This window comes from Puntigrus tetrazona, unplaced genomic scaffold (genome assembly GCF_018831695.1).
Source record: "Puntigrus tetrazona isolate hp1 unplaced genomic scaffold, ASM1883169v1 S000001055, whole genome shotgun sequence".
NCBI classification, from domain to species: Eukaryota; Metazoa; Chordata; class Actinopteri; order Cypriniformes; family Cyprinidae; genus Puntigrus; species Puntigrus tetrazona.
Window position 1 is genome coordinate 270,099 of NW_025048644.1, and position 72,089 is coordinate 342,187.

The window sequence follows — 72,089 nt, forward strand, 5'->3', positions numbered from 1 at the left end:
ACCGTCTCTCGTTGAGAAGCTTGGGTCCATGGTCGAGAATTCTTTAAGGCCCTTGAACCTTTCTAAAATGTATTATTTTTTGTGGTCTCCGTAAAGGGCTTATTTGTCCAAAAAAGGAGGATAAATGGGTGTACTCGAATCACTGTACATAGAAAACTCATTCTCCTCATTCAGCTCCGGAAGCCATGATGTCACTCCAGCTGATGTGCGAGCTGTCACTCCGTTCTCCTCTGTGGCATTGTCCACAACACTGGAGGTGATAGTAGTAGGTTTGACATCCCAAGGATTATTTTATTACCTTATTTCAGAGCTAGTCCTCCGTATTTTGTCTGTATTTCTTCAAGTTCTCATTGTATTTATTTGTGGATATGCATTTTAGGATGTGTTTCTTTGTGCAATCTCTCAAGTTGCACTCAATGTTCATCTCACAACAGATTAAAATCAATGTCCTTTGTAAAAAAAAAAAAAATGCATCCTCAAATTGTTGATCTCATCAAATTAAGTTACGTTAACTTTGCAAATATCGAGGTGCGTAGAGACAACAACTCGGTCACAAAAACTGCCAAGTCCAGTTAGATCAATTAGTAATGATTCTCTGCACACCTGACAGCAATAGATAGAATCATTATTTATTGATCTACACATGAAATATGAAAGCAAACAAATATATGATTATAAGAATATATTTTTCCTCTAACAATGTATTGATGAAATCAACAGTCGGAAGACCATAGAAGACCATTAGACAGCTGCAGCTCATCCAGAAGTCCACTTTTAGCTTTTATGTGGCCTGCAGTTGGAACCAGCTTTCAGAAGAGACAGAGATTTAGTCACATTCAAATCCAGACTTTGTTTTTCTTGAATGATCACTGTGCTATGTCCAACCCTCAGAGAGATTAACATGGTAATGTACATGACAATGTTAATGTATTTGGTCTTGGCTGAATAGAACCTGGCGGATCTGTGACAATTTTGAGCCTTGGCTATAAATGGAGACCAGGTTAAACACTAGTGACCTACGACTATGTGTGCCTGGGCTACCAAAGCAGACCGGCTTAACTCTAATTAAACAAGCACTATGTGTAATGTTAATTAACAGGATATATGTTGCAATCCAATAGATTAAACCACAGCATCCACTTCTGGGTGAACTGACTTGAATAAACAGAAATCAAGTAGAAAAAATTGTTTTTCATTTTCTGAAACTACACAACACACATCACAGCACTACACTATCCATAAAATATTTAATTTAGTAATATATAACAATAGCTAGTTAGCTAAGCAATACTCCTAATTCCCTCCTGCCACAACACTGTCATTGAGATGACTGCAGTAAGTCTAAGCTTCTGACACTGCACGCAGCTAAAATCAACCACAAACTCAAACTATGAAAATATAGACCTTAAAAATAACAAATGAAGACTGTACGTTGAACCCCAGTTATAATACATACTAAAAAATAATTGTTTCATGTAACCTGATCATATATGTTACTATCAGTGTATCCTCAGAGTGATTACATGTTCTGATGATAACACTGATGCTAAATGCTGCTGCTCATATGCTGCTAAGGTCCCATGGCATGAAAATTTTACTTTATGAGGATTTTTAACATTAATATGAGTTCCCTAACCTACCTATGGTCTCCCAGTGGCTAGAAATGCTTTGCCTTTGAGAAAATGAAAGCTCAGACTGCCCATTCTGAAATCTCCCTTTTATGTCTTCATACTGGGAAAGGTTACCTCCCCTTTCTCTGCTTTGCACTCCCAGAGAATTTAACAGATGAAATCAGATCGGCCGAACTGCATACTCACAAAGATGGACAATATGACAGGATTGCTACTATGAGATGAATCAGACCTCACGTGTACAGACAAAATCACCATGGCTATCTAGTCATGATGAAGATGTATACATTTTAGTTTGATCAGGCAACACATTTTATAGCTATGTTATTATTCCAGCTAACACTACAACTAGTCACTAGTCCAGCTAATCACAACAATGCATATAAAATAACACATGAATATATGGCCACTAAACAAGGAGTGGCATCATGATGACTGGGCATGGGTGCTTGCTCCCCTCCTGACTGGTGAAGCACAGCAGACCTATTTTTCCTTCCAGCCGCCACTGCTGATTGCTACAGCGATGTCAAGAGGGAAACCCCATGGCCAGTCAGATGGCGGAATGCGTCGTTATTGACCGATTGCTCCGTGCACTCCCTCTTTCTCACTGGCAGGCTGTCGGGATGAGAAATCCCAGCACCATCCAGGAGCTCATGAAGGCATCCTGTTGATCGTCAACTATGCCACCTGGTACCCAGAGGCAGTTCCTATCCGGAAAGCCACAGTAAAAGTCTTCACCCAGGAGCTGTTCCTTTTCAAAATTCAAGATTTTATTTGTCACATACATTTTGTACAAGTAAAACTTGTGTTCCTGCTGTCCAGCCAAGTCGGCATTCCAGTTGAGATACTGATCGACCAAGGTACCTCCTTTATGTCCCAGTTAATGGCTGACCTCAGCAGGCTGCTAAGGGTGAAACAGTTGAGAACCATTGTATACCATCCCAGACCGACGGCTTGGTAGAGCAATGCAACCAAATCCTAAAGCAGATGCGGAGACGTGTGGTGGCAGAGGACAAACTTGACTGGGACCTCATGATACCATATATCCTCTTTGGGATCAGAGAAGTCCCCAAGGCCTCAACTGGACATGGCGAAGGAAGCCTGGGAGCAGCCTGCAGCTGCTGCTTTCATAGATGACATGGTGATCCATTCCAAGGTGTTGGACGATCACCCGGTCCGATTGCGGAGGGTACTGTCAAAGTAAATGCCACCTTACACTCTCAGAGGTGAAGTAGTTGGCTTACCAGGTCAGTGGGAGTCTCATCCAGCCGCAAGACAGGTCCAGGCAGCCCAGAGACCCGAGACCAAGACCCAGGTATGACCCTTTTTAGGGTTGGTGGGATACTAGTTTCATCACTAATTTCTCCTCCTCCCTTTGACAGATCTGAACAACAGATGGGACAGAAGGGACAGATGAGAAGATCGCCATAGGCTGATCGGATTTTTGAAGGATTTTCCTTAGGAAATACTTCCAATTTCATTTTTTCTCCAGTTGCACTTCATTTACCATGCTGCTCTCATTAAGGCATGAGTGTGCTCTTTATACCAGAGTATTGGACTGTTTTCCTTATTTAAATATAAGGGAGAGACTTGCAAATGTAAAGACGTCTAAAGTGCTAAAAATGAGATAGCTATTGGATTAATAAGGAATTGAGACACATCAGGAAATTTATTTACAAAGCAGTCCTTTGTTGAAGAAGTGATGGTTCTACCATATATGTAACAAGGAGTTTAGTTGAAACAGTACAATCATCATTGCAACAAAAATGTGCTATAAACAGTAGTGCAACAGTGTAAACTGGCCTCACTTGGCTCATGTGGTGTGTGTGTGTGACTGCCAGACAGCAGTCACCTGTGTATCTTATGCACAGATTATCTCTGAACGGCTTGTTTACCAATACATTAAGTTTCAGAAAGGCAGAGTCATGCGTCCACGCATAGCATCCAATGTGAGTGTCCTACGCCATCTGCCCTACACCACACCACCAGTGTACCACAAGCTCAGTCTCCTTGGTTACCTTAATATTTTTTAAAATCATGTACAGGGAAAGCTTAGTGAGACACAGTAATATGACAGTCATTTCACAATTGTCACAATTTTGGTTTGTGGTCTGCCATCGCTTTCACATTATATTGACTCTCTCACACCACACAGACTGTTACACATTACCCTGGACATTTCCCATATAATATAATTCAGTAATTCAATTAATTTTCATTAAAAAGTTATGAGTTTTAGCGTCCCCTATGACTCTCATTGTCAAGGCGACACTCTGAGACTCTTAAGAAACTCTTAAGAAACTTAAACATGGCATTATATCTTGCAAATAACGTCAGAATGCAGCGCAATAAAAATGAAATTTAACCTATCATAGTTATTTTTGGTCTGTCACAAAGCACAGATTTTGTTTATCTCAAACAAGCCTAATATGATGCACCGACGTAACAAATAATGCAAATTAGCGTAGAAGTCATTAAGCATTCAGTTACTTTTCAAGCTGGCTTTAGCTACGTTGAAAGAAATTGGCAACACTGACTTTCAAACATGTATCCAAAATATGGTTAAGTGAGTACAGACACACAAACACAAAGAATCAGTTTTCTTTGAATTACATTTATTTCTCGGATTGGCTTCCAGCAAACTAGCACACTGTACATATATCACATAAAACAACCTTCAATAAAGATATCTTGAGTAAATTAGCTGACCTATTGCACAAACGCTCTTCATCTGTTTCTGATGAAATTCTCTCTTCTAGTGGTGACGGTTTGAGTTAGGGAAGAAGTGTGAGAAGCGATCATGTGAGTGCCAACTAAATCTAAAATTAAGCCTTTATCATAAAACAGTTTATACGGCCACAGTCATTCATTGTCTTGCTAAATATAGAAGTGAAGCGTATCTGTCTAAAGACATCCTGAAAGAGAGCTGAAGAAGTGGAAAGAACGGAGTCACACACTCGGACCAACCGGTGGAGCTCACAGGATCCTGCAGGGAAAGATCACACGGCTCTTCATTCTGTCATCCTGACTGGCTGATCAGGATTTGGTGAGAGAAATCAGAGCTGTGATTGGTCAGATCCTTTGGAACCGAAGCATTTGGGGCATTTTAGAATTGCAGCATCTGTGAATCTCTATGATATGTTCTGGACACATCACAGCAATTTTCATCCTAATCATTTTTGATGTGATAACAAATAAGTTGCAAATCAAATGTTATTGAAAATGTTTTCACAATTGGAGGTAGTCAGTACTTGAATATAATATGTATTAAAATCTACACACACTTTTATATGCGGATCTAGGAGTGTGTATTTGCGCATACACATTCACAATATTTAACCGTCTGTCTTTAAGGCTCAGCAAGACTAAAGGGAAGTTATTTCTAATACTCTCCTGTATTATAAAGCAAGCAATACAGATGTGTGTATTCAAATATCTACTGTACGTGAGGGTTCATTTACAAGCTATGAGCTGTTCTCTTACTAAACAGACAAACATGCAACAGTGAGATACGTGAGACGGGAAACGTGATATGACTCTGCATGAATGATATATTCCATACAGTATAAGACGCTACAGAGCCAAGACGTCTAGGAATGAAAGTTCTGGAGCTCTACGAAGATGGCGAGGGCTGGGCGGCTGCATGCACACAACTGGAATATCTGGAGAAAGCGGGACAAAATGAGCACACTGACGAAAACAGTAGCTTCTTAGCTCATTATGTGCATATGTGCTGGCTTACATTAAACAATTAACTGGCTGCAGTCTCCTGTTGCATGATATAGATTCGTGACGCATCGTCCACCATGCTGCCACAGTGAACATCGCTCCTGAAACAGAGGAGTACTCTACACAGTCAGGTGCATGCTCACACTAGCTGAAATGAAATTTCTCTATTTAGAAACTGACAATTGAATCTCGTCTACAGTCAGTCATACTTACCTGTTATCATTAATATCTGTACTATTTCCTGAAAAGCATAAAGGAAGAGATTAATACTGTTAAAAGCAAACACATATGCTGCATTCCTGTTTTAAGGTTAATGTGTTCCGGTTAAAGATTTCACAATAACAAGATCCCTGGGTAAACTCACATCTAGATCACTGCTATTTAAAAAGAAATGACTGCTTTTTAACGTTGGAGACTTTCAACTAGGTATAGGGGTAGAAATGATTTTGTTCATGATTTATACAAATTGACAAGTGTGTTAAGTACTGTTTATCATAAACATCTCAACTTTGTTGCGTCAAAGACACCTGTGAACAGTTTGTGTTAATGTGGGTGGGCTGCTTAATGTGAACAAATGAGCAGTAGCTTACCGTTCTCCACATCGAGCGGACAGGAGCTCATTATGTCCATGGATCTCACAGTGCTGTAGCCAACACTGAAATGAAGAAATGGCGGGTGAGAGGAGGAGAGGAGGGCAGACACGTTCAGAGAGGACAGACACTCACGTGTTGGTTTTCTGAAGCGTAGATTTCTCCTCCTGCAGGAAGAGAGCGTTGCTGTAGGACGTGGCAGGTTTACTCGCGCGTGTGGAGGAGACGCTGGTGGGAGAAGTGGCTGCAACATGGTGTCCAGGTCTCACTGGCTTAGCTACACACAAAACCAAAACATCATTTATAGATTAAAATCACTTGCAAATAAGTCATCTTGTTTCTCTCGCAGCTGTCATTGTAAGGTTTGACACAAACAGAAACAGTTTGAAGGTCATGAAAGGTGCGGTACCGATCTGAGCGGCGTTGGATCGACGCATAGGATAGCGCATGCGCATGGCGTCACGGATGCGCTCCACCTCCTGCTGGTAACGCCGGCGGTCGTTCATGGCGCCCTGTTTAGCGTCCTTCAGTGCTGCCTCCAGCGCCCGAACCCGCTCAGCCGTAGAACGAAGACGCTTCTCCAGCTTCGGAAGCTCACAGCGCAGATCTGCATTATCACGTACCAGCTGTGCAAACATTGGCAGAGAGCAGGCTGTTAGTAGTCACTGCTACCGTTAATTACAAATAGAAGTGCTTTACCAAACAAGTTGTGAATGTAAATCAGCACTAACATCACAGTCAGCTCCAGTCTTTTAGGCAGTGGTGGGCCGTCAGAATGCCAGCCCTAGTTTTACTTTATTTTTCCATGAATGTGGAAAGCTCTTTTATCCAATTATATTTCAGCAATTTTGTTGCGAGGGTCATAGAAGTCTGCCTAAGGCCTTGAGAATCAACAGCTCAGGCGTCTGTATCTGTAACCAATCAGATTTCGAAGTTGGCAGCCCCAGGGCCATCTCGCAGGTTTTCGATAACATCAGCATTTTCTCATTCTTTGATTGATCAGAGAGCGTATAGTCAAAGCTAGCAAACGGCGTCACAAGTTTCGTATGTGCTGGGCACGGTGTGTTACTGTAGGTTTTCAGTGCATTCTGAATAATATTCGCCTTCTGTAAATCAAAATAAAGTACTGAATGACTGCAAAAGTGTAAGTTTCTGTCAGAATAGACTCGTGATGATGAGAGACGTTAAAACACAACGTTACGCCTTTCTTCACCGCCTCATATGAACTATTTCTATGTTACTCATATTTTCCTCCTGCAGAGTTGTTCGGTCAAGTTTAAAGCACAACTTATTTGTTTTATGCCAATGTTATCTGTGAGGTATGAATACGATTGGATTAATAAATGTCTGTAAGCACATCGAACGCACTGCATTTGTCATTTTATTAACAGCATTGATGTCTGTGATGCACTGCTCTGCTATACTGCATTTCTGTCTAATATTTATGGTTTCTATAACCGTGGCATAACTATGATGGTATTAAGAAGACTTGGATTAGTTAGCTACATCCCTACATGTCCACTAACTCTCAGAGTATGCATTGGTCATAATTTTTTATACAGATACTATAGTTTGGACAGATATGCCTATATTTTGATATCAAAAACAGTCACTGTTTGTCACTTAATGGCATAAAGTAACAGAATATTTGAAGTATTACATACTTTTTGATCGCAACTGCCACAACATTTGGATTATCAAATTGTATCCCCTCGCAATGTGTAACTTTGAAACCAACTTGTTTATATATATATATATATATATATATATATATATATATTTATAATATATATATAAACTTTATATGAACATAAACCAGGTGATATCACATTTTGATTAAGAACATGATTCATATAAATACTTTGCTCAATAGAAAAAATTATACAAAATGGTACAAAATGACACATAAATGTATGCACATGATTACCTGTTTATGAACCTTTGTAAGCTGATCCAGGTTGTTCTCAAGAAAGGAAATCTTCTGTTTCTGAGTGTTAGACCCCCCACTATCATCAGGTCCAATTTCTGTACTCTGTGTGAAGAGAACGAGTTAGAAACACACACACAGCAACAGAACACTTGTTAAGCAAAGTACCCTGCTCACACATGAACTCACTTTTTTAACCCGAGTCGTGAGGTCTTGAACGAACAGCTTGCGCAGGTTGTGGAGGGTCTGGAGTTCACGGGCCTAAGACAGAGACAGAAACGGGTCCACTAACATACAGTTGGGGATTAACCTACAATTCTTCATTTTTAGGCCGTACTGACAATTCATAATCATCGCTGTCATGAAAACATATGCTGAATGCTGAAGCCCTGCTTTAAACCTACTGTATACACATGTATGTGAAGCAGAGACTGAATTGCTTTAACATTGTTAGTTATATTCCAAGTTTACTTCATTGTATATGTTCTTTTAAAATGGTCATAAGCAATGAAATGAAAAATCATACAGTATGAGTACAGACAACCAGCCTTCACTGTTTCCACTGAAATGACATTGCTACAGATGTCTTTAATGATGTCTTTCAGTTCTTTTGAGGACTGACTAAGGCACTAGCTAGTGTGTTTGACTAGAAGTGGCGGCTGAATGATGCTACAGAGCTCATTCAAGGACATGGATAAAGCATGAACACCTAAAATTCATGTTTCAGTTGAATGATGAAGTTTAGGCTACCCTGTTGAACTGTAGCTGTTGAACTTACTTTACAGAGCTTTTTAGCTATTTGCTACAATAGCCTCATCAGCGCAGTTCTGTCAGATGTGTTTTCTTTCAGATGAGAATGATGTAAAAAGATGATTAGATGAGTAAAATAAGAGGAAGAGCGTATGAGAAACTTACAACAGTCTCCTCAAGGCGCTTAAGATCCTGTTTGGACTGCTCGTTTCTCTCCTGCTGAAACCTGATGAAAAACCATTATTAACACACACACACTACATGCTCTATTTCCCATCATGTCTTTACAGTAAAGTGTTTGTGCGGTAGAGGAAGGAGACGTACGACAGCTGCTCCAGGCAGGCGCTCTTGGTGTCGTCCTGCAGCTTGAGGTTGCTGAGACTGGACCGCACGTGAACCAGCTCCAGCTCCAGAGCCTGGTTCTTACTGCAAGACATGTGGAGACAGTGTTAGCACCTCAGTTACCGTGTCCAGAGATTACGCTCAAACGCTCATCTGTACAGGAAGACTGACTCGGTAAGGTCATCGATGAGGCGCTGCTTCTCGTTAATTTCATCCCGCAGGTGGCTGAGCTGCGTCTGACGAGACTCCGCGTGGAGAGTGGGACGACCGGCGGCCTTCTGCACAAACACACACACAAATATAGCGTGAGAACCCATCATGTCAACCGCATCCCGTTTGGATTCCATGTTTGTTTTGCTTACCTTCCCATCAGCCTCTCTGTCTGCCTTCTCTCCTCCGTCCACTTCTGCCACGTGACTCTCTGATATAAACAGGTATACATAATCATCACCGAAACGGTACAGTGTGCAGCAGCAATACAGAAGTGAGCTCGATCTCAATCTAAAATCTTACATATCCAGTTCATCTGAATGTCCGTTATTGACAGTCTAAAGGACTTTCGGTGAATTTTAATGTGTAATACAGGAAAGACTTGAAGTGCAGACTTTTAAATACAGCTTGGAACTGGTGCGATTATGATTTTAGTAGAGACGTCTTAAAGGTGCATTATGTAATACTGATAGCTAGTGGTTGAAATGGGTCTTTATATGACTTTGTCTCACCTGAGTTCTGCAGCATGTAGAGCTCTTCACTGAGAGCGTCATAATTATCCTCCAGCTGCCTCTTTTTGTGCTCCACGTTCTGCATGTATTCGGTGAGAGATCGAATCTTTGCCTCGTGCTGCTCACAGACACACACAGACACAGAACTCGTCACATCACGTACTGCTCACTAGCGTCAGAAAGATCATGTCAGGAAATGGTGAGCATAGCGAATGGCTGATGGAGCCACTGTCAATGTTTTAAAAACCGATTTAATGTGGATAGGGATACATCAATTAACCAGCTAATTAATCGTAAAGGTTCTGCTAAAAAAGTTGTGGACAGAGACATATTTGCAATAAACCCAAAACATCAGCAATGAAACATTCAATGTATCAAAATAATCATAACTAGTAAATGATGAGAGACCTAACAGAAGGTGAGTAAATAAGTCCTGTGCTTAGCGTAAGTTTTATTTATAAATCTGAACCAAATGTGTAAGAGCCATTTTATGGGTTTGCTTTGGATTGTGTGCATGTGTGTCCAGTAGGGGTCACTCTTGGTGGGTTGGGCACAGTATATAGGTGGGAACCTTCCCTCAGGTGACAGGTGTTGCTGGAGGGAAGGTGCACACAGTTTTTTGACCGCTACGCTAAAGTGTTTGTACCACGATACAAGTTGTAAGGTGATGGACAGGTGGATTTATTGACTGTTTGTTTGGATTCTTGCCATATGGAAATGAAGACCAGTAATGGGTAAAATAAATCTACAACCATGAGCATTTTAATATCTTGTGTGGACATTCGAGTTAATATAAATGTAAGTGTGCGCGTCCATTTACAAGCACCGACCAGCATCCCTCAGCAGCTTAAAGTAGTGGACTTAGCTGCTTACAAAATGCCTGCCCAGATTAAGCGTCTGCTCAGAAAACCTACATGCTGCTCCTAGTAGTTCAGGTTTAACAGTGTGTCTCTATACCCTGTGTTTCATCCTGACACAAACGTTTGGAAACACACACACCTGAGAGATGAGCAGCTGGCAGGAGGACAGCTCTCGGCTGGTTTCCTCCATCTTGCGGTGACACTCCAGCTGCATGGTCTCCAGCTGTCTGCAGCGCTTCACCATCGACTTCACCTCCGACTTGATCTTACTGATGTACAGCCGTGCCACGGTGAACTCCTCCTCGATGGCACCGCTGATCTCCACCGGCTACACACACACACACATACAGATTACTGCAGAGACTGTAAACACACACGACTACAACTAGAGGAAACTGCATTAAACGCTTCATGACTTCATGTGTAAATACATTTGTAATAAATCAGAAGTCCATAAATATGAAAACATACAAGTATCTCTCCTCGATCACCAAATATCTGCTGAACGTGCACTAAACACACTGTTCCATGTCCACCGCACCACAAGGATGCGCTGTTTTTGTTTAAATGCACATCAAAAATGTATCGCGGCTGACAGAAGACTGTACATAGCTTGCATCCTGTGCATATTCTCCAAAATGGCGCTACAGTGATGAACTGAGACAAAGTGTCAAGGTGTGTTGACTACTTTTATAGTATGGTACAACCTTTTATAACCTCTAAAAAGATCTCAGAGGACTCTCTGGGCTTACAAGCTTGATTTCTCCATTGCCAACGATGCTGCTGAACTCGCTGAGGTCCTTCATTAGCCCGTTTAACACATCAGCGATGCGCTTCCTCTGCTGCGAGCTTACTTCTTGCATTTGAGCAAGCTCCGCCTCCAGCTCCATCAGACTGGCCTAGAAAGCAACGGAAGCGGTGAAACACTGACGTCAGTCATTCACTGCCATCGAGGACACTGTGTAGCATGAGAACAGGAGAGCAGACATCACCATCTTTAGGCTGAGCTGCTCGGCCAGCTGCTTGTTGTGCAGGTTCTTCTCCTCCACCTCCTGACTCTTCTGGTCATAGTTGACCGCCAGCTCCTCCAGCGCCTGCAGAACCTCCCGCACTTCAGCTTTGGCGCTCTCGCTCTCTGTCTGCAGGCGGCCCAGCTCCGTCTGCACCTTGTCGCTGTCTCCACGAGTGGACGCCAGCAGCTGAAGCGAGAAGACGTCATTAATATGAGCAAAACGTAATAGATATTTTAGCTTCTAAAATGGGACTGGATGAGCTATGTTTCGGGAACTAGACTAGTTAGCTAACAAAACCTTTAGACAAGGTACCCCAGAGACCCTAAAACATTCATTATTAAAATATTGCTATTATTTGAATTTCTTATTTACTATATGGTGTGATTTGTTGTTGTCTTAACTGCAAACTTGTAGTAACTTGAAACTTTACAAAATGCTTGTGGTATTTTTGAGTAAATAACATAGAAACAATTAACCACTACAGGACAGTCTGAATGTGACCTCTGACCTCATCCTGATCCAGTATCTGCTCCTTCAGCTTCTCCGCCAGCTGACACTGAAGATTGATCTCATCATCCTACAGAACACAAACACAATGAGAGCAATAAATCATTTTTATTGTGTTTTGCTATAAATCCAGTAATCCATGATCTGATGGATGACACATTATGCACAGTGAAAGTTCATTTGCTGATTTACTCTGAATGAGTCTCCATCTCAGTAATAACGTCACGAGTGCAAGGTCACCTTATCGTCCAGCTGTCGATACAGTTTGCGGATCTCTTCTTCATATTTCTGCCGCTCTTCCTCTGAGATCCGCACCACAATTGAGGAGGAGTCAGAGTCTCTCTCTCTCTCCCGCTGACGCTCGGATGATCTCTCATTATCCAGAGATGTCTCATCATTGCCATCCAGCTTCACCACGTCAGCATCTGTCTGCTCCGTCTCTGGAACCTTCTCTCCTAAAGAAAAACAAAATCACAATGGTTACTCGGTTACTTGTCGGTGAATCAGGATGGGATGGGATGTCATGAGTATGTCATTAAAGTATCAGCTCAAAACTTGAGAATCTGTGTCCCAAATGGCTTATGACTGACGGCTTTGGTGCATTTGTCTATTTATAATTAGGATATGCTCCAAATATTTGAATTAGATGTTATTAAAAAGCAAAACTTGACCCAAACTGCAAGAATCTCCATCGCTGACTTTCATATTATTTTCTGCAGATTATCCTATAATGACCGCGTTTCACACATTATTGGACCTTAATTCTAGTTGACACTGTTGTCCATGATTCCCTTGCATGAGCTTAAAAATGACATTGGTGTCAGTGGACTGATAGTGTGGTTTTAAATCTTATGTATCTTGACTGTAAGCATAGTGTTTTGTTAAATGAGGAAATTGGATATAATAAACAAGTTAGTTATGGAGTGCTACAAGGCTCAGTACTAGGTCCTTTGGTTTTCACCTGTCTATGTTTTTCTTAGAAGACATGATGAGAAAACATGGAGCCATCTTTCTTTGCATGAATCCTAATTTACATTCTCATACTCAAAATTTCTATTTTCTCAAGGCCTCATGAAAGCTACCAATTTACAACTTAATGGACTGCATAGGACAACTAGTAAGGTCTTCATTATTGGAACCAACTCCTTCAAATAGGAAAACCATCTAAAAGCTAATACACATGTTACACATAATACACACAAACCTCAGGGATAGGTTATTGTAATGGTTTGATAACATATATAAATATATATATATATATACATATAATATAATATATATATTAAAAAGCCTGGTGGTACAGGAGATCAGAGATCAGAAGTTTAGTCAGTTTAGTAATGAATGTCAAATTTCTATTGTATAAAGCGCTATATAAATAAAACTGACTTGACTGGTCAGAGCAGTCTAAAGGCTCACCACTGCGCCAACGCCGTGAGCTCCAGCTCCAGCCTCTGGATGCTGTCCTCAGGCTCTTGTTCTTCTCCTTCTCTTTCTCGTACTTCCTCTTCCACTGCTCAGCTGTCAGCTCCAGGTTAATGGAGGCTGTGTTCTTGATGGTTTTAGCACTAACGCACACACACACACACACACACACACACGTCTCAGTCTATTAATTCCATTAATTCAGTGCAATTAATTCTAAAGCTTTCAATCTGCCATTGGTTTACACTGATGGAACTTTAAAAACTCTGTTAAAGGGATAGTTCACCCAAAATGACATTTTGTCATCATTTGTCATCACACTCATGTCATCTTGATAGCGTTCACCTGATGGTAGACATTGGCTTTCAAAAAGTATTTTCTTTTATATTATGGAAGTCAATAGTTTTCAATGATTTGTCAATGATTTTGTTCCCAAAATTCTAAAATACTGTTTTTGGGCTGAACAGAAGAAATAATTGAATACAGGCTTGGAAAAATATGTATTTTCTTACTAAAATAAAAAATACCAAAACATTTTTGAATCAAGATTTACTTGAGAGGTAAATGACTTAAGATATTAATTCTTGCTTTTGTAAAAAAAATGATACTTTAAGAATGTTTTAAGAAAAATACTAAGTGTTGCAGTGGCATGATAAACAATAATAATTTTTTTGTTGGATGATCTCTTTAAGAAGCAGTCAGATTTTTAACAGTCCAGCTGACTTCATTAATTATATACCATTTGTATTTAATTGAATTAAGATAATTTATTTTACACAACAGCAAGGATCTACTCCAATTTTACTTTGTTCTATAGTTTAGGTTATAATTTAATTTGAATTGTGCTTTTTCATATTAGTAGTAAGCATGATAACGTGATAATGATAATTGAGATGATAACTGAACTCATGAAGAAACAGGTGAAGGTTGAGTTGGTGTTTTTGCACTAATGTTGTGTAGAAGTGAATGTGTGTGTATGTGCTGGAGGTACCGCTGTCCAAACATGAGCGTGGATTTGGTCTCGGCATCGTTGAAGCTCGAGGGAGAGCAGCAGATGAACATGGTGGTCCGGCAGTTTCCTCCCAGAGAGTCCTGCAGGATCCTGGTCATCTTACTGTCGCGGTACGGCACGTGCGTCTTCTGCTCACACAAGCCAGGGACGTTACATAAGATAACGCCAATACAGTCATAGCACAGTTATATGCGTGCACTTACAGTTCCTTCAGCGAGAGCAGAGATGACATTTCCCAGAGAAGACAGAGACTTATTGATGTTTTTAGCTTCATCCAGAACAGCTCCAGCCGCACCAGTTTTACTGACCTGTGTGTGCAAACACAGTAAACAAGCTTAGGCATAACATTTCTTTATCGGCACGCGTATCACTAGCGCACATTAATATTAATATCTGCTTTTTTTAAATTCCACGTTTCCTCAAATTGAGTGTTTTCAATGTCATGAAAATGAGGGTCTAAATGAGGCTTCATTCCTTTTTGTTTGCATGTGCCATTTAAAGGGCTTGTGTGTTTTGGTCTAATATCACATGCAAAGAAATGTTCCATGTTACGAGGGGGAGTACATGTCAGTGTTTTCATTTAAATACGACGACATAATGCTTCATGCAACAAAAGACGAGACACCTTCTCGCTGCCAGCCAGATCCACCAGATAGAGCTTCCCGCAGAGCTTCTGCTCCGTCTCCACGTGCTCCTGCTTGATGTTGATCAGGAAGATGCTGTGACTGCGAGAGCTGTGCTCATTCATATCTGAAAACAGAACATCTCATTCTCAAATACCGTTTTTACCGTGACTGAACTGTCAGATTGAGGTGAAGGTATCAGGACTGTATTTGTGCACGCACGCGCTGCTGTTGTTGTGATTATAAAACGCTGTGTGAGGTGAATGGATGAGGTTCGCTGAATTTGAGCGCTCACTGGTGACAGCGACGCGTGCGGTTGGACTTTCCTCGCCGATGACGTCCATGACCTCCTCAGGACTGGACACGAAGCGCTCGGTGCAGCCCTGACACCACACAAACACAAAACATCTGCTTCATTACAGCTCTTTCTGATTAACTCACAAGACACGTCGGCGGCGGTGGAGGAAAATCACCTTCACGTAAGGGACGCGGTTCTTATCCTCATGCACAGACAGGTTGGTCTTCGTCACTAAAGACGAAAGAAGCACAATAAGGAATGATATAACAAACACTGTAGTGAATTGGAAACTATGCCACTGTTTCCGTTTTCTACAAACCATCCAGAAGATCCCGGATTTTCTCCATGTAGATCTCAAAGTACGACACCTGAGAAAATCAAAGACTGGTTATTTTGAGAGCACTGTAAACTGGGAGGTTTATAACTAGATGATGGATATGCCATTCGTGCCTTGATGTGGAACTCCAGGTTCTCATCCATGGAAAAGATGTGGTTAAAGATGTCCTCTGCGATGCGGGGTATGATGCCCATCTGCTGCGGGTCGTGGAGGTTGCCCTGAAAGAACACATCCAAAGAGTCAAGAGCAGTCAAGAGCAGAAATCCATAGACATTTAGAAAGCAAAACAGTTTTTGCGTTATGCTAAATATCTGCAACATTGACTGAAAGGATTACTTTGGTACAGTGGAGGGTCGTCACTGGCAAAATAATGCACAATTACGGTCTTTATGTGAGAGCAGCTGGGCACCGTGACTGTACGGTCTGTATAGTCTGAAAATCTGTGAATTTATCGGGCATCATTTTTACATTTCAATATAAGCACGCATTATCTTGTGATTGGTTTTGTGAGTGCTTACAGGAAGCTGGCCAAAAATATTTGATGATGATTTTGTTACAGGCACAGGGTGTATGGATGATATCGTCTGATTTACAGGTGCAAAATTGTGCAATAATGTAAAAGTGTAATCGATATTTCATTTAAAAATATATCTGTACCTCCATGGTATGGGTCTTTCCAGAAGAGGTTTGTCCGTAGGCGAAGATGGTGCCGTTGTAACCTCCCAGTACATCTACACAGCAAACAAACATCAGGGAACCGATCTGTTATCATTAACATTATCCCAGCAGACAGTCCGAAATACGAAACATGAGCCCTCTGCTGAGTCACACGCTGACCTTTGACGATCTGCTTGGCACAGGTGTTGTACACCTGCTCTTGGGTGGTGTTGGTGGAAACACACGCGGTCGAAGACGTGCGGTTTTCCTGCACACCCACGGGAGGAAGAGAAGAAACACAAGTCAGGTATTGATCAGGCCGCTAATCACAGAGTCATTCGGCTTCATCCTATATCCGACCCAAAACTAGCTCAGGTCAAAATGATCGATTTCTTGTTTATGCCCAAAATATCATTGGGATATTAAGTAAAGATCGTGTTTCCGTGAAGAAATTTTGAAATATCTCATCATAAATATATCAAAATCGCTACAAACTTCATTTGGACTCATTTAAAGGTGATTTTCTCATGTTTTTCAAACAGCCAACTACTGTTCCATCCCAACAAACCATACATCGGTTCCCGTTTTATTGTCCAGTAGCACACATTTAGCATTGCATCACCTTTAACCATACATTTCCTTAATCAGTAAACAGCTGTTACACTGCAGCCATCATCAGCCACTCCTGCATTCATTCACTCTCGCTACATAAACAACAGGCATGCATATAGATACACAGACAGATAGACATCTCGCATATATGAAGAAGGTCGGTCGCGAGGAAGATGACCGTAATAAGACTCAGAGGACGATGTTTTTGAGCTGGAGATGACGAGGCCTACAGGCTCGGGATGTGCTGACGTCACAGCCGTTTACTCAGCATCACCGCCGTCGTTTACCTAAGCGTTCAACATAAAGAGCCGCGCGTTTCTTTAACGATCACTAATCAGAATCATTACCGCGATGATGACGGTGTCGTCCCCTTGAAAGGTCGGCAGGAATTTGTCGCCGCGCAGGATCTCGGCCTGATTCAGAGGCCTAAAGCGACAGAGCACTTTAATGTTGCACTCAGCTGCTGCGTCCGTCATGATGCCGCACGGTAACACGGGGATTCGGAGGGAAACGGAAAGCTACGTTTATAGAGAGACGCGAGACGGCAGGGCTCTGGAGGTCCTGGGATGCGGTGGTTGTGTTTCGCAGGCAGCTGCTCGTGTGATTGTGGCGGAGGAGGAGGATGCTGCTGCTGCTGATGATGATGATGATGATGCTGAGGCTGAGGCTGTTGTCATGAGGGAGGGAGACAGGGCGTGTCCTCTTCGCTGCCTTCGCTCGTCACGGACCCGTCACACTTCGATGCGCTCGCAGCAAGCGTCGCTGTTATTATTATTTGTAATTTAATTAAAAATGATCTGTTTTGCCGAAGGAGAACGTATATTAGCTGTCACGTGGTGCGTGTTACTTTCCTCAGCGCTGTTCAGGCTGGACCAATCACAGCCGGTTACTGGATAAGGGTTATTTATCATGTATGTGAAGATTAAAGGAGCGGGTTTCATTTTAAACCGCAAGCAGCCAAACTTGAGACGACAAAATTTTTCATCGCACAAAAAAAAACATTCTTAAAATCAAAATTGAGTTGAGATTTGAATGCTGTCTAAGGGAGGCTTGCCGCGCCTCTAATGGACGATGCACGTTTTTATATTTTTTTAACGAGAAATTTAGCATCCTTTGTCACAGAGAACAGACCCAGAAAGTTATTCTCCGCTCTTTGATAAATGAGTGATTTGCATAGTTTGTTGTTGTAGCGCCATCCACCAAATCCGAAGACAACTTATTAATTAAAGAGCATAATAATTCGAATCTTTACAAACCCTGCTGAAAAAAAAACAGCATATGCTGGTTAGGTATGCTTAAACCGGTCCTTTGCTGGTTTACAGGAATGTCTTTTGCTGGTTTATGCACGTGACCAGCATAAACCAGCAAAGCACCAGAATAACGTGAATACAAAATGGCAAATTACATATAAATGTTACATATAAAACGAAAATAATATACAATAAATGATAAAGCTAATGCAAACACACATTTAATAATATTAAAATGCTATGTTCAGTATCTAATAATTAATAATATACTAACTTTTAAAAAGGTTGTTGAGATTCATTTAAGGGGGAAAAAACAATCAAATCAAAATCTAACCAAAAATATAAAAAAATATTTTCATTAAATTAATTAGACAAATGCTTGAAGTAGTAGGAATGCATGCACTGTACTGTAAATAAAACACACTTTGCTGGTTGCTAAGTGTAGATATAAACAGACACAGAGATATACAGATATACACAGATTTTGTAAGTTACTAGCATTTTCTGATCATTTTTCTTCATTTTCTATAATAATAATGATAATAAGATAAGATCAGATCCACTTTTACTGAGTGCATCTAATTCACGCTGTGTCCCAGTGCGTATCCATCTGTAGGAAACAAGATTTTTGGGTGTTTTTTCAGCTGACCTCAATCAAAAATGAGAAAATTTTCTTATAAGAATAAAATACAAATGTTATATTACAGTGTCTTTGAAAATCTTTGAGAGTTCTTAGTCATTCAAATCGATGTCTTTCATGATTGCTTAATCATATTTAATCAAGTTAAATAGTTAAACTATTATATTAATAGAAAGACACAGACACATTGCAAACATGCACGGACATACATGCACACACACACACACACACACACACACACACACACACACTGTATTGCGGTTTTAGATATTTGAAAGAAGTGACAGGTGCCAGCTGTTTTCAAAATTGTAAAATATCTATGTGCAAAATGATAAACTTTAACTAAATGTGGTTTTAAATTTGATTGAATATAATTTTAACCTTGTAACTTATAGTGCCACTAATGGTCTGATCTCTATGAAACTTTGCTGTAGTTCTGTAGTGGTTTGATCGAGATCGAGTTTGCAAAAAGTAGTTTTTTTAACATATTTGTGAATAATTAATGAACAATTTGAAGCAAGGTTGTGCATTATGTCTATTAAATGATATGTACCTTTTAGTGGATATGTAAACGCCACATCTTGTTAGTAGCAGACTGCTTTCAAAATTCTTACAAACCTTTAAGGCCACGGGTTTCGTTTGACTGACCCTTCTTAACCTTGTCAAATAGCTGCTTAAATTGTATTGCACAATGGCGGCCATGTTTTCTGAGATACACAAACCAAAGTAGCGATTTCAGTGATAATTCCTGAATGTCACTTGTACAATTAACATGTACTTGACAAATCGTAGCTTGTGTATGATGTCCAAATTTAGCCCAAAATAAAAGGAAAACTTTGATGTTTTGTTTTGTGTAGTCTTGTAAACTACACTAATCGTACTTCTCTCATTCAGCACAAATCCAAATATTCCATAATAATCTAATATTGGCAGTGTAACTTATGGAAATGCTAAACTATTATTACGTAAAGTCAAAGTTTGAGCTGATGTTTGGTTTGACTGTATTTTCTTTTGATGAAGAACCAGCAGAGGGAGCTCTTACCTCTGAATGAACTGTGATCGCTTCCTCTGCTACTACTTCCTGCTTGTAGATGCAGGCCTTTCACTGGTATTTAGCATTAGAGTTAGCATAAGCCTTGTTTCTCGGTTGATATTCTCTGGACGCCTCAGACCCCTCATTCATAACATCAAGTTAGCAATGCTGTGTGTGTGTGTGTGTGCACCAACACGATCATTTCAGCTGTATCCTTATCAGGAGTATCAACTTTAAACACTCATCTGTTAATTAAACCAAATATATCTTGCTGAGACCTGGCTATGGAGTTTTTGCCTCTGTAGTGGACATTATATTTTTGTATGACCTCACACGTCACAGTTTTAAGCCTGGATGTCCTGTACAGAACACATTCAGGGATTTTCAGAGAACAGAGAATATAATGTTTCACCATGACCTCACCTTTCTCTGTTTTTAATACGGCTAAAATTAATGTAGTGAAATTCTAAATCTTTATGGAAAGATTATATTTTGTAATTGTTATTTTATTTTAATAAAAGCTAATTGTTTGCCTCTTATCTTTGAAGCAATGAAAAGATCATGTAGAGAAAAAAGGCAATTCAACAGCGAAAGGACAGAAGCATTTGTTTCCATCTGCAACAAGTGTCTATCCATGTGTAAAGAATATAACTTGGAAAGACATTTTAAGACTACGCATGCTAACTTTTATACCATATTTCCACTGGGCTCTGATGTTTGGAGGCAAAGAAAATGTTGGGCTATCTGGATGCCATGAACAAAGACGTCTTACCCTGTATGGAGCTTGTACAGAACAAGACAGAGCAACATCAGCATCCTTAACGAGAGATTTCATGAAAAAAGGAAAAGTTCATTTACCAATGCAGAGACTGTCAAAGAGTGACTTTCTTTGAAGTTCATCTAGTTTTACATGAGAATCTTGTTGATATTTTTAAGCACTCCATATTATTTTTTTAATTACCTTTCATGAATTGCAATGTAGCTTTTTGTAAGAATAATAATAATTTAAAAAAGAATTTATTATGAACTGCTTTGTTGAAAAGAGTGTCAGAAACCCTTGCCTCACTTCCTGTTATCAATTACCTGTTTATATTCATAATACCAGCCTACAAACCTTTTCAGATTATTCTATTCTAATCTGCCCTCAATCACTGTAGTTGTAGCTGAGGCCAAACAGAGTACAGCAGGCGCTAGAAATGGCAGCATTAATAAAAAAGAAAAACTGCTTTAAAACACCACGAGGCACGCCAGAGAGATGAGCAACTCACACAACTCCACACAAGCCTGCGGTAACGTCCTTTCTCTTGTGTCTTTTTAGACTGCATGGTGTGACTAATCAGCAACCACCCAGCGGTGGTGCGTCTCTCTTAACCAGTGAAGCCCAATGCACATATTTCTCTCTCTCCTTGCGTAGGCCTCGCCAAAACTATACAGAACTGCGGAGAGAATGCAGCAAAAGATGAACTGCAAGCATGAACAAGCTGCCACTAATGCGACTTCACCTTCACCTTCACCTTCACCTTACAGACAGCAGCGTGTGACACGATGGCTCTTGATGAACATTAAAATGCAGATGAAAGCTTTAAGAATCATGAGCGACATTGCTGATGTTCACTGACGTGACACGTGACAACATCAACATGGCGGATGTAGTACATCCGAATTCCATTCATACTACACTCATTCATACTATACAGAACTTGAGAAGTATATTTAAATTAAAATGTAGGAACTAAGTAGTATGCACAAGTATTATGCGAAGATACGCAGCAAAGATACCCATCTCCACCCCCTGGAAGTGGATCTTTTGTTCTGCAGTGAGGGGTTACTGAGACTGGAGGAGGAAGAAGGAAGACGGAAAACGTGCACAGCTTCCGGTTCAGAGAGAGTTCCACTCTCATTGAGTTAAAAACACGAATAAATGCACAGCCATTTGCACTCTTTTGAGCTTTTCTGAGCTAACAGACTAATAAAGCGAACATTTCATCTAGTGTCGCATTTAAAGTTTTTTGTGATAGATCAAACACCAGAGGGCACAATCTCCATCTTGAGTGCATCACTTGCCCTTCCTTAACAAACACGTTTACGTCATTTGAAATTAACAATGCTGCAGTTTCCTAAATGTCATGTGATTTTCTGGAAAACAGCAGTCTACAGATCTCCTCTGATTGGCTGACATGTATAGCTGTGCAATGTGAGCACAAGTATTTAAGACTACTGCATCTGTACTGCACCATAGCGAAAGAACACTGCTCTTCCATCACATCGGACAACTTCTGCGTGATATTCAGCAGACTACCTCATTTGTTGTTTCCAGATTCACTTCAGGTTTGTCAGATTTACTTTATTACATTGAAAGTGGGGAGTGTCTGTAAGCAAGATGATTATAATTAACTGAAACTGAAACAAAAAAATTTAAATCAAGCATTGCTTTTTTGATACACTTTTACAAAATGTGTACTGCATGTGTGCTGTGCCCACATTCGGGTCATGTACAGAATAATGGAATCTTATCCTCATTGTCCAGTGCTTTTCAAAAATAAAGGGTACATATTTCCATGTTTGTTATTACAGAAACAAAAAGTGAAGATTCCACGTATAGATTTTAGTTTCATTACATGTTTTATTTCACATGTTTATTTATTTTTAAATCTGATGATTTTTTTTTTGTGATATCTGAAATTTTAGAGACACACCTGTACATCATACATCCATGGAAAAACAATAAGAGAAAATTGTAAAAAAAAATTGACGCTAATAAACATGCAGTGATTCCAGGTGTCTGAGAGATTGATATGAAATGATAAATATCTTTATATTTCTTTAGAAGGAGGATAAAAGAAAGAGGAAAGGAGTTTAAAACTGAGTGTTTAGGAGGATTTAAATAAGAAATGGCATGGGTGTTAGAAATGTAAATCATAATTGGATTATATCAATATCCTATGCATGGGCACTGCAGAGTATTTCAAGATGTTTGTATTTCTGTGGTAGACATTTGAAGATGAATATTCTTCTTCAATTATTGCAGGGTCATTGGGTGAAACACTCAGGAGAACAGGATTCACCACTACAAGCAAATCAGCTGAAACAAGCACTACTAAAAAGTATCTCTTTCTCTATATTCTGTTTAGCATTATTTACAGACCTCCAAAATACTCCAGACTTTGTTGAAGAGTTCACAGAACAGCTATCAATGATTTCCTCCAGAGTTTCCTGTTTTGCTATAACAGGGACTTTCATATTCACATTGATAATGCCAGAAATCAGCCAATAAAATAATTTGTTGTTTTAAACACTTTTGACTTAATTCGGCATGTGCATGGACCACAAACAATCATTGAATCAATCAATCAATCAATCATTTTTATTTATATGATTACTTTTAACCAACACAGGTTGCATCAAAGCACTGTACAGTCATAATGTAGAAAGTACAATGACGGGGATGTATAGTGTGGTGACCAATTTCTTATTAAATGCAGAGGCGGTCTCTGTAATCAATTGACGTTAAATCACTAAGAGAAGTTAAGTGTCCCAACCAAGCAAGCTAGGCGACAGCTGCAAAACAAAACCCCATGCATACAGAATGGAGAAAAAAAAACCTTGGGGAGAAACAAGACTCAGTTGAGATTAGTTCTCCTCTGACAGACATGCACTTAACTTCAGTTCAATTTTTAAGCGCTGCTGTATGTCCAGGTAGTGTAAATGACTTGGTGTGTGTGTGTATGTGTGTGTGCATCAGGATCTGGTGTTGATTGGTCCCACGGGCGCATCTAGGTGTTCTGGTCTCTGATGAACATAATCTCTGATTGCTGATCCACCACATCCCTAGTCTGGATACAAACTGTGAAGCAGATTGAAAAGAGACTAATATTAGCGTGAATGCCATTCTTTACGATGTCAAAGGTACATTGTATTTTAGGAGTAGTGTTCCCAGTTCAGCAAATCTAAGTAATGCAACCTAAAAATCCTTTAACAGTTTGAATAATAAAAAGTGTGTTGGTGTGTTGTATGTGTGTTAAGTTAAAAAGATGTGTCTTTGCAATCTGAATTTAAACAGACAGAGTGTGTCTGCCTCCCAGACAAGGATTAGGAGATGGTTCAGAGTTTATGCTAGATGGGAAAAGATCTGCATCGCAGTTGATTTTGATATTCTAGGTATTATCAGATGGCAGAGTTTTGAGAGCATGGCGGGCGTGCAGGACTATAGTGTGATAGAGCTCGCTCAAGTGATGAGGCTAAACCATTCAGGGCTTTATAGGTACTGTAAGATTTTAAAAATCTATCCGATGTTTGATAGGGAGCCAGTGCGAGTGTTGACTCAGAACCGGGCTAATATGATCATACTTCCTAGTTCTAGTAAGGACTTTCTGGCTGCTGCGTTTGGACCAGCTGAAGTTTGTTTATCAAGCGTGCAGAACAACCACCCAATAAAGCATTGCAATAATCTAACCTCGAGGTCATAAATGCATGAATTAATATTTCTGCATTGTTAGAGGTTGAAAACATAGGTAAATGGTATTTAGATATATTTTAAGATGGAAAAAACACAGTTTTACCAGATGCTAGAAACATGATTTTTGAGAAGGAAGATTCAACGGTCAAACAGCACACTAGGTTCTAACTGATGATGAAGAATTAACAGAGCAGCCGTCAAGTGATGAGCTGTGTTCTGGAACCCATTATATGTGGGGTTTTTAGATCCAATTATTAGCACCTCTGTTTTTTCAGGAATTTAGCATTAGGAAGTTACTCATCATCAGCTTTTATGCTCGACTATGCATTCTGTTAGATTCTCAGTGAACATACTATATCATGAGTAGAGTCTAAGTGCTAACATCTATTGTCATTAAGGACACTTCTTGCTCTCTGATCACTTCGATCTGGCCACTGAATCTAGATCTGTCTTTGTCCAGAAAAATATGCATTCATGAGATCCCAAGTGCACTATTTGTGTAGGCTATATCTCTAAAACCAGGATTTTGCTGATCTTCTACTCAATTCCTTTAACTTAAATTTAAGAATGATTTGATGATACTACTCTGTGCAAAGGCCAAAGACAGACAGGCGAGTATCCCTTTGTTCCTATAGAATACTCTTTAGACAAATTCTCGATCTCGAGAAAGTTAGCCAATGGCTGAGGAGCAGAAGACACACAGAGGCAGTGTATTTCCTTACTCCAAAAGTTTATTCCAGAATAATAATTTTCAGAGGGAGTTTACCATTCTAGCCAATGAAACTAAAGATGACATATTTTGTGTCCATGCCAAAAGATATGTACTTATATAAGATAAAGGAAATTCTATGAACATATAAAGAATACTTTTGGACACAGAAAAACACCTATTGTGTCCAAGTAATACAAGCATTCACACACACTAATGACTGGCTGAACCTACAACATGTAGAAAGATGTATAGCTCATATATACTACAGAACACTAGGGAGATAAAAGAAAATCATGTCCTGGGAGGAGGAAAGAATCAGACAGAAAGAGTCTGGGGAGAATTATTAATTCAATCTAACAATGGCCTGAGACTTTAAATACACTGCAGATATGCTCTGAATATAAACTTAACAGAGCACTCAGATCATTAAGATCAAGTCAGTGTCACGGGGTGAAGGAGAGCTCAAATAAAACCAGGGTGGTTTTATTACAATACTGAAGTGCTCAAGTCCAAGTTGGTGCTCCCGATTGCTTGATGGTGCTTGATCTTCCCTTTTTCCAAGCTAATTAGTACAGTGGGTCGTGTGGTGCTCCTGGGTAATTGGGCCAATCGGGTCACACACTGCTGTCTGGGAGAGACAAGAGAAAGGCGTAAGTGACCAAGTCTCATGGGTCTGGTTCTGGGGCCATCGTCACATCAGTTACAAATACCTCAAGGGTTCACCACAAAACAGGGAATCTGATAAAAGGAGTTGCCACACCATATTTTTCATTCATGTTATGTTCTCCTATGTAGTTTGTAATTTGTAACATTATCTGTCAGTCTCCACAGGAAGATAGATCCCTGCTGACAGGCAGCTCACTGGCAACAAAGAAGACAACAGAAAGAGAGCAATCTTCTCAAATGCCAGGTACAATCTTTTGAGTTAATTATTAACGTTTTGGCATTGTACAATAATTGTTGTTTTAACAACACTATCTCAACAGTTTGAATCATTGAGGTTTGTTTGGATTATTGTACAGTTGGAAAGATTAAAATATAGCCTATTAAAGATATCACACTTATTGATTTTTTTTTTTATCTGTAGGTGACTGATAGGAGATTCCATGTGTGGGAGAGCTATTTTGTTCAAATTCAATAACCAGTGTTATATTATATGGTATTATATTTCAGATTTGAATGTTTTTGTTTGATTGTTTGCATTTGTGAACTACATTTATTCTTAGGTGTTATATGTATCATCTTATGTACATTTTTACCTTGAAAATTGTGTCAAAATTGTGTACCATCTCTTTAGAATTCCTGGTCCACAAACTTCTATTCACTCACCACCACCTGTCCTCCTCTCCACATTGACATTTTGATTGTATTTCCTCTGGACTTCAATTCCATTACCCATTGCCATGGCGACACACACACAAACAAACAAACACCTGCGTTCCACTAATCACCTCTCTGATCCTTTAGCTGCTTCCAATCAGACTCCACTACATAAGCCCTTACACTTTCTCTTACTAACCACTGAGAATTACACTAGTGCTTTATCACTCTCCCTAGCAATAACTGTGTATGCATTGTCAAGAATCTTCTTCTCTGCTTCTCTGTGGCAGGATTACAGTCATTCATGCTGTTCTGGCATATACACTACATCATTTTTGGGTGCGTTTTCTGTATAGCTGCAGATATTTCCTGAGACAAAGAAAAAAAAAAATTGGATAGGAAGCTCTGGCTTGTGTAGACATAGCATCAGTCTGTCATTATCTGATATTTTGGCTAATGTCTCCTTTCTGTATCATGGAAGAAAGAATGATTTGGTTTTGAACATGTTTTGTATTGATGAACATTTTTTTGAGCTTACCTTACTTTAAACCAATATCTTCAGTGTTCATTTTTATGTAGATTATGTAAGACATTTTACAGTGTAATGCTGTTTTTTTTCTTTTTCAGGTTTACCTGAAGCCACAGAAAAAGTAACGAAAACAACATACCTGAACCCAAATGACTGAGGATGCTGAATCGGTCAAGGTATCAGAAAGGTATTTGCAGGGAAAAGTTTTATAGAACAAATTCTGTTGAAATTCTAGATCAGGGCTGGGAGGAATTCTTTGGAGGCCACTGTCATGGAAATCTTTGTTCCAGATTCATACACACATTATGCATGTGGCTGTAGCCTTTGTCCTTACAATTATGCCTGCAGAGTTTAGCTCCAAATCTAATAAACCCAACCCCGGCCTCAGAGTTGCAGTTGCCCAGCTATGATGCAGGCTGATGGGTTTGTAATAACTAGCTGCTAGCTAACACATTGCTAAAGGGGTAGTTCACCAAAAAATGTAGATTCTAGTGATGCACTGAATTTTTCTGCAACCTGTCACCCAAGCCAGCAGAGGAGCCTTCTGACCTCTGGGTGATCTGCATTCACTCCTCTGCGACAGCTTCCTGTCTGAGGACTATAGAATTCAGTAGCAGGCCACTCACCTGCAGGTTGCATTGTTCGCCTGTTTATTGTTGTTTCCGAGTTTCTGAGTTTCCTTGTGTTTTCTAGTTGTAGATTCTCTGGTTTTGACCCTGCCTGTCTTTGGATATTCTGATTGTTTGCTGCCTGACCTGACGCCGCCTGTTCTTGGATTTGTGTTTACCTCATCCCTCTGATACTCCTGTTGCCCTGTTTGGCCTTCTGCCTGTTTGACCATGCCTTCCTTTTAATAAAAGCCTGCAAATGGATCCTGCGCTCAGATAGCTCATTCATGACAGATAAGCCTCGCACCAGGATCAGCATTTCACACGATCCATGGCCAGGTAGGACCCTAAGCTAGGCAGTTTATTAGCCCTCCAAGCAAGGCACTTGATCAATTGAGTTATACTCAAGAGTTTCTGGACATGGCTTACCTCTCTGACATACCTGACTGCTTATTGATTGAGTTGTATCATGAGGAGTAAATCAGCCACTCAAGACAAAACTTGTTAGTGAGGGTCCACATTGAGTGCTGCAGTTTATTGAGTTCGGTTTAGTGACTGTGGTCCTTTCACGTTGGGTGTTGAGGAGGAAAGGATGCAGCATCAAATCAGTAATGTAGCCTTTACGAGCAGCTGCCCAGATGCGCGCTTCGAGCCGCTGCCCAAGATGGCACTTCCCGGCAGCGCCCAAGATGGCGCCTTCCGAGCCGCTGCCCAAGATGGCCGCCTTCCCGAGCCGCTGCCCAAGATGGCCGCCTTCCCGGCCGCTGCCCAAGATGGTGTGCTACTGCCAGAGCGCTTCCAAGGTGGTCGCAGCCTGCCCAGAGCAGCTTCCCAAGGTGGTGTAGCCTGCCCAGAGCAGCTTCCCAAGGTGGTGCCAGCCTGCCGACACCGCTTCCCAAGGTGGTCGCCTGCCCAGACGCTTCCCAATTGGTGCCTGCCCAGGCCCGCTTCCCAAGGTGGTGCCCGCCTGCCCAGAGCCGCTTCCCAAGATGGTCGCCGCCTGCCCAGAGCACGCTTCCCAAGATGATGCCGCCTGCCCAGGCAACCAAGATGGTGCCATATGCGCCCAGAGCGCTTCCCAGATGGTAGCGCCTGCCCTGCAAAGCCTCCAGTGCCCGCCTCGTGCAAAGCCTCCAGTGCCGCCTCGTGCAAAGCCTCCAGTGCCGGCATATAGGTGCAAGCCTCCAGTGCCGGCGCCTCGTGCCGGCCTCCGGTGCCAGCATGCCGTTACCGCAGCCTCCAGTGCCGGCCTCAAGTGCGAAAGCCTCAAGTTCTCCCACCCTCCCGCCCGCTTGCTACCGTGGTCAATGGATCCCAGCAACCTGCACTCATCCTCTGCTGCCCTCCACCTGGAGCGCCGCTACGGGTCTGTCGGTCTCCATCGCGCCGTGGGTGAAGGATCCGGCTTCATACGTTCTCCTCCGAGTCCCGAACTCACACCGGCTTAGCAGACCGTCGACTTCCCTTGAAGCTCTAGCTCACTCCTCTCCCACCGTGCCTCCGATCAATCACCAGCTTCACCGGGCTCCATCGTCTCTCGGCTCGCCTTGGTACTTCGTCGACCATCAATGCCTGGGATTCCCTCCTACAACCACGCCTCGTCCCTCCATCCCTCCGGCTCATCCAGGCTCCCCTCCCTCCCCCGGCTCCACATCAGTCCTCTGTCCTCTGGCTCCATACGTCCTTCGTCCCCGTCTCCGCATCAATCGCCAAAGCCTGCGGTGTCGCCTGGGACCTCCAGCGCCTCTGCATCACCCCCTGGCTCATCGGCTCTCCGCCTCCGCCTCAGTCTCGCGACCACCTGCTCGCCGCCGCCGGTCAGGTCCCATGGGTGGTGGCCACTACCTCTCCATAGCTCCTCCTCCGTCGGCTCCACCACGACCTTCATGGCTGGCCTCTGGATCGCCTCCGCTCCGGACTCCTCCCGTCTTCTCCCTGGCTCCTCCCACCGTCTCTTCCGCCCTGGACTCCGTTTGCTGACCTCTCCGGAACCCCTCCCAAGCTCCCAGTTTTGTTTTATTTTGTTTTGTTTGTGGAGCGCCAGTGCGCTCCTAGGAGGGGGCTATGTCATAAGCCAGCAGAGGGAGCTGACTCTGGGTGATCATTCACTCCTAAACCTTCCTGTCTGAGGACTATAGAGATTCAGTAGCAGGCCACTGCCTGCAGGTTGCATTGTTCGCCTGTTCTATTGTTGTTTCCAGTTTCTGAGTTTCCTTGTTTCTAGTTGTAGATTCTGGTTTTGACCCTGCCTGTCTTTGTGGATATTCTGATTGTTGCTGCCTGACTGACCTTCGCCTGTTCTTGGTTTTGTGTTTTGCCCTCAACTCTGATACTCCTGTTTGCCCTGTTTGACGCCTGCCTGTTTGACCATGCCTTCCTTTAATAAAGCCTGCAAATGGATCATGCGCCTCAGACAGCTCGTGCATTGACACAACCATAATTATTTGGTCAAAAATAATTAAATTAATTCCACCAAACAATGATGTGACGCAATCAAATAAAGTCATGAATATGCAGTGTATAAGCGTTTAAAGCTGTCTGAGAAAAATGCAAAAATTATTACAAGCACAGAGAGCGAGTGGCTGATTAGTACTGCATCTGCATCTTATGAGAAGTGGAAGAGATGGTTGTTGCTGGCTATTGTATTATGCTTGTCTTCAAACTGGCTTAATCATTAGATACCAGGCAGACCCATTGATAATTTTCCTTTCAACCCTACATCTGGAGAGCCTTGTGTTCAAAAGGGTAGCTGCACTCATTTCCACCTTTCACCTTACATATCTATAGACAGCGAAATGTCAAAGTTCAAATGAACCAATTCAAACGGTAAACACAAATTCTGAAATTATGTAATCTGAATGAAACATGCAGACAGACTCGCACACTGCAAATATGACCAAATGGTTTCGCCAAAAACAAAGCACTAATTTATCAATGTATCAGTGAATTGCTGGTCCCTGGGTAAGCATGACCTGATTCCTGAGCAGTGCTAGATATTGTGTCCAACTGGGATCTCTCTATTGTCCTGGCTGAACTTCAGGGAGGTCTCTTTGAGCTGCTGGAATCGGTTGAGTTTAGTCTGCTAGGCAGATGTCCTGATCGGAGCATTTGCAGTGAACAAAGAGTGCCATTTGTACAGGCTGGCCTACTGTAACATTGTCCTGAAACCCTTGCCTGGATACATGCCCACGATTCTCACTACAGCTTTCCAGGACCAAGTGAAGAACCTACAAGTGCTGCCCCTAGAGGAGGCAGATCGAGCCTTGGTGTTGCTGTGTCCTGTAAAAGTGCTATGTATGTACATGGACAGCGCTCAGAGCGTTAGATGCATCTGTTGGTTCCTCAGCAAGAATAATTGGATGCACACTGTCTGGTTATATACCTGTAGGTACAGGGAGTGTCTTGGCATGCAAAATCCACTAGGAAATTTTCTCTTGAACTCAGAAATGATTGGGGTTCCCAAGTAGACCCATGATGTCTTCGCGTCATAACTCGTAGTGACCAAAAGATAGGGAAAGTCTCAGTTATGTATGTAACCCTCATTCACTGATGGAATGTGTGTTCATTCCTGTTAGCCTTTCTTGACACCTGATGACAAACATTATGTGCGTAATGTGCCTCGGTGAGAAGTATGCATGGTCAGCCCTTGATAGGGTTGTTTGCAGGCATTCAAGCACTTTTCCATGAAAAAACTTCACTCCCTTTTCACAAGAGAATCAGAACAGGACCAACTGTGGTTGAGGCAAGTTTGAGAAACTTGTGAGCTATGGTTAAGCATTGATGTCTCATCGCTTTCAAGCTATCTCTAAGTTGCATGGAGGTGGCGCAAAGCCAGAGGGAGAAGGAGAGATCTCAGAGTTGTTATCCAGAGTAATCCACTCGGATGTCCTAAGTGAGGGACGTAGTTAGGTTTACTCTCAATTTATAGAGTTGTTAGGATTGCAAAGATAATAAGCAGCCAGACTATTTGTCATTGGTGTGGAGTAGGGTAAGGGTAGCACACACACACGAACATCAAACACCGTCACAAGACCGGACAAAGAAATACTGAATGGAAAGGAACTTCTAAAAATAATGGGCTTAATTAATGACACACCAGAACATAATCATACAATCAAGGTAAGACAGAAACTAAGTCACTGAACACATGGTAAAGTTAATATGAGAAATGAAAGAGAGGGGTCAAACATCATTTCTGGTTTCTAACAATACTTGATGAAACAATTAAAGTGCCAGTAATATTGCAAGTAAAGTCAGTTGGACATTTGGTGGTAAGTAATGGAGTAAATTATAATCTCAGAAAATTAGAGTTAAGCCATGTTTTGATTTATTTTCAATTTGGGTGGAGGGGGAAAACCTGCATGACATGTAAGTTTGAATGTCATCAGCATAAAAATGATAACTAAAGCCATGATGCTGAACCTGATGATTCCAATAATTCTGAAATGAATGGTAAGTGTAAAATGGGCTGATAATTGGATAACACTGAGGGATCAAGGTTTCTTGAGAACCCTAACCCTGACAGAACTGACCCAAGAAAATTTTCAACAGACTCACACAATACAAACACTAATAAATCACTACAATAATAAAAGTCACAACTCTAACACAAATAAACAATAACAAAATGCAATACAACAAACAAGTTAATTAGGCACAGTGGAAGCAACAAAAAAACACCATATTAAGAATTGAGGGAAAAAATTATATATAATTTTTTTTTGTTTGTTTTGAAACAGAGAGAAAACAAGGATGTTGGAACAACCAGACATCAAGATGAACATGTACAACAAGAAAAGACTAAAGAAGAAAAATTAGAGCATCTATATAGCAGACTTCATCTTGAAGACAGACGCAACAACAAACTGAGAGCTGCAGATGTTCTTCAGATAACAGCACATTCATTACAGTTCCATGAGTCTTGTGATGAGAAGGAGTTGGTTCTGAGTTTCCTACAAAAAATACTAATGATGGACTACAGAGCAAGATACATTAAAACTAAAGAGACCAAGGAAGAACACACACAACAAAGAGACAATGACTCACCAGAAGATGAGAATGATATTTTCAAAGCAATATATTTTTCTAACAAAGGAACAAGACAATCTGACCGAATTGACCCGATGGATATACAGATGGCCGTGCTTCACTGTGCCGATGGTTTTCTTAAGCAGCTTATAGTGACTAAACTGTCCCAATGTCAGTATGCTCTGCCTTTACTTGTACATGATCCATTCACACAACAGACTGAGTTTCCTCTCTGGACATTTAGACAAATCAACAAGAGCTGGAAAATGAGAAATGCCAACAATGAAATCATCAGTCACATCCAACCAATCTACAAAGCTCAAACTCCAATGGTGTCTTTTTTCAGGTTTGGCTCTGTGTCTTCATCAAAATCTCATCTGATGAACAATCTGATCAATGAGAAACACAACACATTCTTCCACAGGGACTGCCCAGGCAGCAGCAAAAGCAAAATCCTGATGGATGGAGTGGTGGAGATTGCTTGGTTCTGTCCCTCTGGGAAAGACACAGATAAATTCACTGAGTGTGTTGCGTTTTGTAATCTTCACGGTGATGCAGGAGACCATGAGAAACAGCTGCAGATCCTTACTGAAATGGCGTCAGTAAATGTTTTTCTTCTACCACAACTGGATAGGAATGATAGACATACAACAACAATAATCCAAAACCTATACAGGAATCCAAAGCCACTCATTTGCCTTTTTACTGAAGATGTATGTACTCTAACTGAGATGAAAAAAAGAAAATACAAAATTGGTTTGAAAGAACGTAATCAGTCTGATGTATCTGAAGAACTCAGAAAAACTATTGGTAAATGTCTCTTAGAATCATCTTCCACTTTCAGACTTGAAGACGTGTCTAAACTCTCAGACATCAGAGTAGATGAGAAAGATGAAGATGGCTGCAGGAGAGGAAGAGTAGCAGCGCAGAAGATGATTAATTTACTGGAGAAGAAAGACCTGACAAAGTCAAAGAATCATTTCTGCCCTGTCAGGGGAAACTGTGGCATCAGTGGAGTCAGAAGAACAAAGAACTACATCGACCTCAAACAGATATGACAGAAATGGAAATGAGTAGAAAACGAACAGAAATGAAGGAAATCCGTGAGCAGCAGCATGAATCTGATATCAGCAATTTTATGAAGCTCTTTATTGAAGAAATGAATTCAGATTCTGCAAACAAGATGTTTTTCCTTAAATGGCTCAGAATCTTTCTTGATGAATATATCTCAGCTGACCTTCATGCTTTTACATCATAAGTATGATGAAAAGTGGTCAACGGTGTTAAAACTGAAAGAGAGCAATGAAAAATCTGAACATTTTAAAGCTGAACAAGCTGACCTTGAAAGGATATCTGAGGAACTTCAAGCTGCAGCCTTTGGTTTGGAGCACATCATGAGGGAGATTGGTCAAATCTATGAATCATGCTCATCTTTGAAGAAGAACAAGAAAGACCTGCAGTCTGACTTGTCTTCTCTCCCGAGTCTTGCAGCAGAAATGATGATCTCGGATTTCCACTGGAGATGATGGATGGAGATGCTGCTCATGTTCCTGTGATCTGGATTTCTGCTGTTCTAGATGAACTCATCCGGAAACTGGGAGACCAGAGAGTCTTTGTGCTGTCAGTTTTAGGAATTCAGAGTTCTGGGAAATCCACTATGCTGAATGCCATGTTTGGACTGCAGTTTGCCGTCAGTGCTGGCAGGTGCACCAGAGGAGCTTTCATGCAGCTGGTCAGAGTGTCAGACGAGATGAGAAGGCTGCTTACCTTTGACTATATTCTAGTTGTTGATACTGAGGGTCTTCGTGCTCTAGAACTGGCTGGAAGATCAACAAGACATCATGACAATGAATTAGCCACATTTGTTGTTGGTCTTGGAAATCTCACACTGATCAACATCTTTGGGGAAAACCCATCTGAGATGCAGGACATTCTTCAGATTGTTGTTCAGGCGTTCCTGAGGATGAAGAGGGTCAAACTGAATCCCAGCTGTGTGTTTGTTCATCAGAATGTCTCAGATGTCACAGCTGTAGAGAAAAACATGGAGGGTAGGAGACGACTGCAGGAGAAACTGGATGAGATGACAAAACTTGCTGCTAAAGAGGAAGTCTGTAATGCAGAAAGTTTCAGTGATATAATTAGATTTGATGTTCAGAACGATGTGAAGTATTTTACTCAGCTCTGGGAGGGAAGCCCACCCATGGCACCACCAAATCCAAACTACTGTGAGAACATTCAAGAACTTAAAAAAACAATTATGTCTCATGCCTCAAAATCGCATGGCATGAGGCTTACACACTTCAAAGATCGCATTAAAGATCTCTGGGAAGCTTTACTGAAGGAACGATTCGTCTTCAGCTTTAGAAATTCTCTGGAGATATCAGCCTACAGGAAACTGGAGACTGAATACAGCAAGTGGTCCTGGAGTCTTCGGAGTGCCATGATGGAAACTGAGAACAAGTTACACAACAAAATAGAAAATGAAGCAATTCATGAGGTTGACGAAACTGACCTTCAAAGAGAACTCAAGAAGACAAGTGATGATGTGGAAAAATCCATGTCTGAGTTCTTTGATAAAGACACAGATGCAGATTTTCTGATTCAATGGAAAATGTCATTTGAAACTAAAATCAAAGATGTCCAGGAAAACATTGTGAGAGAAACAAAGAGGAAATTAAATGAGGTTCTTCAGCAGCGTGACCTGAAGAAAAAGATTGATGCTCAGAGGACACATCATGAAAACACCCTCTTGGAAAAAAGCAAAGAACTTGCCTTAAAACTCAAAGACAAAGCAAATGATGATGAAACGCCGCAGAAGGAGTTTGATTTGTTTTGGAAACAGTATGTTAAAATCATCATCAGAGACTCTCCTGCAATCAAAGAGATTGACATACTGACAGATGTCAAAATCCTCCTCAGTGACATCTATAAAAGTGCTCCTATAAACCCCTGGGGGGACAGCAAGGATATTTTCACTGTACTGAGTTTTTCTGATTATGTAACGGTAAAGAAATCAGGTGGATTTACTGGAGTTTTCAAAAATGCCTACAGAATAACTAGAGAAAAAATTGGTTCCATTCTGTCTAAAGAGGATGAAGCCCAAATAAGATCATTTGTCACAGATGTTTCTCTGCAGACAGACAAAATGATTCAGTCATTTAACATTTCAAAGATGGGCTACAACAAAAGTTGCATTCAGAAACTCACAGATTATATCAAGGCAAGAGAAATTGAACAAGAGGAAGCATCAGTGCATTATGTCTTCAACAATGAATTCTTCATGGATTTGGTTCTATCCATCTCTAAGAGAGCAAACAAGATGATCATTGACCAGCACAGACTGTTCAGGGAAGCCAATGATCCTGTAATATATGTTGAGAAGAAAAGAGAGGAATACTATAGTATTTTCCAAAAACACCTCCATGGTGCTGCATCAGCTGTCATTTTTGGTGAGATTATCTGTCAAAAACTCAAAGAACCTGTTAAGCAAAGTGTCTACAAGAAGACAGCCAGAGATTTATCAGATGAAATGAAAACAAACTGTGCATCATTAAATGGAAACAGATCAAATCTGGAGAAACACATCCTGAAGACACTGGCAGAAAAGGAGGATTTTGTAAATTACATGGACTACATTATAAATCCCAGAGGTCACTTCGAGAGTTTTATCAGAGATGAAGTCAGACAGTATATTACTAGTGAGTTCAGTGTCAGTGTTTCACCCAAGATGAAGAAGAACATTGAACTCCTGAAGAAGAAAATAGTAGAAGCAGCACATGAATCTACTGAACATGTTCAACTGAACAGAGGAGATGCTGGTTTGTGGCTGAAGGTTTTTCAGAGAAGCTCTCAGGTGTGCTGATCTTCTCTGAAAAAGACCTCAGTGGAGTGAAACATGATGATGTTGATGATTTCAACCTCCTAGAAGATGTGATAACAAAAGAAATTCCTGCTATAATGACTGAAATCAGTAAAGAGTTTAACACACATGCATTTGATGACAAATTGGACCTCAAGTTCAGGCCAGATAAGCTTCTGATTGATCACTTCTGTCAGTGCTGCTGGGTTCAGTGTCCATTCTGTACAGCCATCTGCACCAACACCAGAGAAGACCATCCTGGAGATCACAATGTCCCCTTCCATCGAGTGGATGGAATCAAAGGTTGGCATTACCATGGAACCGAGCACCTCAGTGCTGATATTTGCACAACTTTAGTGAACAGTGGTAAAAGATTTTGTGCATCAGGTAAATGGTTTCCATATAAACAATACAGAGAAGCAGAAGGAGTTTATGCAGAATGGAGCATCACCCCTGATGCCTCTGAGCTTCCGTACTGGAAATGGTTTGTGTGCAGGTTTAGGAAGATCTAGAAAAGCTGCACAATAAAAAATTCAAGGGAAAAGGTGAGATCCCAAATGAATGGGAAAAGCTCAAAAAAGATTGTGCTATTCAGAGTTTGGATACATACTTTTAAAAATGCATACATACATACATAACAGAGCAATGCATATACTGCATGTGCAGAACATAATATAAAGCAGGGTTTAGTGGCCTGTTTCGTAAAACAAGTTCACCAAATCAGCCAGGCTTATTTTAGTTAGTCTGACTTATCGTCAGTAAATTTGGTTCCATATAGCAAAAGATCAAATCCAAGATCAGCCACAACGGCTGTCCATAGAGTAGTTCAGAAGAAATCCAAAAGTTGAAGTGAATAGTAAATCAGAAACATTGACCAGTTGAGATGACCTCAAAATTAAGTTGATACAAAAACCCTATTAAGATGTATAACGCAAATGTTTCTCAATAAAAGTTTGAGTATGCATGGGGAGAACAAAGACTTCCAGCTCACAAGTGTCAAACTTCCCACTCCCCCTATTCTCTAATATATGTAACTTCACTGATAATGCCTCCCTTACGTTCCCTCATGGCTGGGAGTGAAATTTCTACTTACAAAAGTAAGGTAACAGCTTACTAGACCTTTTACAAAACTATGTGTAAAACCAAATTAATATTTTTTTTATATATTATCAGGTGTGGTCAGGTGTTAATTTGCACTTAACATTCAAAGTCTTAATGTGATGGGGCCCTAAGTAGCCACTTAGTTCACTTATACATTGGACCGGCTCTAGTCGAAGTGGTGGGTTTTCTTTAGAAAACCATTCTTAATCATGGGACATTTAACAAAGGAATATAACTGTACGAGTCTGCCTAGCACTCCAGGGCCTCTCTTTTTTTGAAAGTTCATTAGACTTTGCGTGTCAATCTGCAGAATCGGCAAAGGACCTCAAGACAAGAATCGTCCTCACCGTCGCCGTGAGCACAGTTGTACCGTATGTGTAACTTGTGTAAAAGGTAAAAAAATTTAGTGTAATGGTCTTTCATCAAAATGTCTTTGTTTTTTGAATTAATAATTGTTTATTATTAATTCAAGAAGTAGGTAATATGAGCTCTAGTTTTATTTTTTTGTGATGTTGTGTAAGGATGTGTTAGTAAACTGTGATAGTTTGACCAACTTTGTCCTTTAAAAATAATTAGCTTAGCATGACTAACAACCTCTTGTATGCATAGATGCAGTTAAATATCTTCTTTATGATTGTTTTTTTCCCTGTATATGTGCACATTTATTAATGTCACCAGAGAATACATTGTTGCACAGTAAACACAATGCATGCACTGCAAAATTTTGTCTTGTGATTTACTACTTTTAAAGAGTATTGCAGGTTAGAGACCCCAGTGAGTTGATTTATAGAAAAGTAATGCGTTCCACTTGATATTAGGTGGCCTTAACTACTTACATTACTTATATTTTAAAAAAAAATACCTATATGTACTTACATTTATAATTACCCTTTTGACCCATCCAGTACACCTTAACCCACCCTTAAACCTACCCATATCACCAAACCTGTCCATAACCTATCCCATAACCCACCTCAATAGCAGCAAAAGTGTTTTGCAGTACAATATGAACACAATAAGTACATTATACTTATTTTTGGTACATAGTTAAGGCCAACTAATATACAGTGTGACGACATAATGAAGTAACTTCATCTTGTAAATATACATTAAAATGTGTATTAAATTAAAATACAATTAATGCTTCTGTAGGCATTGTTGTGAGAGAATTTTACTAAACTTTACTAAAGATGCCCAAACTATGCTCTGTGCAACTGATACTTGACTGCCATTGGCTTATTTGCGTTCAAAGAGAGGGGCTTACGGATAAATCAGTTATGAGCCTGCTATGCAACCATGAGAGCAGGGATAGGCCAGGATTAGACAGAACAACAGTCAGAGATTACAAATAGAGAAGTTTAAGGAGAACCGGTGGAGAATGGCAGAAAGTTGACTATTAGGCCCCACTTCACTTATCAGTACATGCAGAAAACATGTGCATATACACCTAGCTTATAAACTATTCACATATACTATTGGATGTTCAATATACCCATGCACACTAATATGAAATCCATATGCATATACACTTGCATATAATTTGCATATACAAATAAACTAAAGCACGTATACACCTATAGGCACTTGCACATACATATAAACTTGATGTGCACATACACACCCATTAAACACTTGCACAAGCATACGAAATACAATTCAAAATGATTCAGATTTTTAAGTTTCTAAAATTGGTCTTCAGCAATAATGTCATCCCACAAAGCAAGTTGAATTTGTCAATTTTATCAGCAATCTAACAATTCATTACTTTGCCTTCAAAAAGTTTATTTTTATGTTTGCCATTTCCTGCATTTTCTGAGCTGCTTTAGAGGTTGCTTTTGAATTCTTTCAAATGAATGTTTACAGGATTGTTGTAAATGACTAGTGGGGCTAACTGACTAATTGTTATGACGGCGAGGAGGCAACGAATCTGCAGGGTTTATTTGACAAATACCAAAGACAGGAATCAAGTTAAAGCAAAGGGTCGGCAACGGAAAGCAGTCAGACCAAGTACCAAGTTCGTGGGCAGTCCTTAGGCAACGTAAATAAACAGGCAGTGGGTCAGAACACAGTCGGGCAATCCAGAACTGCAGACAGATCAAAGGGGCAAATCCAAACAGTAAAGAGAACAAACAGGCAGAGATCATACACAATGAGACAGGCAAGATAAATCAGAGAAACGCTCAGTAAGGCAGGATAAGCTGGCAATACTTTGCATAGAGCTTACTGAGCTTCCTGGTTGGCCAAACAGGAAATGACCGCAGAGGGAGTGGAGTCGAGTCAGTACTCCGGTGAGGTCTCCCTCTGCTGTCACCGATATATAAAGGGATGTATTACAGTTTAATAATTAGTCACTTTAAATGTTAAAGGTCATTTTAATTAAAATATGTTTAAAAAGTGCTACTATGATGGGTGCCCCGGGTCGCGGGACGCCCAGACTTCCCTCTCCCCAGACACTTCCTCCAGCTCTTCCAGGGGAACACTGAGGAGCTCCCAGGCCAGCCGAGAGACATAGTCCCTCCAGCGCGTGCTAGGTCTTTCCCAGGGCCTCCTCCCGGTGGGACTTTAGGTTTCTATTTTAGTTTCTACAGGTGCAAAAACCCAACGAATAAAGCATTATAAAGCATTAAAATCAATTCAAATGACTCTTGCCCTTCAACTGAGTCATTGAGGTGAATTAAACTTATCGTTCCATGATCAGCTGAAGTGTGAAGAATTTGAAGAGAGATTAGACAATGTCAATGTTTGAGTGTGATGCAATGTTAAATCCACAGCGTTGTTGGTGTTGCCGCTGTACTGTGCTCTGTTTTGGAAAAGCCCAAACGCTGTAGCTGTAAGGGCTTTTAAAAGCTGGTTTCCCGCTTCCAAACAAACTGACTTACTCTACTGTGATCGAGCTGGCTTACCTCCAGCTGCTCCTAAAGGTACTGCATGTGATTCAAATACACGATGCCATGAAATCAAAAGAAACCTAAAGGGCTTAAGCACAACCATGAAGTTACAAAGTACACACAAAATAACTACTCAAATACAGTAGAGTAAATGTAATTCATTACTTTCCACCTCTGAGTGATACTAAAAGTCTATTTAAATGTTATGCAAAATTGATTGTAGCACACTTTTTTTTGTGCAGCAGTTATAAACACTTTGATACTTTATATATGTCACATTCCTGGTGTAATAATGAGCAAAAAGATGTAAAACTATTCAGATAACATTCCAAGCATAAACTCGGGGAAGCAGACGAACTGAAGACAATCATTGGCACTGAATCCCGGGACAGGAAATATAGGGCTGAACACACTGTAAGTACAAGACGTAAGAATGGGAGAACTCAAGACACAAATGAACAATCATGGGGAGACGAGAGGGCACACAGGACACAAGGAAAAGTCAGACATTAGCCAAGTTGAATTATCAGTAATCCAACAATGAATGACTTATAGAGCAACGTTTTTATTGATTGTACTCCGACAACATCCAGTGTCAGTATCTAGTGAGAGAGACAGAAGACAATCAGCATGGTTTTTATTGCATATGTTAAGTTATTTTACATTGTACGCATTTTACGTGCACTTATACATTTGGGGTCTTAGCTATGATTTTTATGAATTATATAAAAGCAGTTATTAAAAGTGAGACTGACTAGAGTCTTAATTTCCACAATTGCTGGGTGCTGTATTTGCGCTGGAGGTTTATGAGGAAATGGTAGCATTGTTACTTCTAGCTTCAGGTCACAGACAAGACTTAAGGCTGAAAATAGCTTGCACCGACCATACCATGCCACTGTTTTGTCTCACCAGCTTATTTTAAATAATTAGTATAAAAGCTGCTTACATATTCTATTTTAACTAAACATATTCTATTTTATCCCCAAAAGCTTGCATTTGGATTTCCATTGATAGGCTCCTTCACAGAAATCGCTTCTTAAAAGTGACTTGATTGTGATAGTGAACATTGTTGTTACAATCTGTTAAAATCCCCAGTTAAACACTGGCCACAGACTGACGGGCCTGCAGTGATTCTGTGAATGGCTAGAAGTGACTGCACATGTGCATGTCTGTCAGAGAGAGAGAGAGAGAGAGAGAGAGAGAGAGAGAGAGAGAGAGAGAGAGAGAGAGAGTCAGAGAGAGAGAGACAGAGAGAGAGAGACAGAGAGAGAGAGAGAGAGAGAGAGAGAGAGAGAGAGAGAGAGAGAGAGAGAGAGAGAGAGAGAGAGAGAGAGAGAGAGAGAGAGAGACAGAGAGAGAGAGAGAGAGAGAGAGAGAGAGAGAGAGACAGAGAGAGAGAGAGACAGAGAGAGAGAGACAGAGAGAGAGAGAGACAGAGAGACAGAGAGACAGAGAGAGAGAGAGAGAGAGAGAGAGAGAGAGAGAGAGAGAGAGAGAGAGAGAGAGAGAGAGAGAGAGAGAGAGAGAGAGAGAGAGAGAGAGAGAGAGAGAGAGAGAGAGAGAGAGAGAGAGAGAGAGAGAGAGAGAGAGAGAGAGAGAGAGACAGAGAGAGAGAGAGAGGGTCTTATTACTCTTCACCATCTGTTTTAAACACTCACACTGACACAGAGACACATGTACAAGTGTTAGTTCCACAGCTCAGACCAGTCTGCTTATTAATGAGTTAAGATTAACTTCATATATGTAAAATAAACATAACACACTGTAGGACAACATCTCTGACTGATAACTCATTCAAGACATTGGATTATAGTAAAGCAAAGCATCATTAACAGGTATGTATATTTACTATAGTTTAGATCACATGATTCAGCTGCTGAGAATGTATGCTTTCATGTTACAACATTTACATTCATGTGCTACTTGTAACAGAAAATGTACATCGTATTTGAAAAGTCTGCCTAGTGAGAGACCCTAATTTTGTTGGCTTCAGATTGAGTTTCCAGGCCTAGAAATAGAAACTGTGTGTGTGTGTGTGTGTGTGTGTGTGTGTGTGCGCGCGTGGTAAATGGCTGAACTGATGTTTTTTTGATTGGACAAATTTGACAAACATTTCGTATTTCTTTATGCTTTACACAAACTTACGCAAACTGCTGCAATGTTTTCTTCGGAAGTTATGAATAGAAACACAACTATCATTGTACAATAAAAACAAGGTCCAACTGAAGGCAATGATATGATTTTTTTTTTTTTTTTTTTAATGGGGCAAAATTAATGTTAATGGTGTAAACCTTCATGCAAACTGCTATAGCAACATAAAAGATGCATGCAGTATTAATTTGCATTATTGTAATGTTAAACTAGCCTGTACCCAACTGAAGTGATGAGTGACCTAAACAAGCTCACTCCTTTCACAGAGGATTTAGTTGATCGACAACTAGCAGTCACAAACGAAATAAGTGTCAATTTTATTTATAATAATCGATAATACAAGTCATACTTATCAAACTATTACTCGCACACACTTGTGTCCGAGTTTTTAGCTCATTTTGACTCAAACTGTAGACTTGCACAAGTTGTTCAGCATACTGAATTTTGTGGTATTTCAGGCATTATCAACACACTCTGTATAGGTATTTTACAGTTCGACTAAAAATACAATATGAGATAGTACGGACGCAAACCTTGATTTTATGTAACAATTAAATCAGGGGTGGATTTAGTGTATATACAGTAATATATAGGAAAGACATTGGCACACATTTACTTAGATCAAGCTTTTTTGTTGCTGCATGACGGTCGTGTCCAGTGTTTCTACATCCGGTACGTTATAATAGATTCTTGTATTTACATTTACATTTGATTATTTAGCAGACACTTTTATTCTTTCATGTTGCAGATCACAAAATACCAATTTATTTACCATTGAGATACAACTGTTAAACCATTTTTTAAAAGAGAAATCAGATGAGTTTGAATGATTATTATTACATTTACTGACACAAACCTGTTTAGGCAGCTTACTTCTTCTGAACGTGCAAAATGTACATTTATTATTACATAAATAATAGTTTGCCTCCCTGTGTCCGCATAATGTATTTTGATGCAGCTAAATTCATTTTACTTTTCTGAAGTACTTATACTTCGATGATCTGAATGAATATGATTTATGTGTCATGGTGGTGCAGGTGCTGAATTCTCCTGACTGACTGCAGGCTGAAAAGGCTGTATTTATGGCTCAATATGACCAGTGAGTCGTCCACAGATTATATTTTCTTTCAGCAACATTATATAAGTGCATAACTATCCAGATGCTGATTGTGTTTCAGACTCGAGGATAAAGATTCGCTGGATATCCATGATAACCCTCCAGCTCCGGACAATGTCGTAAAGGAGGACGAAAACACTGTATGTATGCCAGTCTGTCTCCTTGTGTTTGTATTTTTTGCACAAAGCTCACTTTCTGTTCTTCTCAGGTTTATTTTGTTTATGATGAAGAGGTGGAGGAAGAAGAGGCCCCTCCCCCTCCGACCCCTGAGCCTGTAGTTCAAGTCAATGACAGGCCACACAAATTTAAGGACCACTACTGCAAGAAACCCAAGTTTTGTGATGTCTGTGCACGAATGATTGTTCGTAAGTTCATCTGAAATTCAACCACGAGAAGTAATTCTATTTGTAGGTGTGTGTCTTCCCTACAGTCAAAACAACACCTAGAATATTTCGCTTCCACTAGATCGATCATTCAATCAGTTTTATTTATATAGTGCTTTTAACAGTACAGATTGTGTCAAAGCACTGAACAGTATCAGTGATATTATATGTAGAATACAGAGTGATAGTAATGTATAATATTGTGGTTTTAGTTTTGATCTAACCTGCTTTAGGGACCGTCTGCAAATATACATCTCAGTACAAACCCATAGTAAATACCTTGTATGCAAAGTGACTGAAAATATAAATTTATACTTCATACTTACTTAATTTATTTGAAGAAATTCCACTAATATATGCAAGTAAAAAAAGACAAATAAATACAGTAACTGTAAAAAAACAAAATTGAAAAAAGTAAAGAACATGTTGTAGTACATTGCAGTGCCAATTTCTGGATAATGTATGTACAGTAGACAATTATTCTTAGAAATTTTAATTCAACAAAAGTGTTCTTTTTATGTTCCAATGGTTGTATGTTTTTTCCCTGCATGTACTGTTAACAAATATATTTGTTTTTAAAGATTATTGTAATTCATCAAAAGGGGTTTTCAATTTCCAACAGTGTAATACATTCATAGTTGTCATACAAACACTACAGCAGAAATGCTGCCAATATCTCCATTACGGTACATACAGTGCACAATTACTTTTGCTTTAAAACAGTCCACACTCTGAATTAAAAAAAAACGCAAATTTAAATTTGCAATGACAAGCGTTTTTGCAATTTCATGGCGACAGACGCAACGCGACACTGTCATTGTTTTACGAAGGAACTACACGTGACAGTTTTATAATCAACAGCAGTTCCAATACCTACTTGTGCCTAATATATTTACTGTACCAAAATTCAATAGAGTGGCCAATAGATAGTATTTAGTATATACAGTGTGGAGTGTTGCTGTCAGTGAGAGTCTTGAAAGTCTTGGTCAGTCTGGCCACTAGGAACATACTACAACCTTTGAAACATGAAAAACCCTTTTGGTAAAGTACAGTGATTGTTTTCTAAGAAAAATTATTTACTGTATGTACAGTAAAGGTGATAATGGCAAACTTTAGCCTGTAGTGAGTCAGTCTGGCCACTAGGAATGTACTACAGGTTTTGCAACGTGAAAAAAAAATATTTCGGTAAATTACAGAAACTTTTATTACTGAAAATCTGTACATTACAGTACAGTAACAGAGGTACTGGCAATATCTCACATGTAGTAAATCGGTCTTGTATCTAGGAACTCACAGCAGCATTTGGAATACGGAAAAATTGTATTAGTGGAATATTTTATTATAATGTATTTGTGTACTGTATATACAGTAAAAGAGGTACTGTCCAGATTTCACCTGTAGTTAGTAAGTAGTGTAACTAGGAATGTATTATAGCTGTTATGAACAGCTGTTTGGGTATTAACAGTAGTTTTAAAGCTTTTCTGTGCAATAGGGTACTTTCCCACCAGGTTATACAACATACCTCTAGTTTTGATTTTGTTTGTAACATGGATCAGAGTTTACTTAAATTTTGAGGCATTACTGTTTGCAAAGCCTGTGTCGAAATTCCAACAGCTTAACCAAAGGAGACACTGACATATAAAATTGAAAATAAAAAGCCAACGTCAATTTAATGGTAAAATGTAGAAAGTTATTTTCATTTTAAGTCCAGTGGTTTTGTTGTAGTAGTTCTTCTGTCTGTGGTTAGGACAGTGGGCATGTGTGTATGTGTCAAAGGGTGTACAATAAAGCTGCATATAATGCTCATGTGAGAAATAAGTCATACCCATTACAAAAGGTCATTTGGTATAATGGCTGATTTCTTTTCTACTTTTAGTCAATAATAAATTTGCCTTGCGCTGCAAAAACTGCAAGACCAACATTCACCACTCGTGCCAGTCATATGTGCAGTTCCAGAGATGCTTTGGCAAAATAGTGAGACATTTTATTATACATACTGTATATGATATGATATAATCACACTGTCAGTTTCATTATTTTCATTAATATCGTCTTTGTCAGCCGCCTGGATTTAGACGGGCATACAGCTCTCCACTCTACGATCAAGAGATCAATAACCCTGGTGAGTATCTTTTCATAAATACAATAGAAAGAAAGAAATTAATAATCATTGTTAAATTTCCATTTCCCTTTAAATTATGCAAATTAAATTAGTGAATTGAAAATTCGCCAAATGGAAACGCGTCAATTTTGCGAAAACACCCAAATTTCACTAAAGTGTTACGCTTGCATGAGGTGGTTTGTTTAGGTAATTCGAGAAAAAAAACCTGCAATGGAAACAGGTTTTTTCGCATTTTCAGGTCACATACAATGTATGATCATATGTAAAAGTCATAAAATCATTGTTCAATGTACTATAACCTCGAAGAAACACTGAATATGTGGTCGTTCTGCAGTATAAGGGGCTTTCCAGTTTACACTACACACGTCTGCAGAGTTTGTGCAAATTTGTAATAGACATGCGGCTACTGTTGTGTATGGTGAGCCTAGTTCTGATAAAACCAAAAGTCTGCATTTTACAGTGTTTGAAGATAAAACACAAAACAACTATAGAATTAAAACTGCTTTTGCACAGGTCAGCAGAACCGCACTGATCCAGTGTTTGAAACACTGAGAGTGGGTGTAATCATGGCCAATAAAGAGAGGAAGAAAGGTTCAGAGGACAAAAAGAATGTAAGGGGTCGCCTTCTGCTGTCAAGAATGATCAAACATGTACCAGAGGGCTTCCTGTTATAATATATATAATGAACATGTATCTTTTTTTAAGATGATGATGATGATGATGGAGGAGGAGGAAGCTCAACAACCAAAAGAGGATGAAGAGGGTGGTGAGGGTAAGTTACAGGGTAGTCTGTATTTCAATTGAAGGAATTCAGTTGAAAGGTTTTTGAGGTTAAAGCTTTCCCCAGATATATATATATAGATAGATAGATAGATAGATATTGTGTTGCTATAAATAAATATATTGCAACACAACCTCTTCTTTTTTATGAGTGATTTAACAGAAAAATCAGCTGGTATTGAATAAAACCAATTTTCTTTGTGTATAAAGAGTCAACTGAACAATAATCCAATATGGTATTTGAGTGTAATGCAATGTTATAATTCAACAACCCAGTCCATGAAGTGAAGACAATCAGAAGAGATCCTAGGTCAGTGAATCACCGCCACATTGATTGAAGCAGCGAGTCATAGATGTGTCACAGTGTGGTTATACACAACTGGTGAACAACTGGCAGCATGGACCAAGACACTACATACACAAGCAGTATCCAAAAACAAAACTTTGTATAAAAAAAAAGAAAATAGGTAACATTAGTCGTTTTCGATTTAATCGATTTCAAAAATATATGCCTAACAGTAGTAGTCAGAATATAGTGTAGTATAGTTTGAGTGTAAACATTAATAGTTCTTAAACTGGACTTAAAAAGGAGTAAGAAGGTAGCATTAAGTTCATGAGATGTTTCCCTCTACCAAAACAAACTCACTTGCTTCTTCTTCTCGAAATTTATTGGCGGTTGACAAACAACAAAATGGTGTATTTCAGCCACCAGCTGGTATGGAGTGTGGATCAAAATAATTTCATAATAATTTGTATTATTTTCTTTCCCACGTGTTATTTTAAGATACTAGAAAATAAAACTATAACATTTATTTCACATATTATTTTGTAAAAAATCTACATATTTTATTAGAATCCTTCTTTCTGACATTCTGACATCTTTCTGAATCCTTCTCGTATTTCTGACAATACCACATAAGATGTTTCACTGATTCCTCTTGCCCACAAAAATGTTTTCCCATTTCATGAAGTCTTCTATTTAATCTTGGGTGCCCAAATCCAATCTTTGATATCACTATTTAATCTCTCGTTTTTCTAGGTGCTCCCAATTTCCTTTGAGTTCTGTATAACCATTGACCTTTTTCTCCTTCACTCTTATTTAAATTCACAATTAATTTAATGTTGTTATTTTTAACTGCTTCTTTTGCATTTTTGTGAGCAGTTTCATTTCTGTGTAAACATAACAGTTGCAATAATTGACTTGCTCATTTATAAACAGGCATCTGGTTTTCATTTGTCACTAGCGTCCCCAAGCAACTGTTAGTGATAATATTATATAACTCAGATACACCGTTTACATACAAATCATAGGTCCTGACATTATCGAGATGCACTAAGATGCTTTGTTGAGTTAAACACAAAGCTTCAGGACCTGGTCCTGAAGCTTTGTGTTTGCTTAACAAAGCATCTTAGTGCTCAGATGTGACAGAGCAAAGCTAGGGCTGAGTCTGCCTCCTCCAGGGTAGGACCCTGTACTGATATGCTCGACCTTCGATTGCATCTCGTTCTTAATCTGAATCTGTTCCTGAAAGAATCGATTGATCCTGTAAGTAAATTGTCTATTCAGATGGACTCATTGTCTGCGTTCTTTCACTCATTCTATCCTCATTAAAATACACTTCATTCAGGACTTCACCGACCATTCATGTGCTTACATGATCCAAGAATTAACTTAAAAAATCTTGGAATTACAATTTTTGTATGACTTTATGCACGCATTCAGTAGAAAACAAAAGTGCACAGCCATTTATTATACAAGTAAATTTTATAAAGTCAAATTGTTTATATATATATATATATATATATATATATATATATATATATATATATATATATATATATATATATATATATATATATCTTAACTTAACTTCTTTCATTTCAGTCATTAAATCATTAAATGGGTCTCTGCTTAGGTTTTTCAATGGTTCTACACATGTGCCTTCTCAGATAGTTATTTCTTAGAGGAACCTGTCCAAAAAAGGTTATAAGATTTGGGACACAGCAAGTGAGAATGTGAAGAAAGTTTTAACAAATTAAAAGTAGCTCTTGACTTACAAATACACTCATGGCCAAAATTGTTGGCACCCCTGATCATTTTCCAGAAAATCGTGTATTTCTCACAGAAAAGTTCTGCATTAATACAAACTGCTCCAGGTCTCTTATATTGAAGGGCGCCTTTTCCCAACAGCAGTTTTAATACCTATCCAAAGGTGTTCAATAGGATCTAGATCTGAACTCATTGCTGTCCACTTCACGCTCCAGCGCTTGCCATCCATTTCTGGGTGCTTTTTGAAGTATGTTTGAGGTCATTGTCCTTCTGAAAGACCCAATATCTCAAAAACAAACCCAGCTTTCTGACACTGGGTTCTACATTGCGCACCAAAATCCTTTGATAATCCCCACATTTCATAATGCCTGGGACACAGTCAAGGCACCCAGTGCTAGTGGCAGCAATACAACTCCAACCATATTCGAATGTAGGTACTGTGTTCTTTTCTGTGTAGGCCTCATTCCGTTTTTGGTAAACAGTAGAATGATGTGCTTTACAAAAAAGCTGCATCTTGGTCTCATCTGTCCACAAGATGTTTTCCCAGAAGGATTTTGAGGGGAACCTTAAATCCAAAAAGAACAATGCGGCTTTCGTTCTGGTCAAGGATACAGGATAGGGTTCATGGGAGACCACATGTGCTTTGTGGATTTGGAGAAGGCATTCGACCGGGTCCCTTGCAGCCTTCTGTGGGGGGTGCTCTTGGAACATGGGGTACGGGGCCCTTTGCTAAGGGCTGTCCGGTCCCTGTATGATCAGAGCAGGAGCTTGGTTCTGGGGGTCGGGTTTGGTGACCACAGGATCTTGTCTCTGCTTTTTGTGGATGATATTGTCCTGTTGGCTGCATCTAGCCAGGACCTACAGTGTGCGCTTGGGCGGTTTGCAGCCAAAGTGATTGGGATGAGAATCAGCGCCATCAAGTCTGAGGCCATGGTTCTCAGTCGGACAAGGGTGGCTTGCCCCCTTCAGGTTGGTAGGGAGTTCCTGCCTCAGGTGGAGGAGTTTAAGTATCTTGGGATCTTGTTCACGAGTGAGGAAATAATGGAACAAGAGAACGATAGATGGATCGGTCAGTGAATTTGGTCAATGTACCGGTCTGTCGTGGTGAAGAAGGACCTGAGCTGCAAGGCGAAGCTTTCGATTTGCCAGTCGATCTATGTTCCTACTCTCACCTATGGTCATGAGCTCTGGGTCATGACTAAAAAGATGAGATCCTTACAGCAGCTTACATGGGCATCTATAAAGGCCTTTGTTTTTTGAGGAAATATATAATGTTACAAAAGTCTTATTTTCATACTTTATTAATGATCATTTTATAATTTCTAAATTATTACATTAATTACAAACCAGTTTAGGAGGTCTCAGTGGTAAATAAGAACAATTAGATTTAACAATTAAGTTTAAGTAAATGGTTTCATAGGTTAAAAATTCAAGTGTACAGTTGTATAGTTTTTTGGGGTATTTTTTTTTTGCATCCTGATATTAGTAGTTCTGTATCCCTCTGTTGTGTTTATTTATATTTTTTCTGTTAGGACGATAACTGAGCCTTTAATCTCCTAAATATGTTAATAAATCAAGAACAAGGCATTTGTAGCTGTATTTATAAATGACTATTAATGTTGTAACAATGCTTTATAAAGGATGAACTGATTATTTACAAACGCTTAACTAATGATTCATAGTGTGTAGTTTTATAAAGTGTTATCCAATTATGGGCTATTTTCATTCAGTATGTAGGCATGCTAATGTAATTGTGGTATACTTAACATAAAATAAATTCAATTTAAATATATTTTAGTACATTTATTTTTGACTAGGTAGGCAATCAGATCCCTCCAACACAGCCTTGGTGCAACAAACTACCACACAGGCTACATACATGTTGAGCATATTGTCACCAGTAGCTCATTATGGGCATTGTCTACCATTAAACTGTACAAACGAACTGTTATTGCTTCAGAGCATGTGACCACTGCTGTTTCCCCATTGTGCTATCAACATGTTACTACGAAAGAGAACCCTCAACCAATTCAGCCAAAGACACAGCAATATATTATAACTAGCTTAACTCCTTACTTATCTCTTTCACCTAACAATATGACATCAGCCTCCTAATTCTGGTATTTTGAGAGATAAAAAGAAGACAGTTTGCCTTTTAATCAGTTTATGCTGGCATTTTATATTCATTAATTCCAAAAAGATATTTTGAATGGGCACACTTTATCCTTTAGGAAAGCAAGATGGAGACAAGAAAGACAAAACAGCAACAGATGACAAGGTAAAAGGCTGCTGCACTAGTGTTCATGCTGTGTTAAACTAAGAAACAATTACATTTTAAACATTTGCATGAGCTGGTTTATTAACTTTACACAGACATTATATACTTTCTTTTTCCAACCCTGTTTGCAGAATATTAAGGATTAATATTTTAATACTCTTTTCAAGTTTAAATGTGTGCTCGTGTGTGTGTGTGTGTGTGAGAGAGAGGCCTTTAGTTTGTCTTTTTATTTAGTGCTTGTGGTAAATTTAGTGTTTTTAGCTGTCATTATAGTTGCTTGCTAACTATGCCTATAACTATTGCTCATAGTGATGGGTTAGGGCAGGGCTGCCCAATCCTGCTCCTGCAAAGTTCAGCTCCAACTCAATTAAACACACCTGAAGCAACTCAGAAAAGTTTTTAGGATCAACTGAAAATTTAAAGCAGGCGTGTTTGAACTTTTCAAGACAGTCGATGGACAGGAGCAGGATTAGGCACCCTGGAGTTAGGCTATTTTGAGCCAATTTCTTCCCTTCTGACAATTTTATATAATTCAAAGGTAATCTCGGTAGTTCTAAAGATTGTCTTATAAGTGCCCCAATTATGAATCTTAAATATTCAACATGTTGAATATTTACAATCGAAAATCTTGATGTGTGAGGGGTGAGAACAAACGCGTGTAAAATGTGGAGATTATCACATGAAACAAAACAATGTCCAATCAAAAAGCTAGCTGACAAAAGGCCGAAGCATAATAACATACGCAGTCATGGTGCAACACAAAAGGATTGGGACAGCAGAGAGTGTCTTTTAAGATTAAAAAATGTTTTAGTGTGTACCCAGCCATAGGGGTTGAAACAACTCTAACTACTGCATATCGGTGCATAACTCGCCTCACAACGTTTGTGCTATGACATGAAAGGTCCCTCAAAAATATGTGGTTTCCTGTGAAGAGGTGTGCTATTCAAGTTGATATGAGTCTTCATGAAAAGTCCATAACATACGTTTGTTAAATTTCTCAATGGTAGTATTCCGAGGGGTGGTAAACAGTTCTTATGAGACTGTAAACTTTAGTTGCATTTAGCAGTGAAACTTGTTAACTAGCACATTATTACATAGGTAATTTGCTAGGGTCTATATATATAGGTGTGATTTGTAAAAAAAAAAAAGCAGAGGGGAGGGCACTTTTGAAAACTTTTTTCTTTCTCTGATAAATCATGATAAATGATGTCTTTTTAGACAAGTATCATGTCATGAAATGTTTTTAATACAAGGGAAAACTCAGAGTCAGTTCAACCATTGCATCGCAAAATCATTTCACAAATCATTCGAATCAGAACGGGCCTTCATAGTTGTCATGAACCGTGCCTCAGTGGCTATCTCCGACGGACACCCCCCGAATTACAGTTCCCATCAAGCCTTGCCCTTGTGACTGATTACCTGCCCAGGTGCTCCACATTATCTCCCCTATATAAACCCCTTGTCTTATTCTTGCCCCGGCTGATAATTCTGAGCATTCTTGATGCCTTGACTGCCTCCTTATTTCTCCGATTGTTTGACCCCTTGCCTGGCCTCTGTGGCCTTGATTATCACTGCACGCCCTGACCATTGCCTGGTATCGTTTATGACCCTGTCTTTGTCTTCTATATTCCTGTCACTGTCATTGACTCTCTGCCTCTATGACCTTCCTCAAATAAAGTTTGCAATTGATCCGCACATCTCTGACTCCCGTTATAATACTGTGTTTAGTGAATCATTTTATCCCCCCAGGGATAAAAAAAAAATCATAAGAGGTAAGGATGAATAGACCAGAGGCAGAAAATCCCCCTCTACAAATCGTACACACAAATCGTATATAAACCTTATATGTGCTAAAACACCAGTGTCAGTCAAAAATCATAAAAGTGAGGCATACATCTGGCCAGATTCTGACAATAGCAAAGGTAAAGGGTTATTATTTAAAAAGAAAAAAAAACACTGGGGGATTTTTACTATTATATTGTGGTTGTGTACACACATGATCAAACAACATGTAAACGTAATTTTGCGGTTTTTCAAATCAGAGCTGTGAGTGTAAATTCTAACCTACAAATACAAATATTAATAAGTTCTCACATTCAGATCAACAAGCTTTTGAATTTTGATACTGATATACTTTCATACAAACCCTCTAACCTTCTGTTGATGTTGCAGAACAAGAAGCAGCAGCAGACATTCAGTCAGTCTCACTATTATATGGCTTTGTATCGCTTTAAAGCCATCGAGAAAGATGACCTGGACTTCCAGTGAGTTTATTCACATTTCAGTTTAGCCATAGATCGCATTGTCATAAGCTTCATAAGTTCAGTTTGTAAATGATGTGTGTTTGTGTTTTAGTCCAGGAGATCGCATCACAGTGCTGGATGACTCCAATGAGGAGTGGTGGAGGGTGAGTTTTTCACAACAAAACACACTGTGATGTTGATTACTCAGTGGCTTGGAAATGGTGCTACGGTGGCCCAATAGTTTCTTGGGTTACACATGTACTGTAACCATGGTCCCCTTTCTAGAGAACTCCTGTATCCCTCCACGTGACCCATTACATCATAGGTGGCAAATGTGAAGATGTGGATAATTTTGACAAAATAAGAAAGATCATACAAAATGTGTGTTGTTTTATAATTAGTACTGTCCTGAGTAAGACGTAAAAGATGTTTACATGTCCAGGTTCTTAATACTGCATATGGTTACCTGGATGATCTATGACTTTTTTTGTCTTTGTTTTGTGATGATTGTTCACGAATCTTTGTTTGTTCTGAACAGTTAATCTCTTCACTGTTCTTCGCAAAAAATCCTCTTGGTCCTGTGATTCAGTTTTCAGCATCTTTTGCATATTTGAACCCCTTCCAGCATTGATTTTCCAACTTTTTAAACAGAGGAAATTGAGGGACTCAAACAACTATTTTCAGGGCAAAATGAGGGAAAAGCATGTTTGACTCCATGTTATGGAAAAGTTTGGTTTTGCATGCAAGATAAATATTGTGCCTTTTTATGTATGGTCAGAAAATAGCAAAAAAGATATTAAGATTAAAGGGTCATTTAGTTTACAATTGCCAAGTAGTTGCTAAAAAATGCTTTCTTGAATAATAGCCAGGTTTGAACATGCTTATGGTAACTTTTATGGTAAAGGCATGCATATGGATGCGGGTACAATACACATGTAGTGTGATAACAGGGTCGGAGCACGCAACTTCTGATACATGCAGCACAATTTCTGAGCAGCAGAAGTGATAGATACTTCCGGCGTCTCTACCAGTGTAGGTATTTATGACTATGAAGCTGTCGCTGGCTTCACGGCTCATGCCTTTATACTTTCCTGGTTGTTGACGTCACCAGACCAGGACGTCACGCCCTTCCACTGGACAGATTCTACAGCAGATTCAGAGCATGGTCACTCAGCAGGCGTTTACCATAGCGTTTTGTACGCAGTGTCTCATTCCATAAAGGAATTTGACACGAAAGACATTTGTTTATCAAGCATGCAGAACAACCACTTAAAAAGCATTACAATAGTCTAACCTCAAGGTCAAGGTCATAAATGCAAGAATTAACATTTCTGCATTTGACATTGAGAGCATAGGTTGCCATTTAGATGCTTTTGAGATGAAAAACATAGTTTTACAGATGCTAGAAACATGGGTTTTAAAGGAAAGATTGCTCAACTGAGCAGCCATCAAGTGTTATACAGTGTTCTAGATTATTAAATGTGTGGTTTTTAGATCCAATAATTAGCACCTCTATTTTTTCAGACTTTAGCATTAAGAAATTACACGTCATCCAGTTTTTTTTTATATTAACTAAGCATTCTGTCAGTTTCTTAATTTGATGTGTATCACCGGTGTGGTTCAGGAAGGAGCGCTCAACAAGAATATAGCTTTTAACAGTCTTTAATCTTCTACTGAAGAGCAAATAGGCAGGCAGGCAGGCTATACAACACGCATTAATAGACAAGACCAGACCATTTAACATAGGATAGACAGGAACGTATATACACAAAGTAAATGACTAAATTAACAAGACACACCTGAACACAATGAGACAATTAACAGAAAGTAGGGCACACGGGACAAGAAAACAACAACAAAAAGTGTGTCATATGTTACATATAATACATAGTTATATATATGTTACAACCGGACTGCAAAGAAATATAGAGCTGATTATTATCAGCATAACAAAAAAAGCCATGTCTAAAAAAACACTATGTCTATTGATAATATCTCCCAGAGGTAACATGCAAAGTGTGAAAATAATGGCCCTAGTACTGAGCCTTGAGGTACTCCATATTTCTCTTGTGATCGATATGATATTTCCTCATTTACTGCTACAAACTGATCAGCGATCAGATAAATACGATTTGAACCATGCTAAGGCGCTTCCACTAATGCCAACATAGTTTTCTAGTCTCTTCAAGAGAATGTTGAGGTTGATAGTGTTGAATACAGTACTAAGATCCAATATTACTAATAAAGAAATACAACCGCAATCAGATAATAGAAGCCGGTCGTTTGGAACTCTAATGTGAGCAGTCTCAGTGCTACGGTATGGTCTAAATCCTGATTGGAAATCCTCACAGATTTTTTTCTAAGAAATATAATTGTGAGGATATTACCTTTTCTAGTATCTTTGACAGAAGAGGGAGATTTGATAGGGTCTATAATTAATGAAGTCTTTGGGGTCAAGATCTCTTTAATAAGAGTCTTACCAAACAGCCAAGGTTTTGGGGACTAGGTCTATAACTTCTGGAATCAGCTTAGATGGAATATGGTCTAACATACATTTTGTAGTTACATTAACAATCTCTGATAGTTTCTAGATCTTGGAAGTAAAGTAGTTTATAAAGTCACTTGTATTTATATAGTGCTTTTAACAATACAGATTGTATCAAAGCACTGAACAGTATAAGATGGAATAAAGTCATTACTACTGGGATCTTGGGAAATGTTAGCACTTGTTGATGTGATTATGTTTATATGCATGGGCCCCTAGCCCATAAGCAATAGCAAGTCCACACCAGCCTGCCACCTCTCACCGCAGGCAGCTCCAGAGTAGTGGAGTCCAGCCACCTTTCAAAGAGTTGGGTTCCAGAACCCAAACTGTGGGTGGAGATGAGCCCCGCTATGTCTTCCCGCACTTACTTAGGCTCCTTTCCTCCCTACCAGGGGCATATAGCCCCCAACAACGTATGTCCTAGGATCATTTAGGCACTCAAACCTCCACCAAGGTAAGGTAGCGATACCAGAAGTGTACTAATTTAAAGTGTGCAGCACTGGCACTGCAACAAACTGACGTAGCAACAAGCCATTGAAATTAATTGGTTTCATAGTTGTGACAAACACTATGTTCAAATGATTAGCAACTGCCGCTTTCTTGTGGTGCGTAAAAGGATAATTGTTGCATCCAGAGTAGAAATGTTCAAATTTACAAATTTAAAAAATCTAAAACAATGGCATTAAAAGACAAGACATTACAAATACAGACTAGAAAAGATATTTGAACTTGCTCTGTCCTTACATCCATGATACTGACTGCGGAGTTGAATGTGCACTTGGATGGTTAGATACATAACGGGCTAGTAAAAACATGGTGAGGACCAGTGTGCTTTTGGAAACTTCCCATTTCTTACTTCTTATTTCCACTGGTGATTACGAGCTCATTGCAATCTCTCTCTTCTTCTGTGTGCTCTAGGGTAAGATTGGGGAGAAGACCGGATACTTGCCCATGACTTACATTATCAGGGTGCGAGCCGGCGAGAGGGTGTATAAAGTGACACGCTCCTTTGTGGGAAACAGAGAGATGGGCCAGATTACCCTGAAGAAAGATCAGGTCAGTGTGTGTCTGTGATGATGTTGAAGTCTTTTAGCAAAACAATGCACATAGATTGTCAAATTATACTTTGAGGAAAAAATTTTTTTGTTTATTTATTTGTTCTTGTTAGCACAAATTAAGTGTTTTGTTACCATTTTCTGTACAGTACTTCATCTGTAAATTAAAAGATAAATTACAAAACAATTGAGTTTTTTTCATGTTGTTTGCATATTCTGTTGAAACTGTGGTGAATATAACAGAAGATGTGAAGGAAGAAATTTATATCACAATGTAATACGCATCAACTATACTGTACAACAATCATCATCTTCTCATTTGTGCAGAAAATGGTGGTTGGCACCATCCATGAAAAGGTCAAAGTTTAGAGGCAGTTTATTGACTGATCACTGATTGATTGTTCATATATCATCATCTATAACTGTGTGCTTGTTTGTAGATTGTGGTGAAGAAAGGAGAAGAAGTGAATGGATATCTGAAGGTCAGCACTGGCATAAACTAGGCTTCTTCCCCGCTGACCTGCTGCAGGAGCTCTGAACAACAGAGATTTAAACATGAAGAAAATAAGTAAAGCTTAAGGATGAATGGATGGAAAATAGAATAAATAAACAAGAAATGACAAGAAAAATATCTGACCTAACTGTCACTCTGACAGAAATATGAATATATATATGTTCATTAACACATGGGTCTTAATTTATTAGTCAGCAAGCACAATATATGAGTGCAAAAGATCTCAGAAAGGAATAAAATCATTGCTCACCTGTTGACCGGTTATTTTATTAGGAACATAATCAATGAATTCATACTGCAAGAATGATAGTGTAATCCTAGCTGATGTGAGCAACATACAAACCATTTTCTGAAAAAAATCCCAATGCTACATTTTATTTATGAAAGTCACTCTGGCAATACTTACATTGATCACATTTAGCGAGCAAACACTTAATCACTGGGTCTTCATGGAGACAGGCTAATCGGAGATGTCAATGGTTTTAAACCCTGTTTCTGCAGCCACCAACAGTAAACACTTTACATTTCTCCTTAGAATAGAGTTGAAAACCATGTGATTAAACAATTATATGATTAAACGACACAACCAAAATGATCTGTTTCTGTTCTGCTTGTTCTGACTAATGTTTCTGACAGATTGAATACAGTAAGGGGAAATCGGAATGCTATAGCAAACAACCGTTTAGAGAACTGTTTCTCTGGAAGTTCACTGAGATGTAGCATTGGAATGGAAGGAATATCCAACCCTCTCAATTAATCTCTTTCATTGAAACTGAATATAACATTTTTAAGGTCTCACTAAAGCCCAAATGGGCTGACTTATTACCTACAGATTGTTGGAGACCACATACACCCCTTCATGGCGGTGTTGTGTCGTGATGGCCCTGGTCTCTTTCAGCAGAATAATATGCACCCTGAAACACTGCAAAAAATGTTCAGTAGCTGATTTAATGAACCATTTATAAAGAACCAATTACTTCATTCCTGAAGGAAGTCAAATAAATGACTCGATGACTTAATTTACCACATCCTACTTCATCATTTCATTAAAGAAATAATTTCATATTTTCATAGTAATAATAATAAAAGTTACAAAATAAAATTTTAAAGGTATAGTACTTTTAAACTTTTTAAAATAATTGAAATTGAAATTTGTCATAAAATTACACAATCATCAAACACAATAACATTGATTTGTGAAACATTTCATTATATAAAACAGTATCTACACATTTTACTGGACAAGGATTTACATAAAAATAACTTTTTGTTACTGATCAGTAATTTAACAACATGAAACGGATATCACGCTAACAGAAATACTTTTATGCTTTGAATTACATTCATTTATTCATTTTTTACATTAATAAAGGTCCATCTAAATTGTATTTTTTAATGTGAAATTCACACTTATTTATCACAAATAAGATTTTGCATTCTGGGGTGAAGTGTGGCAACAGCAGCAATAAGACTTCTCTCCAGATTGAGTCTGTTTCTCTGTTTTGTCTTTATGTTTGTCATGGCTGAAAATGTGACCTCACACAAATAGGCTGATCTAAAAGCCAGCAAGTGTGCCAGGGAAGTGTGCTCAGTTTGAAATAAATCAACATTTCACCAAAACTTTGTCAGTGGTGTCTCTGAAAACAATATCTTCAAACCCCTATCTGAGGACAAATGTAAAATCCTTCCTGAAAACTAACAGGTGCAGTCTCGATGCTCATCTAACCTTCTTGTTCTAGCATTGTTTCGGCAAGAATAGCTGCTGCTTGCACGATTAATTCCTCAGCAATTGACCGTTCGCAAAGAGCTTGATCCGACCAATCAGAATGCGTAGAAAATGTATGGAGGGTTAAGCTGTGCTGTTTCTGGTTGCCACAGTAACTGTAATAAGCTGTAATAAAACTGTAAAAAAAATCCTGTAAAGTACTTGTTTTTGCGTGCCAAAATCATGTCATGTCCAGCACTGTATGCACTGATTTCAGCACTGAAGTTAAATATTTGGCGTTATATAATAAAATAATCTTTTATCAACGCACTGAACAGTATCAAGTAGGAGAGTAGAGTGATAGGGATGTTAAAATGATGAGATTGAACAATTTGTCATTATTATATATATATAATAATTTGTCCATTAATAAATGGAGATGGTCTCTGTAATCAAATCGAAGATAATCGCCTGAAATTTGAACATGTGGATGGAAAAGACAAAAAGATGCGTTTTATTCGCTTCATTGGAGGCATTTACTGCAAGGTGAGTGTATTTACACCTCTAATGTTTAATAAGATAAGTAGGGGACAAAGAAGCACAGAACATGGACATCATATAGCATGCATTTTCATTGAAGTGCTTCATCAGTCAATCATACCAAAGCTGTTTATGAGATAAGGTGTACGGGAACGTACATGAGTTCAAAATGGCAACCGCCATTAAAGGAAGGTGCCGGATCCTGGTCTGATGTAGCATTTTGTTACGATTGATGGATCTGATGGATGCGGATCCATTTGCAGGCTTTTATTTGACAGAGGTAAGGTCGAAGCAGGCAGATGTCAACAACACAGCAAACAGGATTATCAGAGAGAAGGCAACAACAGAATCCAAAAACAGGCAAAGGTTGAGTCAGGCAGTGAACAATCAAAAAAATCAAAGACAGGCAGGGTCAAATCCAAAGACTATCAACAGGAAAGAAAGCAAGGCAGGGATGAGCGACCAATGCTATGCTAACTACAATGCTACATGTGGATAAAAGGCCTGCTACAGGCTTTATAGTCCCTAAACAGGAAGTAGCAGCAGAGGAAGCGATCACTGTTCAGTGTTCGATTTTCCTGCAGTAAAACCAGTTGTTTCTGAATTTGGACCAATTGCATCAATTTTGTGTTTTGTGTGCAAAGGTTTAACATTCATTAAAAAAAACATATTACCCGCTCTTTAACTTTGTACATCTACAACAGAGATAGAGGACGAGTGGTTATGCAATGCTCATTTATTTTTTTGTTTCTAGCCAACAGAAAACCCAGATTCCTTCCTTGAGGGGAGACCACTCTCCTGTCCTGTTCTGATTGAGTCTGCATGCTGGCTATTGGTACAACACCTGTTTCAACTTTTCCAAAAGAAGATCTCCATGAAGCTGTGCTCTACCTTATGGCATACTATTATGCATTTCATCTGATCTACCCGAAGTGTGTTGCGACTCTCCTGTCTGTGCTTCAGACAGTAGTGATTTCAGATGCAATCCATGGCTGTGATGCAACCTCGTCCTACAAGAAAGCCATTTCAGAGTGGAGTTCATTGGGGACTAGTGGAAATGTTCTAAATCATACTTCTTCTTGGTGAGGTCTTGATGAGCAATGGTTTACAGCAGTTGTTTTCAGGTTCTTTCATACAGCAGTCGATTTCATTCTAAACCAGAACAGAAATTGTTTTACTTTCTTTCTTTTTCTTTTCATAGTACTATCTCTTTCATAGTCTCAGTGATCTATACATCAACCAGGCTTTGTTTCTAGGCCTTATAATTGCTGTCATTTGATGCATTGGATTGCAGTTTTGGACAGTATTTTTTGTTACTCCTACAGTTGGATTAAATAAAGCAACATTTCATATTTGTTGTACTTGATTCATTGATTTTGTCTCTTTTTTACCTTTCATCTTATTTTTAGTCTAGATTAAAAGAGACCTGCATCTTAGAATAAGCCTGATACTGATAAATTATATATATATATATATATATATATATATATATATATATATATATATATATATATATATATATATATATCATGACATTCTTACCAGGAGTGATTAAGACCAACTTTTTGCGTTGTTTTTAAGACTTATGTACTGCTTGAATCTAGTTTAACTACCTAAATTTACTTTTCTTGTTTTAAGACGGTAAGAATCTTCTATGTAACATGATTGTTTGTCTTACCAAGACATAACAAGACGTCTTTACCAAGTAAAATTTTCTCACCCCACTGGCAGATAATTTTACTTGATTTGAGGGTTTTTATATTTTCTTATTGTGTTTTATTTTCTTATTTTTGCATGTTGTTTTTTGCAGTGCATTTTAGTTAAGGGGCCACACACATGATGAAGTCATGAGAAACTAATGCTTAGTTGTCAACAGAATTCACATGCTATGTGCTGTGATTGTCTAAAGTTGGGGTCTGTGCATTTACCTGCAGGCACTATGAAGAATATATGAACTTGCTCGATAACTCAGATCATAATTACTGAAAAACATTAGTTCTCACATTAACTGATAAACATTTTCATCCTGTATGCATGCATGCTTGAATTTGCGCAAAACAATGTTATTTCTATTCACAAATTCAAGACAATTCATGTAGATTTATCCAGTGGATAGTACAGCATTTTTTTGTAAAGAAATAAAACATCATGATCATGTGTAATAAATCCTAAATAATGAATATGTACCCATCTTAAATAATGTCTTAATTAATATGTAGTTCATTCATGAAGTCATAAATGAAAGACTTAATGAACTTTAATGAACATAGTAATTCATGTACCCTTAACATACAGTTTTACCCAATATTCATATTAATGTTACTTTTAGTGGAGTACTCAATAGATCCATATTACTGTAATGTTTATTGCTCTCAGGAAGGATCACTTGATAATCATACTGAACTATAAGCTGTTCACAGGGTAGGAGTACTCAATATTCATATTACTGTTATTTTTGGTGCATTATGCGCTGCTCATATACACCATATGCTATTTATATTACTGCTGATTAGTCACTCCTGGTCTCAACTGTATGTAACTAAAAATATAACAGTCTATACAAATATTATCACAGATTTGTTTAATATAAATTCCTCTAGTTTTGCACCTTAAATATCTTTCCGCAGTATTTTTTTTATATTTTTATATTGCTTTTCATGAATATAGCTGTTTGTAAGAATAATAATTCAAAAGAATCTAAAAAATAAGAATTAATTATGAACTGCTTTGTTGAAAAGAGTGTCAGAAACCCTTGCCTCACTTCCTGTTATCAATTACCTGTTTATTTTCATAATATCAGCCTACAAACCTTTTCAGATTATTCTATTCTAATCTGCCCTCAATCACTGTAGATGTAGCTGAGGCCAAACAGAGTACAGCAGGCGCTAGAAATGGCAGCATTAAGAAAGTTTTTTACTGATTTTCATCTTTTGATCTTACTAGTAATTATCTTACTTTAAATTGCTACATTTCAGATGATGTGCAGTGAGCTGGTCATTGATGGTGTGCAAGTATGCTCCACAAAAGAAAGTGGTCCAGAGATGTTTGTGATTCAATATCCATAGTTTAATGATACGTCTACCTTTTTGTTGTGAAATGTTCCTATGTATTATACATGCATATACATTAATTCACTAGTGTTAGTAATTGTATAAAAATGTAAAATAAGTAATATATTTTTGCAATATTCGACCTGCAAACAATTTTTTTTTTTCATCATATTACACAAACCATCTTTATAACGGACTTTGAATGAAACAACATTTATGGCACAAAAAAAAAAAAAAAAAAAGATTTAACTCCTTCAATCCAAGACTCTGTGAGAATTCCTATTCAGACAGTAATTGTTTCTCATATGTGAAAATGTAAAAATGTATTTACATGATTGCTCAGCGATAACTCAGCGACAAGTAATCAAAGCAAGTCAAGTCTGCTTTATTGTCAAATCTTCCACACATACAGTACATATGAACCTAGAACTGAAATTGCATTACTCTTGGACCCTAGTTGAACAATAAAAATATACAATTTAAAAATGTAATAAAAAATATATCAAGAGCTATACAATTAGAAATAGAAATAAATAAAGGCACTTAGCAGACTGGAGTGTAAACCAGTTAAAACAGTGCTGGAGGAGGTGTCTTCTGTACTGTGGTGCTCTTTGCTGCCTCAAAGCAAGCAAAAAAGGTATTCAGCTCGTTCAGCAGTGGGATGGAGCTGTCGAGGTCTATGGTCTACGTCCGAATGCTGTTCATTAACTTCAGTTCAGCATTCAACACAATCATCCCTCAGCAGCTTATAGAGAAGCTGAGCCTGAACACCTCTCTCTGTAACTGGATCCTGGACAGGTAGACCTCAGTCAGTCCGGATCGGGAACAGCATCTCCATCACCACCACACTGAACACTGGAGCTCCTCAGGGCTGTGTGCTCAGTTCACTGCACAGCTCCAATCACATAATCAAGTTTGCTAAAGACACGACCGTGGTGGGTCTCAGCAGCAAGAACGATGAGTCAGCTTCCCGAAATGAAGTGCAGCAGTTCATACTTGAGGTCAAGGGCATAGGTAAGTCCAAAAAGGAGGCAGCACGCTTTTGACAGGTTTGGAACACCTCTGACCACGGGCTGTTCCTCTATGATAATCCCAATCGTGTCGGGGTGATGGCACATGTACATTTTCAGAGGGCAACAGAGGGCACCTGTTTCATCACGACTCTATTGTTGGATAAAAAAAATTAAGAGTTTGGTCAAAGTTTAAGCTACAAAGTTTAAATATATTTCAAGACCAAATGTATTTTCCCATATCATTACAATATTAATACATACAGACAAGTAGCTTTAAGCCCAATACATACGTGGTGGACAATGATGAGGTCTTCCTGTCTCCACAGAGGCAGATGGATCCTGTCAAAAAGTTAAATCTGATCAAAATTCAGACCCTGATGACAGTAGCACAAACAAAAGAACTTTTGTATTTCAACCATTCTATTGCTGTAAAAGGTTATGATCAATCTCTAGATGTGACTTCCCATTAGGAACTCAAGTGATATGCCACTGATTCTCAGGAACTCTTTACGGATCTGTAAAGAGAAGTTGTCATGAATGAACGGTCTGAGGCGTGCGGATCCATGTGCAGGCTTTTATTAAACGAAGGCATGGTCATAGCAGGCAGGCATCAAACAGGGCAAACAGATATATAGGAGGCGAGGCAATAACAAAATCCAGAGACAGGCGGAGGTCAGGTCAGGCGGCAAACGATCAGAGAATCAGAAAACAGACAGGGTCAAAACCAGGGAAACCAGAAACTATAATCCACGAACGATCTAACTATGAGACAGGCGAAACAATGCAACCTGCAGGTGAGTGGCTTGCTGCAGTTTTTATAGTCCAGGAACAGGAAGTTGTCGCAGAGGGAGTGGATGCAGATCACCCAGAGGTCAGGGCTCCCTCTGCTGGCTTGGTGACATAGCCCCCCTCCTAGGAGCGACTCCTGGCGCTCCACAAAACAAAACATAACTGTGAGCTTGGGAGGGGGTTCCGGGAGGGAGTCAGCAAACTGAGACCAGGGAGGAAGAGACGGTGGGAGGAGCCAGGGTGAAGACGGGAGGAGTCCGGAGCGGGAGGCGATCCAGAGCCCAGCCATGATGGTCAGTGGTGGAGCCGACGGAGGGAGGAGCCATGGAGAGGTAACGGTCATCAACCCCATGGAGCCGACCGACGGCGGCGGAGCAGGTGGTCGGGGAGACTGAGGCGGAGGCGGAGAGCCGAAGAGCCAGGGTGACACAGCGGCGCTGGAGGTCCTAGGCGATACCGCAGGCTTCGGCGACTGATGCGGAGACGGGGGACGAGAAGGACGCGGCGGAGCCAGAGCGACAGAGGACTGAGGTGGAGCCGGGGGAAGGGAGGAGCCTGACAGAGCCGGAGGGATGGAGGGACGAGGCGAAGCTGGAGGAGTGGAATCCTGAGGCGACAGATGGTCGACGACCGACCAAGGCGTAGCCGGAGAGACGATGGAGCCTGGTGAAGCTGGTGGATTGACGGAGCACGGTAGAGAGGAGGGAGCTAGGAGCCTAAGGGAAGCCGGCGGGTCTACAAGCCGAGGTAAAGTCTGGGACTCGGAGGCGGGACGGTGAAGCGAGGGATCCTTCACCCACGGCGGCGATGGAGACTGGCAGATACGTGGCGAGCTCCAGGTGGAGGGTAGAGGATGAGTGCAGGGGCTGCTGGGATCCATTGACGACGTGTAGCAAGGGTGGGATAACTTGAGGCTTTGCACGAGGCGCGGGCACTGGAGGCTTTGCACGAGGCGCGGGCACTGGAGGCTTTGCACGAGGCGCGGGCACTGGAGGCTTTGCACGAGGCGCGGGCACTGGAGGCTGCACGCAGGCGCGGGCACTGGAGGCTTTGCACGAGGCGCGGGCACTGGAGGCTTTGCACGCAGGCGCGGGCACTGGAGGCTTTGCACGCAGGCGCGGGCACTGGAGGCTTTGCACGAGGCGCGGGCACTGGAGGCTTTGCACGAGGCGCGGGCACTGGAGGCTTTGCACGAGGCGCGGGCACTGGAGGCTTTGCACGAGGCGCGGGCACTGGAGGCTTTGCACGAGGCGCAGGCACTGGAGGCTTTGCACGAGGCGCGGGCACTGGAGGCTTTGCACGAGGCGCGGGCACTGGAGGCTTTGCACGAGGCGCGGGCACTGGAGGCTTTGCACGGCAGGCGGCAGCCATCTTGGGAAGCGGCGCTGGGCAGGCGGCAGCCATCTTGGGAAGCGGCGCTGGGCAGGCGGCAGCCATCTTGGGAAGCGGCGCTGGGCAGGCGGCAGCCATCTTGGGAAGCGGCGCTGGGCAGGCGGCAGCCATCTTGGGAAGCGGCGCTGGGCAGGCGGCAGCCATCTTGGGAAGCGGCGCTGGGCAGGCGGCAGCCATCTTGGGAAGCGGCGCTGGGCAGGCGGCAGCCATCTTGGGAAGCGGCTCTGGGCAGGCGGCAGCCATCTTGGGAAGCGGCTCTGGGCAGGCGGCAGCCATCTTGGGAAGCGGCTCTGGGCAGGCGGCAGCCATCTTGGGAAGCGGCTCTGGGCAGGCGGCAGCCATCTTGGGAAGCGGCTCTGGGCAGGCGGCAGCCATCTTGGGAAGCGGCTCTGGGCAGGCGGCAGCCATCTTGGGAAGCGGCTCTGGGCAGGCGGCAGCCATCTTGGGAAGCGGCTCTGGGCAGGCGGCAGCCATCTTGGGAAGCGGCTCTGGGCAGGCGGCAGCCATCTTGGGAAGCGGCTCTGGGCAGGCGGCAGCCATCTTGGGAAGCGGCTCTGGGCAGGCGGCAGCCATCTTGGGAAGCGGCTCTGGGCAGGCGGCAGCCATCTTGGGAAGCGGCTCTGGGCAGGCGGCAGCCATCTTGGGAAGCGGCTCTGGGCAGGCGGCAGCCATCTTGGGAAGCGGCTCTGGGCAGGCGGCAGCCATCTTGGGAAGCGGCTCTGGGCAGGCGGCATCCATCTTGGGAAGCGGCTCGGGGAAGGCGGCCATCTTGGGCAGCGGCTCGGGGAAGGCGGCCATCTTGGGCAGCGGCTCGGGGAAGGTGGCCATTACTGGAGTTGATGTGTTGTCCTTCTCCTCCTCAATACCCAACGTAAAAGCTGACCCCACAGTCACTAAACCAAACTCAATAAACTGAGCAAGCGACTCACGTGGACCCTCGCGAACAAGTTTAGATTTGAGCGGCTGATGTACTCCCTCATGATACAACTCAATCAATAAACAGTCCGGTATGTCAGAGAGGTAAGCCATGTCCAAAAACTCTTGAGTATAATCCTCAATTGATCGGGTACCTTGCTTGAGGGCCAATAAACGTCTAGCGAGAGTCCTACCTGGCCATGGATCAGGTGAAAAGCTGCTGGATCCTGGTGCGAGGTTGCATTCTGTCATGAATGAACGGTCTGAGGCGTGCGGATCCATGTGCAGGCTTTTATTAAACGAAGGCATGGTCATAGCAGGCAGGCGTCAAACAGGGCAAACAGATACATAGGAGGCGAGGCAATAACAAAATCCAGAGACAGGCAGAAGGTCAGGTCAGGCGGCAAACGATCAGAGAATCAGAAAACAGACAGGGTCAAAACCAGGGAAACCAGAAACTATAATCCACGAACAATCTAACTATGAGACAGGCGAAACAATGCAACCTGCAGGTGAGTGGCTTGCTGCAGTTTTTATAGTCCAGGAACAGGAAGTTGTCGCAGAGGGAGTGGATGCAGATCACCCAGAGGTCAGGGCTCCCTCTGCTGGCTTGGTGACAGAAGTACATCGTCTTAGTTACATACAAAAAGTGTTATGTTTAAAGAACGTGACAGTTTTGGATCCAAATTAGTTTTAAATCAAATGAAAATCATCAAGGATTCAAGGATTAAAGCAATATATTCCATATATAGTTATTTTTATAGTATGAAAAAAGCAAGACTGAAATTTTATCTTTACTCAAGTTTGTTGCCTTATGTGCCCTTAGCTTAACTTAGTTGGAAAAACAATATTTCTAAAATGCAGAGTGCCAAAATATTACAAGTATGTCTAAATAAAGAAATATGGATTTATCTCTTTCACTATGAATTGCTGTGTTATGTATTGCTTGTCATTGTAAATGTTAATAAAAGTGTCTCAAATGATCACACAACTCCTTGATGTGTTATGCTTGTGATTATTTCAGTTTTTCTAGTGGTAAATTGGCTATATGAGCTGTTTAAGTCTTAAAATTTCATTAAAACAAAACTAAAATTAAATCCAAAAAATTATCCCATGATGGCAACTCCTAAATGGTTCTATATGGAACCTTTTTTCCTGGCTATACAAAGAACCATTAAAGGAGTTCTATATAGAACCTCTTAGGGATTCCAAATATGTACCTGATAGAACCTTTTCTAAAAATATAACAGAGGGTATTTGTGGAATTATTACCTAGTTAAGTACCAGTATCTGCGTTTTTAAACACATCGTAACAGTGGCAATGTGAGCACACCACGACAGATGTCTCCTAGCTAACGATTAAAAGTAATTTAAAACACACAGGCATGACCACAGCATTAATAACACATCAATAGCCGTTGTCTGCCAATCGTTACGAAGACTAACGTAACTGATTAACACACAATTTCATGTGACATTACATCACTAATCATTCGGCTAAATTTGCTCAACTTAATGAAGTCCATCAGTTAGTCAGTCCATGAAATCCAGATCCGCTGCAGGGAACAAATAGTTGAAGTGCTGCATCTGCTGCAACTCCCTGCCAGAGAAAAAGGGATTTTAAAATACTTACGTTTGATGAACGCACCACACGCTGACGAGAAAAACAAATATAAACGTGAATAATGACAGTTTTTACAAATAGCAATGTAACATAACAAAACATTAAATATTAACTAGGCCTATAAATTGCTATTTTACTTATTTGTTTTAAGCAGCTGCTCATTATTATTAGTAAGGTAGTTAATTAGTTTAGTTATGTAAGGGATAAGTGAGGAATGTAAAATATGGTCATGCTGAATAAGACATAACATGTGCTTTATTAGTACTATTAAACAGCTAAGTGTCACCGTCTTTTTTCGTTATGTTAATTGTTCTCATATTTAACATGACAGAAGTCAAATGCACAAAACCCCTCCTGCTGAAGATCTGAGATCCACGTCACATCGGCTACTGTAGAACGATGGTGTTTGTGTATAGTGGATGTATAGTGATGTATAGTGGCAAGATTGATCAGTTTGTTGTAAGACATATTCCAGGATGACAGCTGTCATCATCGTACAGTCTGCACACACGTCGTACATCCATGTGTGAAAACACTTTCTCCTGGTTTTAATATCTCACGTTATGCCATTAAAGTGGTATTAATATACTTTTTTTTTCTTTAGACCTAATGACGTTGAAAGAAGAGAGCGATGTACTAAAGGAATCGGAACAGAATCATCATGATTTCATTACTGGGGTAAAATCCACAAAGGCTGATATGGGGTCCTTACCAAAAACACCTCGGAAGACCGAATCTAACACTTTCTTCACCTGCCATAAGTGTGGAAAGAGTTTCAGTAAAAAACGAAAACCTTCAAGTTCACATGAGAATTCACTCCGGAGAGAAGCCTTTCACCTGCCAGCAGTGCGGGAGGAGCTTCACACAAAGAGTAAACCTTGAGGTTCACATGAGGCTTCACACTGGAGAGAGGCCGCTCATCTGTCTTCAGTGTGACAAGAGTTTCATGTATAAAAGAGACCTGAAACGGCATTTGCAGATTCATTCTAGAAAGAATTCCAAGTGTTCTGCTTGTGAGAGGTTTAGAAAAAGAAGAAATGTAAAAAATCGACTTCATATTCAGTCTGAAGCAAGGCAGATTAATTGTGATCAGTGTCATAAAAAATATTTTGTCATCGCACAGAAAATGTCTTCCAACCTGGAAAGTCAAAAGTATGTGAGAGGCTGTGTGGAAAGAGTCTTCGGTAGCTGCAGAAAATATGGCTCTAATGAGTTGAGTACTGGGTCTCTGGCTGACATCTGATTTGACGCATGACGTAAGCTGCATTCGTTCTTATAGTCTTCAAATGCTTTTCGTTTTTGAATTCTTTATTGCTGCGTAGTATTGCTCGATCCTCGTTCGTCTATCTTCTTCTGAACTTACGCTACGTCAGATGTCAAGTCAGAGGTCAGCCAAGAAGCCTCATGAGCGTGCATATGACCGTTGCCAGAAGTCAATCATTAAAAATAGCATAAAAATACCATAATATGTTTGCAGATATTTAAGAAACATGCTAAGTTAATATACTTGTTTATCTGAAAAACAATGCCACAGTCAGTTATTCTGGAATGTGGATCTCTGTTTTGGTTTGTAAAATTGTATTTCAGCCCCTCTGGTTGCCAGTTGTCATCGTTGGTGTCAACCATCTGGCAACCTGCATGTGCATCAAGTCTGAGGAGGTGGGCCAGCAATTTCATTTGAATAAACTGTTGAGCTTTTTCTCATTCATTGTTAATGGCATCATGCGTGACTACCTCAGAAGTAACACATTCTGTGTGGGAAAGATCTGGAGTTGCGATATAGGTGCTTGGCCAGTGTGTTGAGGAGAGACATGGACTGATTTGGCGAGGGGTGAGTTTCGGTATGGTGGAAAGACTTGAGAATCTCAGACGCTTTATGATGAGAAAAGCTGCTAATTGTTTCATCTTTGCAAATTTTGAGTCAAACAAGCTCAGATGTTAGATTTAAGTAAAGACGGCCCCCTCGGCAGGAGAATGGAGGCTTAAAGGTCTGGGTGTGGACTACTGGAGCATGGCCTGCTGGGAGAACATGGTCTTTAGATCTTACCTTTTGTTTGTTGGCAGCCAAAGCTTAAAACCAAGTTTGTTTTACCTTTTATTTTTTTGTGATCAAGTCTGCAATAAATGTCAAGAAATGCACATTGATGTTGGTGTTCTTTGGACAAACAAAAGCACAGCAAGCGTCTAAACCCTCAGCAGACCCAAGAGGTGACTAATGTGACAAATTGATTAAGGATAGTCACCATGAAACAAAGAGAATGCTTAAGATGGAATGCAAGAAGCAACATTTTAATAAATTAAGAAATAGGCATTAAGAAAAACAAAAGCAAATTTTTATATTTCGAATAATAGAGCAGGGAAAAGGAAAGACTAAACTGATCTGAGAAAAATCTGAGAAATTTAATAGGAAGACATTAAAAATTTGTGATAAATATACAACTAGAAGGAAAACGAATCAGTGATCATACGATGATAGCAAATAATTGTAATAATTATTTTATAGACGTGATAAGTGTTACTAAGTCTATTTGTCTGGATATCCAATGTAATGCAAGTTTACAGAAACAGCAAATTGTTTCATGTTGGAAAATGTTACATTTTTGATTGATAAAGGAGAAGTAGTTGGTGCCGTATTTCTGGATTTTAAGAAAGCATCTGAAACTAAATCAATGAAACTATTCAAATCTTATTTAAATGGAACACAGTGTGTACAGGACATAAATGTGACATCACATTATTTGGAATATAATATTGGGGTTCTACAAGGTTCTATTTTAGGCCAATCATTGTTTAGAATGATTTATCTAATGTATGTCCTCCAGATCTTATGAGTCAAATGTATCAGATATATATATGCATATACATGCAAAAAGACAACAAAAGGCTGCACAAAAATTGACTGCCACTATGACTCAAATTGCACAATGGCTTTTTAATTCACGTTTACATCTGTCACGGTCTGAGGAGAGAGGAGGCAGGCAGGCAGGAGAATACTGGCAACGTCTTTAATGAAACTTAAGAATGGCGTGACGCCGAGCATACATCAGCTCAAAACAAAAACAAAACAAAATACTCAAATGCGGGTAGTCCGTAGCAGCAGGGGTAATCACAGGCAGAACGAGTTCGGGAGAGCGGACAGAAGCACGAGAACGTAACGTCAATCCCAGCCGAGGAAAGAGTATATATGGAGGTGAGTTAATTGATAACAGGTGTGGTGAACAGGTGGCTAGAATTCCGGGGATGATGAGCGGGTGATTGGCGTGGGAGACGGTGATCTGGTGGGTGTGTTTGTGACACTATCCCCCCCTCTACGGGTGCCTCCTGGCGCCCGCGAACGGCGACGGGGACGGCCACGGGGACGTGGAGC

The 72,089-nt window shown here is 40.0% G+C and overlaps 3 protein-coding genes across 3 annotated transcripts; 2 read left to right on the forward strand and 1 right to left on the reverse strand.

The window, feature by feature from the left end:
- Positions 1 to 4,225: 4,225 nt before the first annotated feature.
- On the reverse strand, positions 4,226 to 17,698 carry LOC122340433 (kinesin heavy chain-like). The gene is made up of 29 exons (XM_043234057.1): positions 17,380 to 17,698; positions 16,601 to 16,688; positions 16,421 to 16,494; positions 15,877 to 15,981; positions 15,746 to 15,794; positions 15,602 to 15,657; positions 15,424 to 15,511; positions 15,131 to 15,255; positions 14,709 to 14,813; positions 14,485 to 14,633; positions 13,488 to 13,636; positions 12,312 to 12,526; positions 12,073 to 12,141; positions 11,544 to 11,750; positions 11,304 to 11,450; positions 10,691 to 10,879; positions 9,692 to 9,809; positions 9,332 to 9,390; positions 9,141 to 9,247; positions 8,952 to 9,053; positions 8,793 to 8,853; positions 8,067 to 8,138; positions 7,878 to 7,982; positions 6,360 to 6,576; positions 6,086 to 6,227; positions 5,951 to 6,015; positions 5,574 to 5,601; positions 5,374 to 5,461; positions 4,226 to 5,293 (listed from the first exon to the last, which is right to left on the reverse strand). The coding sequence occupies exons 1-28, from the start codon at positions 17,506 to 17,508 to the stop codon at positions 5,383 to 5,385; spliced, it is 3,099 nt and encodes a 1,032-aa protein (XP_043089992.1). The 5' UTR covers positions 17,509 to 17,698; the 3' UTR covers positions 4,226 to 5,293; positions 5,374 to 5,382.
- Positions 17,699 to 30,762: 13,064 nt separating this feature from the next.
- Positions 30,763 to 38,290, forward strand: LOC122340418 (interferon-induced very large GTPase 1-like). The gene is given in 7 exon segments (XM_043234037.1): positions 30,763 to 30,874; positions 32,303 to 33,571; positions 33,574 to 33,844; positions 33,846 to 34,111; positions 34,114 to 36,438; positions 36,441 to 36,965; positions 36,968 to 38,290. Coding segments are annotated over 7 exon segments (4,884 nt in total). The 3' UTR covers positions 37,084 to 38,290.
- A 3,805-nt stretch (positions 38,291 to 42,095) lies between these two features.
- Positions 42,096 to 58,286, forward strand: stac3 (SH3 and cysteine rich domain 3). The gene is given in 14 exon segments (XM_043234031.1): positions 42,096 to 42,291; positions 43,645 to 43,706; positions 43,786 to 43,864; positions 43,933 to 44,089; positions 45,984 to 46,081; positions 46,169 to 46,229; positions 46,743 to 46,840; positions 46,935 to 47,001; positions 51,291 to 51,337; positions 53,510 to 53,601; positions 53,693 to 53,744; positions 57,044 to 57,181; positions 57,621 to 57,672; positions 57,675 to 58,286. Coding segments are annotated over 13 exon segments (1,002 nt in total). The 5' UTR covers positions 42,096 to 42,291; positions 43,645 to 43,689; the 3' UTR covers positions 57,719 to 58,286.
- Positions 58,287 to 72,089: the final 13,803 nt, after the last annotated feature.

Bases quoted from the DNA above. Each gene is read 5' to 3' on its own strand.
- LOC122340433 (XM_043234057.1), bottom strand. From the start codon at position 17,508: ATGACGGACGCAGCAGCTGAGTGCAACATTAAAGTGCTCTGTCGCTTT. The intron at 12,527-13,487 runs GTGAGCCTTTAG...GTTTTTCTTTAG, and splicing joins CTCACGGCGTTGGCGCAGTG to GAGAGAAGGTTCCAGAGACG. The intron at 9,248-9,331 runs GTAAGCAAAACA...GTGTTTGTGCAG, and splicing joins ACAGAGAGGCTGATGGGAAG to AAGGCCGCCGGTCGTCCCAC.